The sequence below is a fragment of the Physcomitrium patens genome, chromosome 18 (genome assembly GCF_059467195.1).
Source record: "Physcomitrium patens ecotype Gransden chromosome 18, ASM5946719v1, whole genome shotgun sequence".
NCBI lineage: Eukaryota > Viridiplantae > Streptophyta > Bryopsida > Funariales > Funariaceae > Physcomitrium > Physcomitrium patens.
The window spans coordinates 6,357,217-6,429,305 of record NC_143427.1 but is presented as its reverse complement, the minus strand read 5'-3'; the positions used below and the strand labels follow the sequence as shown (position 1 = coordinate 6,429,305).

General features: G+C 30.1%; 1 protein-coding gene and 2 long non-coding RNA genes across 6 annotated transcripts; 1 reads left to right on the top strand and 2 right to left on the bottom strand.

The window, feature by feature from the left end:
- The first annotated feature begins 32,624 nt into the window (after positions 1–32,624).
- LOC149987444 (uncharacterized) lies at positions 32,625–35,392 on the top strand. The gene is made up of 2 exons (XR_016498322.1): positions 32,625–33,936; positions 34,590–35,392. It is a non-coding gene; the product is annotated as an uncharacterized LOC149987444 (long non-coding RNA).
- Positions 35,393–59,066: 23,674 nt separating this feature from the next.
- LOC112295145 (uncharacterized) lies at positions 59,067–60,812 on the bottom strand. Of its 2 annotated transcripts, none has more exons than XR_016498321.1 (3): positions 60,402–60,812; positions 59,876–60,240; positions 59,067–59,646 (listed from the first exon to the last, which is right to left on the bottom strand). It is a non-coding gene; the product is annotated as an uncharacterized LOC112295145 (long non-coding RNA). The 2 variants fall into 2 exon arrangements; XR_002973562.3 differs by having other exon boundaries at positions 59,949–60,240; positions 60,402–60,811.
- Positions 60,813–67,036: 6,224 nt separating this feature from the next.
- LOC112295648 (uncharacterized) lies at positions 67,037–71,402 on the bottom strand. 3 transcript variants are annotated; one of them, XM_073540865.2, is made up of 8 exons: positions 70,458–71,402; positions 70,111–70,334; positions 69,699–69,931; positions 69,016–69,390; positions 68,695–68,884; positions 68,459–68,575; positions 67,537–67,730; positions 67,037–67,308 (listed from the first exon to the last, which is right to left on the bottom strand). In XM_073540865.2, the coding sequence occupies exons 1-8, from the start codon at positions 71,183–71,185 to the stop codon at positions 67,207–67,209; spliced, it is 2,163 nt and encodes a 720-aa protein (XP_073396966.1). In that variant the 5' UTR covers positions 71,186–71,402; the 3' UTR covers positions 67,037–67,206. The 3 variants fall into 3 exon arrangements, with proteins under 3 accessions (XP_073396966.1, XP_090100505.1, XP_073396967.1); XM_090244379.1 differs by lacking the exons at positions 67,037–67,308; positions 67,537–67,730 and adding an exon at positions 67,746–67,813 and having other exon boundaries at positions 70,458–71,382; XM_073540866.2 differs by lacking the exons at positions 67,037–67,308; positions 67,537–67,730 and adding an exon at positions 67,746–68,001 and having other exon boundaries at positions 70,458–71,380.
- Positions 71,403–72,089: the final 687 nt, after the last annotated feature.

The window sequence follows — 72,089 nt, the reverse complement described above, 5'->3', positions numbered from 1 at the left end:
AAGAACCTAGGATTTAGTTGAATGAAGTAGAAATAGATGTAATATCGATAGAAGTTGTCTCGTTGGTTGGCAACTACGACCTATAAATAATAAGTATTGGAAGTAAGAGTAATCTTACTTCATACTCCTTTTTGTATGCAACGTTGCTAATGCTAAGTGTTGTGACTTCAAAGTGCTTGTTCTTCAATAGGTTATGGGCCCACACACCTTTAGTTGTAAATTTTGAAGTTCTTTGAAGTCTTTATTGGTGTTAAGAATAGATCTTATGGTTGTTGCTAATGTTAGGATTTGGTATCTTCTAAATTTTCTTTTGTATCTAGTTATTGATGTAGTTATGCTCTTACTTGTTGATAAGTGCATTCATAATCTTAGAAGTTGTTAGATACCTTAGATTGATGTTTAAAAATACTTGTCTTGTGTTTTTTTATTGAGTTTCTTCATTGGTACTCTAACTTTGTGTTTTTATGTATTAATCTCCTTAAGAGACCCTCTTATTGTGATTAGACGTGCTTTGTGAAGTTATAATTGTTTTGTGAAAAAAGAGAGGTGATTAAAAAGAGGCAAAGCTTATTTGAGCGATTATCAGACTTGTGAGAAGTCTTATAAGTAAAATTGAGAGTGATTGAAGAGTGTAAACAATAGTTTATTCATTAAGAAGGCATTTTGGGTTTGTAAGGAAGCAACATCTTTTTGTTGATTTTGAAAGTTCATTCTTTCTTTTTCTTGATTTTCTTTGATATATTCCTTCATTAGATATGACAGCAAGTGAAGGTGAGGATTTGAGAATAATTGAAAAGTTTAGAAGTAACAACTTCTACCATTGGAAGAAGAAAATGGAACTCTTGTGGGCTTCATTAGACTTTTGGGACATTGTTGATGAAAGTGAAGACCCTCTAAGTGATGATGCTGATGTGAAGGTGAAGAAGGAGTACAAACGATGTGAAAGGAATTCTTTTGGCATGATTGCAATAAATCTTGATGATGCCAAATTTTCACATGTAATTACTTGCACTCGACCAACGAAAGTATGGAAGACTCTTTGCAACATGTATGAGAGTAAAAATCTTGCCAACATTCTATAGAAAAGAAAGGATTTTTTAACAATAAAGATGGAAGAAGGAGATGACTTCATGGCTCATGTCAACAACATAAAAGCACTTGCAAACCAACTAGCAGTTATTGATACACCAATTGATGATAGACAAATTATGTTGACATTACTCATGAGCCTTTCTGGATCCTATAACTACCTCATTGTGGCATTGGAATCCATAAACATAAAGGAGCTTACTATGAACTATGTCATGTCAAGACTTACCTATGAAATAACCAAGAAAAAAGAAAAAGAGCATCAAAGTGAGGATTTGGTTCTATTTTCAAGACAAGACAAAGGTAGCTATTCTCACCAACATGATAGTTTAAAGAATAATATAAAAAATTGCTATATTTGTAAAAAACTATGTCACTTTGCTAAAAATTGCTACAAAGTCAAGAAAGGAGATAGAGAGAATGTAAACAATGCTTGTGATAACTTTGGTGAAGATGACTATACTTTCATGGCAAGTGAAAGAGCCTCTATGGCTGTGATGTCTAAGTGGATTATAGATTCAAGTGCTACTAAGCATATGATACTAGATAAGTATTTATTTGATACTTATGAAGAAATTCCAAGAACCAAAGTTTGGTTGGGAGACAATGGCATTGTACAAGCCATTGAAATTGGCTTAATTATTGTGGAGATTATTGTGAAGGACCAAATCAAGAAGATCAGATTGAAGAAAGTCTTACATGTGCCAAAGATAAAAAAGAACCTCCTTTCGATGAGCAAACTTATATCACATGGTTGTAAGGTTCAATTTGACATAAATGGATGCTTTGTGAAGACAATGGATAGACAACATGTTGCCAAAGGCCTTAGACATAGAAATCTCTACTTCATCAATTATAAGAAGGTGAATGGAGTTGAAGTTGCTTCATTTGCTGATTTTTTAGAAGATCAAGATAAGTTTGGAATCTAGCATCAATGACTTGATCATTTGAATGCCAAATGCATGAAAGAGATTCAATCCATGGTAAGTGGCTTGGATCTTAGTCAGTTCAGCCACAATGCCATGATACTTGCTTATGAAGGTTGTATACAAGGCAAACAACAAAGGAATTCATTTTCAAATAGAGTTGCAATACAAGCAACCAAATTATTGGAGATTGTACATTTAGAAGTTTGTGGACCAATGAAGACACCATCAATTAGAGGAGCAATATACTTTATTACATTTATTGATGATTTTTTAAGAAAAGTGTGGATTTATATCATTAAAGCTAAGAGTGAATGTTTTTTAAGATTTAAGGAGTTTAAAGCTCTTATAAAAAAAACAATGTAAGTGCAAAATCAAAGTATTGTGCACGGACAATGGAGGTGAATACATGTCAAAGTATTTTCATGAATTCTTGAAGATTCAAGGTGTTATAAGAGAAACCTCTACTTCTTACACTCTACAAAAAAATGGAGTTGCTGAAAGAGCAAATCACACTATTGTAGAGATGATAAGGAGTATGCTTCATGCACAACATCTTAAGCATGAGTATTGGGCTGAAGCTGTGATTGCTTCAGTGTACACAAGGAATAGGTGCCCTATAAGTGTACTCACATCAATGACTCTACAAAAAGCTTATTGTGGCAAGAAACCTTGTATTTCACACATGAGGATCTTTGGATGCATTTCTTATGCATAGGTACCAGATTGCATGAGGTCCAAACTTGATGAAAAGAGTACAAAATGTGTATTTGTTGAATATTGTGAAGGTACAAAGGCATACATGCTAATGTGTTTAGAGACCAATAAGGTCATCAAAAGTCGTGATGTTGAGTTTTTAGAACATAATAGTATTTTTGAGCACTTGGAAATGTGTCCAAGTGGGAGTAACGGTGTGTTTATGGACACATCATCAATTTCAGCAAAAAAAGAAGAAGAAGATGATGGTGACAATAAAGATAGAAGAAATGCAAATCAAGGTGAAGTGTCAAAGAAAGTAGACCATAGTGTGCCTTCAATTGTTAGAATCAGCAATGAATACAATAAAGATATTGATGATAATGATGATGAAGAGGAATATCAACTTTTAAGTGAGAAAATATTAGCTTTAAGGAAGAAGAAGCTTGGAAGAGAGCATGAAGTACAAGAAGATGAAGCTTCTCCAAATGAAAGAAGATATCCTTTGAGAGAAAGAAAACCATGTTGTGAATGGTAGAAGGACCACATATTTCCTCAAATAAGTGAAGAATATGCAAATGTTGTTGTTCTTGCTGATTTATTGAATTTTTATGATGCAATGAAGTCCACGGATGCTATAAAGTGGGAGAATGCTATAGAAGAAGAATACAAATCACTCATGGACAATGGAATATGGGAATTGACTCAACTTCCACCAAATTGATCTTTAATTGGTTGTAAGTGGGTGTTTAAAACAAAAAGGGATGCAATAGATAATATTATGAGATACAAGGCTAGAATGGTTGCTAAAGGCTACTCACAAGTTGTTGGTATTGATTTTAATGAGACATTTGCTCCTGTGGCCAAATTCACCACCATTAGAACTATTGTGGCGATTGGGGTAGCAATGAACTTGGAAATGCATCAAATAGATGTGAAGATGGCATTCTTGAATGGAAGCTTGAAAGAAGACATCTACATGGATCAACCTCAAGGATTTGTTTAAGAAGGCAATCAACATCTTATTTGTAAGTTGAAAAAATCTTTGTATGGACTAAAGCAATCTCCAAGGACATGGTACCAACGCATTGATAATTTCTTTGTGAGTGAAGGATTTGTAAGGGGTGAGGTTGATCATTCATTGTATGTGATGCAATCAAATGAATTCATATTAATTATCTTATATATTGATGATCTAATTATCTTAACCAATACTATGAAGATGATGGATTGATTGAAAGCAAAGTTAAAAAGAGAGTATGACATGAGTGATTTGAAAGAGCTTCACTATTATTTAGGAGTGGAGTTTATAAGAGATCATATTAAAAAACCATTATAATGAGCCAAAGTAAGTATATTGAAGAGGTATTAAAATAATTCAACATGGAGGACTGTAAGTCTATTAAAACACCTTTGGAGGCCAATTTGAAGTTGATGAAGCTCACAAATGAAGAATTTACCAAAATTGAAGGTAAAATGTAAGGAATTCTATATAAGCCAGTAGTAGGGTCACTAATATATGCAATGGTTGGCACAAGGGTGGATCTTGCATATGTAGTAAGTGTTGTGAGCCAACACATGTCAAAGGCTGGATCAATCCATTGGACAACCATCAAAAGGATCATGAGGTACTTAAAAGGCACTTTGAACTTCAAATTGTGCCTTGGAGGTGATAACATTACTTTGCATGGTTATTGTGATGCAGATTGGAGTAGAGATGCAAATGATACAAGATCAAAAATAGAATATGTGTTCTTTGTTGGAATAGGAGCTATATCACGGAATTGCAAGAGACAACCAACAATTACAAGGTCAACAATGGAAGCGGAGTACATGGCAGCAAGCTATGGTACAATGGAGGGAATATGGCTAAGACAATTTTTGAAGGACATTTGAGATATGCAAATGGAAGCAACTTCAATAGAGTGTGACAATTAAGGATGTCTTGCATTTGCAAAGAATTCCAAGCATCATTCAAGAATAAAACACATTAACATTCAACATCACTTTATAAGAGAGAAGATTGAAATGGGAGTGATTGATATGAAGCATTCTGCAACGAAAGACATGCTTGCTGATTTGTTGACAAAGGCATTACTAAAGGATAGACATCACATATTGATAAAGGCTTTAGGATTGAAAGCCCTTTGATCAATAGCAAAGTGGGAGTGTTGAAGTAAGTCACTTAGTAAAAGGTATTACCTTAGGTAAGTTATTAGTAATCAAAAGGCAACAAAAGAATATAAGAAAATTATTGTGGTAGCTTGTAGGATTTGTAGGTAGCGGCTAAGGTTTGTAGGAGGCAGTTAGGTTAAGAAAGAATCTAGGATTTAGTTGAATGAAGTAAAAATGGATGTAACATCGATAGAAGTTGCCTCATTCATAGGCAACCACCACCTATAAGTAATAAGTGTTGGAAGTAAGAGTAATCTTACTCCATACTCCCTTTTGTGTACAACCTTGTTATTGCTAAGTATTGTGACTTTAAATTGCTTGTTCTTCAATACCAAATTCTTAGATGACTATGTCTATTTTAAACATGGGAGATACATCTACTTAAGTCAATGATCTGACAATAATATTAATGAAATAACCAAGGATTAGCCTTCCAAATAAGTTTGTGGCTTTGTAAACCAAGTACGACTAATCACCTTGCTTTAATTGCAATAATATTCCACTAAAGCATCTCATGTTCATTTGGTTGGAACCATGCTCTTGAGCAAAGCTTTATCTGGGTCTGTTCCATTATTTGAAAAGAGTTCTTCTATACTTCATAATTTTGAGGCATTTTTGGTAGCATTTTCAGAAACATTTGGTAAACATGATAAGGTTTATTTTTCAACAATTAAAATTTGAAGCCTTTGACAAAAAAACGTGCTTTGCATCAATGTATGCCTCAAATTTTTGACAATTACTATATGATGTAAATTGGAAAGAAGATGCATTGATGAACCAATTTCATTAGGGATTAAGAGATGATATCAAGGACTTATTGTTGTCTATGTCAGATCCTCTAACACTCAATGAAGCCATTAGTCAAGCTGTGAAGTGCGATAACCATTTATTTCAATGATAAAAAGATAAATGTTCTTCAATTATGCCACATGTATATACCAATTATTTTGCAATTTCTTCACCATCCAATTCTAATGAATATTTGAAAGCAAAAAATATGAAAATTAATGGAATTCACTTCAAACCTCTTTTTGAGCAAGAAAAAAAAGATCGAAGGAAACTTGGCTTATATTTATATTGTAGAAAATCTGGCCATAAAGTTAGTGACTGTTCAGAGAAACACCAACATACATATCAAATGAAGAGTGAGACCACATCATCTAAAGCATAGTAGGAAAACGAGGGCGTCTAGCCATAATAAAGATCGTGTGGCTAGATTCTTCATTATCACAAACCAAAAAATATTTTGTATCCTCTGCCAATGCTTCTCATTGTTTTACTATACTTCTACGATTAGGAGTCACAAAACAAGATTGTCATGTATTATTTGACTGTGGAGCATGTGCATGTTTTATTGATGAAGAATTTTTTAGATCACACAAAATCTGTACGGTCAAAAAATCCAAAGGTATACATATAGAAGTAATAGATAATCAACCTTTATTTTCTGGAAACATCACCCATGAAACGATTCCATTGGAAATAACCTTTGACAACCATAGTAGCTAAGTAGTATTGAATGTCATTAAATCACCATTAAGTCCAGTCATTTTAGAACTCTTATGGCTTAAAAAATACAATCCACAGATAGATTGGATATCTTAAAAGTTAGAATTTCTTCTAATAGATTATAGAACCTCTAAATCTATAAAAAGAAAACTTCTAATATTTGGTAAGTCAAATCTTAAATAACTTTTTTTTATTGAAGCTATAGCCTTTGTGAAGGTGATCAAACAAAGTATTACGTTTATTGTTTATGCAAATTCACAATCGGAACCTGTAGTTGCTACAACAATAATTCCAAAGGTGTATAAGGATTTTATATATGTATTTGAAAAGAAAAATGTAGACATCTTGTCAAAATATTTCCATCATGATTGTGTGTTTGTCCTTTAAGAAGGTGCTCAACCACTATTTGATCCATCTATAATTTATCCTATAATGAGCTTGTGACTTTAAAAGAGTACATTGAAAAAAATCTAGCTAAGAATTTTATTCGACATTCCAAATTACCAATTGATACTCCAATATTATTTGTAAAAAAAAAAGATGGATCTTAATGAATGTGTGTCGATTATTGCAGTCTTAATAAAATCACAATAAAAAATCGATGTCCATTGCCATTGATATTTGGACTTCTTAATCAATTAAGCCAAGCAAAGATCTTTACAAAGATTAATCTACAAGGCGCTTATAACTTGGTATGCATTAAAGAGGGAGATGAATAAAAGACAGCATTTCACACTATGTATGGATATTTTGAATATAATGTCATGTCTTTTGGACTTACCAATGAACCAGCCATATTCCAATATTTAATAAATGATATATTTTGTGAAAATTTTGATTACTTTGTTGTGATCTATTTAGATGATATTCTAATCTTTTCCAAGAATCCAAAAGACCACAAAAAACATATCTGCCTTGTGTTGGAAAAACTACAAAATATTGGATTATATGCAAAACTGAAGAAGTGTGTACTTCATGCACCTCAAGTCAAATTTGTTGTATATATTATTTCCAACAAAGGCCTTTTTATGGATCCAAAAAAGGTACAAGCAATCATCGGTTTGGCAAAGCCAAAAATTGTATGTGATGTTCAATACTTTATTTGATTTACAAACTTCTACATGATTTTTATTAAGAATTACTCCAAGATTGTTGTTCCACTTATGTGGTTGATATGCAAAGAAAAGCTCAACCAAGGCCCCAAAATAGAGAAAGTTTTTCAAAGCTTAAAAGGTGCTTTTATAATAGCTCTAATTTTGATACATCCAGATTTCAACAAGCCTTATTTTATGGAAGCTGATACCTCAGACTACACATTGGAAGCAATCTTGTTGCAATATGGAAAAGATAACAAACTTCATTCAATTATATTCTATTCTAAAAAATTCTTAGCTGCAAAAATTAAATATAAAATCCACGATAAAGAGTTGTTTGTTATTATAGATTCTTTCCAAGAATGGCACTACTTTCTTGAAAGTGCCGCTCATTAGGTGACTATATATATAGATCATAAGAACCTTAAATATTTCATATTAGCCCGAGTTTTGAATTGTCACGAAGCGTGTTACAGTATATCTTTATCACAATTTGCCTTTTGTATCACATTGTCATGTTGTGGTTCAGCTACTATATGAAAATAATATAATTATGTATTTATTATATAATTTATTAAGTAATATGGTGAGAGCCATATTAGTAGATTTTAGTTGATTTTAGAATATAATTTGATTATTACTTTGAAAAGAGGTTGTTTAAAACGATTACTATAGAATTTGTATAACTTTAATTTTCTTTTGATAGTGGCTCTTAAGATTGGTTTTGGTTGATAATAACTTCTAAATATTTAGAGTCATCTTTGTGAGACATTGGTGACCTTTGGAAATTTATTTTGGTTCTTTGATTTGGTTTTTAGATTATAAATTATATAAATCTTATAAAAAAAAAAAAAAAATGAAGGAGGATTTTGATAGCAAAGGGAGTAATTAAGGCACCAATATAGATGAATGGAGATGGATGATGAAAATCTCCATTCCTATTGGTCAAAAATCATGACCAATGGACTTTGAGAAGGCTGCCCGAGGCCATATTAGAGATTAGGGTTAATTTTTTGGAATCATTTGAACTTTGAAGGCTAGGATCAGCAAGTTTAGATTTTTGGCTATGGTTTTGGTGCAAGTTTTGTATGATTTGGAGTTTATATGAAGGAGATATAGGTGCTCAAAGTTAATGAGTTGATTTGGAAGCTATTGTCACTCTTTTTGGCATAACGCACGCATACAGACAGCAATTGAGGATTGGCGACTGCGATTGAAGAAAGTATTTTTGCAGCTATACTTTTTGCATATTGCTTTCTGGATTCTAAGTTAGAATGAAGGAGTTATTAGATTTTGAAGTCAGCACATGCAATCTAAGGGTAGTAAGTGACCCGATTTACTAGTGGTTGTGTCTTGAGCTATATCTTATATATTATATCAATTTGATAAGGTTTTGGCTCAAAATTTCAAGAAATGTGTAATTTCATGTTAATAAACTTTAAACATAAGTTTTATAATATTTTAATATTGGATTCTTGAGATATTAAGAAAATAGTGTTCGGGTGCTTATAATTTAGGGTTTAGAACATCTGCTAGGATTTTTTAGATGCTAGAAGATTGGAAGTGAATTTGCAATTGGTTTTTTTTTGTGGTAAAACTTAAGGGTGAATTCTATCTACTTTATAAATTTTAAATAAATTGAATGGTTAGATAAAGAGTTATGAATTTCTAAAATTTGGAAAGAGTAAACCTTTTACAGCAAAAATATGATTTGAAAGGGTTTTGTTATATTTTGAATTTTATGCAAAATAAAGGAATTTTGGAAGCTAAGATAAGATTCATATAAAGGTTTAAGCTACACTCTCTACAGCTAGATATCTAGTATATTCCTAGATATCAAATTATACCATACGACAATGTATCAATTTTAAAGCCAACAAAGATTATTAGATGTATTATCAAGACGTTCCTACTTTGAACCAAAAGAAAGCAAGGTTGCATATAATCATCAATGAGCAACCTTATTAAAACCTAAGTAATTTCATCTTCGAGCAATCTTGTTAAAACTTGAGCAATTTTATCTTTGAGCAACCAATGTATCAATGCCTATGGATTTATCATTTCTTTATCAGATTTGTAAAGCTTCAAACATGGATCTTCTTATTTTTAATATCAAACGTCTTGCCAAAAATCTTTTTAAAAAGTCTTCTAAATTCAAGTATGAAGACAACCTCTTATGTTTTGAAGAAAGTTTGTTCATTCTTGAAGGACCAACTAGCCTACACATTCTTCAAATATGCCATGACTTCCCTGCAGCTGAACATTTTGGATTCAAAAAGACCTTGGAACTTCTGTCTAGAGACTTTTCATGGCCTAAAATGTAAAAGGACGTTAAGAAATTTGTACTATTATGTGATACTTGTTTAAGATTAAAGAACCCTCGACATTAGTCATATGGACTTCTTCAACTTCTTTTTATCTAAGACAACCATGATCATCTATCTCTATGGATTTCATTACAGATCTTCCACCATCAAGCTCATTTGATACTCTCTTCATAGTTGTTGATTGTTTGATCAAGATGGCATATTTTATACCTTACAAGAAGCCAATTATTAGTGATGAGATGACAAGTCTCTTTATTGACAATGTCTATCATTACCATGGATTGTCAGATGATATTGTATCGGATCGTGGATCACAATTTATATCAAGGTTTTGCAAGGCACTCTTCAAGATTATTAAGGTTCACATCAACCTTTTTTCTACCTTCTACCCTCAAATTGATGACCAAACAAAGCAGGTTACCCAAATTCCTAAGCACTATTTGAGATATACCATCAATTATTAAAAAGATGATTAGACATCTTACTTGTCATTGGCAAAGTTTGCATATAACAACATAATCCATGCATCTACGTAGTAAATGCCATTCTACTCAAACTATGGTCAGCATCTAAAGTTGGATATGATAGAGTCTTCAAAGTCGGTAAATCTAGTAGCAGAGAAGTTTGCTACAAAGCTGGCCAAACTTCAAGCAACCATGAAGACTCACCTAGAAAGGACTCAACAACCTTACAAGTTATTGGTGGATGAATTTAGAAAGGAATATCTTCCATTTCAAGTTGGTCACAAACTGTGGCTTCTTTGATGTAATATAAAAACTGATAGGCCATATGATAAGTTGGATGATTGAAAGTTGTGACCATTTATGATTTAGAAATAAATTAATAACGTAACTTATCACTTGGAGTTACCTTCATCCATGAAGATTCATCTAATCTTTCATGTTTCACTTTTGGAAAGGTATAAAGAATCAAACATATCAGATCAAAGACAACTTCCACTTCCAATGGTTGCAATCAATGATCATGTTTAATTTGAGATAGAAGAGATATTAAATTTAAGGATAAGATATAAAAGGCTTAAATATATGGTCCATTTGTACAGATATGATATCAATGATTATACATAGGAACTAGTTGACAATCTTATAAATGCACGAATGAAGGTTCGAAGGTTCCATCAATAACATCCATCTACACCAAAAGCAACATAATGAAAAACAGTAGCTTGATAAGGTTGCTTCACTATGAAGATTCTAAGTTCCTGACTTCATAAAGAAGGAGAGGATGTAACCTCTGAAGAGGCAGTTATTGTCAAATGTTTAAAATATTATAAGTCAATAGTTTGAGTTCATGAACATAGCCTGTTTATATTCTTTTGGTCTTATCTATTTTATATGATATAGATAGTCAAGAGATAGATGCCCTACCAATCATACAATCTCAACCAAGTAGCTCGCAAAGATGACCCCAAGATGAAGAGCCGCCTGAATCACAAAGACATGGAACAATATCTAATAATAGGTCATTGGTAATTCTGTTTGAGGTAGAACCTACCTATGAAGGACATCTAGAAGGAGTGTTTGTAAACAAATTCTATAATGAAGATATCAAAGTTCATGCTTCATCACAAGTAGAAAGCTTACGGCACTATCCATGGCTACAAGGGCCTATAAATCATTTACCTCACAAAAAACAATTGAAATATATATCAGATACTATGCCATAGATCTTCAACTTCTTACGCATATACTCACTTGCTATAGCATTACTTTTCAAAGACCTCGAAGCTAGAAGGGGAGGTGATATCATGGACATATAATTGAAGAAGGTTCCAGAAGGTTTTAGAAGCTTCTAAAAGGTTCTAAAAGATTTTAGAATATACCAATAGGTTCCAGAAAGGCTCTTGAAGGTTCTATGAGATTCCAAAAGGTTTTGAAAGGTTTTAATAGATACTAAGAAAGTTCTAGAAGGTCATAGGAAGACCTAAAAGATTCTAGAAGGCTTTAGATAATTTAGAAAGTTGCCAAAGAAGTATCTTAGACTTGCTTTGTTTTCAAGCCTTATAAAAACTTTTCAAGAAGCTTCCTAGGACCTAATATATATAGGAGTGGAGGTTGAAGGGATCCTCAATCTTGACAATTTACTTCTTGTGGTTTAGCTAAGATCTTCTTGCCTTGTATCTAGTTGTTGTTCTAATCTCAAGTTAATTCTATTCCTTGGTCTTGAATCTTTGTCTTGTATATGGTCCTTAACACCTATAGAACATCACCACATAGTTCTTAGTTAGATAGTATATATAGAAGCAAGAGTGAAGCCCTCTTCACTCTTATCAACTCCTTTCTTGCTTCTAGTCTAGTTTTAAGAGTCTTATGTTTCTTGTCTTTTGGTAATAAGCCATTCTAATTTCTTTTTAATATATGTACTACCTTATTTTTATTTTTTCACTTTTTTTTTGACATGGTGTTGTAATATGTGAAGTCTTGCTTATGAATGCTTTGGGCATTTGGCTATAGAAGGTAGAATGGAAACAACAATAATAAAATCCTAACTCTAATAAAATACTAACTAAATTCTAATTAGATCATAATAATACTAAGCAAGCTTTAATCAAATTCAAAGAAACCTCAAAGGAATTACAAAGAAATAATAAAAAATCTTAAAAATATATTAGAATGATTACAAATATATCTCAAATATATCTCAATTCAATCAAAATTTCATCCTAGTTAAAATCCTATTTGACTTCATTCAAACTTTAGGCTAAAAACTAACTAAATCTTAAATCCTAAATAAATTCTAATAAAATCCTAAACTCTAAATCAAATCCTAATCAAATCCTAATCCTAAATCAAATCCTAACCAAACTCTAAACTCTAAACCAAATCCTAATTAAATCCTAAATCCTAAATCAAATCCTAAATCCTAAATCAAATCTTAAATCTTAAATCAAATCCTAAATTCTAAATCAAATCCTAATCAAATTCTAAACTCTAAACCAAACTTTAAATCCTAAATCAAATCCTAATCAAATCCTAAATCCTAAATCAAATCCTAATAATTCCTACAACAAATTTAAACCTTAATAACTAATGAATGAACTATTGATCTTAACTCAAAATTTTCATACTTTTTAATAATTAAGTTAAAAAAAAATTACAAAAATTTTGAAAAAGATCGAAATTATCAAATAGACAATAACCTCAAAAACGTGCTTGGGTATTAGCCGGCCTCCTTCTCTAATCTTGATGCCAATCTTTCACAGCTAATACCTCTTCTAATCACCATTCGATTGATCTCAAAATTCTTATATACATAGAAAAATAAGTCTACTATCTTTATACATAAATTTCACTTCAATCCAATTAGTAGATTGCAAGAAATCTTAAAAATCCTCACTAGACCTAAAATTCTACTTTTTGAGACCTTGACCCTTTCAAACCTCAATTCAACTTTTAGATCAAGCTAAAATTTACAACACATATTAAGCACAATTATAACCATTAATCTAAAAAAAATGCTATGAATCTATTTTAAAATTCTCAAAATCACCTAAAATATCAATGCTATTTTATTTCACAAAAACTCAAGTCATCCAAAACAAACTTGACTTTATAAAGCCCTTACAAAGTCATTATAAATCCAAATTACACTATACTAATATTCATAGAAACTCTATCTAGTCTGCTCTCAAATTCTACTCTTTGATTTGTAAAAGAACCTCCAAAATCCTTGTCGGGACTTGATTTTGTACCTTAGGATCTGATTTTGACCCGGGTTCATAATCGTTCCTCTCTGGGCATCAATATTTAGTTTTTCTAAGTAATTTTTACTAGAAATTATTCTTAATTTCTTCCTAAAGATGTCTACATTATTTATTTTTTTCAATTTATTTTATTTTTCCTTCTTTATGGTCCTACAAAGTAAGTAGAAGTCACTTTTTTAAAAAGACAACATTACTATTAAAATTTTTACTACCTTCTTTTCTTTTATCTATATTTTTTTATTTTATCTTTTAACTTGACTCTTCTATAATAAGATCCATATTATCATCTTTCACCATATAGTCATGTTATAATACAAAAATGGATTTCATTGGTTTATGCATCATCTTCCAGTTCATGTCTTTGACACCAGGCACATAGTTGTCAAAGGTGAGGTAGTGCTTTACAAACATCCAAGCAATTCTAATAGGTTTCATCCATATGAGAAGAATATAATCCGAATTCCAATTCAAAACTACTAAAAAACACTCTTCTTAGTAGCCTCACTCACATATAAACCTCAATTAACTTTTTACTTTCATATTTAAGAAATTTAGAATATTTTCTTGTAAGCTCCAATCTTAATCAATGAGCTTTGAAAAGTTGTAACTTCTAATATGATCGTCTATTTGATGTAAAATTTTTCATAAAATTATCAATATAAGTCTTTTATTCGCTCAAGGATTTTTAGTTAAATCCAACTTATAGATTATAAGAAAACCTCCAAAAATTGCATTGATGTCACTCGGCCCTCAACTTGAAAGGTGAAGCAAAAGTTCCAATAGTGATTTCTCCTTCTCTAACCATTAACTTCAATTCAAAATTGGTATATAGCTTAAGCTTCAAGTCCTTCAATACGATGCCAAATTTCACCTTGAACCGACTAATAGATCTCTAGATATCACAAAAATCCTACCTAATCTTAAACTGCCAATTTCTGATATATTCTTGTACCAAAATCCAAATATCTCTCAATTGCATTATTGGATTATGATAAAATTTTACATACATTTAGAACATTTAATTAACCAAGTATTGTTAAATTTTGAATTATAGATATAACACCAATTTTACGAACTAGCTAAGAGTACTAGCACTAATTTCATTGTATAAATCCTAAGTTGTCAATACAAACTTTGATTTCCAACAACAATTGTCAAGTCTCTCCAAATCCTTCCAAAATCAGTCTTACGACTTAGAAACAAGCTCCAACCTAGCTCTCAAATCCTAATCTTTGATCTTTAAATGAATCCCTATTTTGCCCTAGGCGGTCATTTTAGTAGCTAGAGGTCTGATTTTGACCCTGTCTCATAAACGGTTGACCCTTAGATATTAATCTAAATTATCTTAAGGATTTTTTAGCCCAATCCTATCTTCAACTTAATCCTAGTATCAACTATATTAATCATTTATCTCTTCTAATTTTATTTTATCAATTTATGATTTTACTAAGGTAATAAAGAAGTTACTATAGCTAGAAGGTAAAATTACTAACTAACTTTCAACCTACTAACTATTCAAATGAAAAAAATAACTTAAGATGCTTTTATAAAGTCCTTGTTTAAATACCTTGAATTATTATTGAATCAAAATAATTCGATATTAATTAGAAATTTAATTTTGATTATAATTTTATTATATAGTCATATTACATCATAACAGTGCATACAAAATGCCGTCTTTTTGACATCCTTTCTTACAATAGATATTTGCTAATAGTTGCTTCAAAAAATCAATTTATTAAAGTTGGTCACACCTCAAAGTTGATCAAGAAAATCATCCATGCATAAAAGTGGATATGCATTTTTAATCATCTGCTTATTAATGCCTCAATAGTTGATGCAAAGGCAAAGTCCACCATCTTTCTTAGGTGCAAAGAAAAGAGGTGCTCTTCATAGTGATGTGTTTTTTTGAATGGGGCCTTTTTTCAAGAGTTTGTCTAGTATCTTTTGTAGCTCTTCAAATTCTTTTGGTGTTAGATGATAAATTGGTTGACTTTTTGATTTGGCTCTAAGCAATAGTTTTATTTGAAAGGACGCACCTCGATCAAGAGAAATGCCACTAGGTAGGTTAGTTGGAAAGACATCTCGATATTCTCATATGATTTGTTCTGTTTGTTTTGCTCCTTTGGTTGTCTTGTCCACCACTAATGCAAGATTTGGAACTACCATATATATTGGTTGCTTATGCTATATTTTTTTCTTCATAAAGATCATCCCTATAAGTAAGTCTTTAGTTGTAGATTGTCTTTCCTCTTCACTTAATATGGAGGTGCAAAGAATCAAATTGCATCTACCATCTTTAAAGGAGATTGTCCTTACTATTCAATCAATTTCATTATTTTCCATCTCTAGCCATGGCATACCAAAGATAATATCATATCTTAACTTTGTCACCTTGAACTTCCTTCTTAAGACATAGGTATTAGTCAACATTAAGGTTTCTTCTTCACATGTCACATTCAATACATTCTCTTCATCATCTATAAGATATATACTTCTTCTCTTGATTGCTTTAGTTTTAATTCTAAGCTGGTCAAAAATTTTAATTGAAATGTAATTTTTCATAGAACCACAATCTATAAGTACTCGATATAATTGTCCTCTTAGTAGTCTCGTTAGATGCACCAATTGGCTCTTATTATAGTTATCCAAGACTATGCCATGTGTCTTTGAAAGACAATAGCTATCCCCAGTACTAGCCCTTGGTACTTTTATTGGAAATCCCTATTTTCTTGCTTTGTCTCATTATCGATTTAGTGAGTTTTGAGATTGTGAACGTACTTTGTTTTGCTGGTACTTGAATTTTGATGTTTTGGATAACCTTTGTTCTAATGGCCTAGCTCCCAACAATAAAAACTTAATACCTTTTGCACCATATCAATGATCCTTATAGGGCATCAATCTCTATTGAAGTTGGTTGTTGTGCCATAGTATTAGATAGTAGCATAAGACTTCGTGTTATAGATCTTACTCTAAAATTTTTGAAATTTATAGCATTGACCCTGTGTGCAATCTAAATTACCTCTTTAAATATTTGTAGATTTTTAAGTTTTATTTCTTACTATATTCCAAGTTTTAAACCTTATAGGAATCAATCCATCATCTCCGCCTCTAAAATATTATCAATTTCGAGACATAAGAAGTTGAATTAAGAGACATGATCTTATATCAATTTAAATTGTGTAAGATTTGTCAACTGATTGCATACTATCTTCTTTGCATTGATGGATCTAAACTTGATCTCAAACTCCTCCCAATCACAAAATCCACCTTGAGTTCTATAGCTTTAAACTCAATGTTGCCACCAAATGACTGCCACGTCTCTCAAATAAATGGTTGCATATATAATTCTTTTAATGGTATTTGTCTCAGATAATTGGAGGTATTATTGCATATTCAAGAACCATTGACATATATCTTCTTGTCTTGAGATCTAAGAATATGTACTACACTTACTGAATTATAGCCTAGTAGATGTTGATTCCCTTGTCTTCGAGGCTTCTATTTGTCCTTAAAAAGTAATTACCTGACCAAAATGGTGTTATATTTGAGCTTCCATCTGGGATTGCTCCACCATATCTTCCATGATGTAATTTCTCTATTGGATTCTACTATTGTAATGCCTTCTTACCTCCTAATTGATTTTTTAAAAGTAGCTTGTCGTAGCCTTAACATAATACCTAATATAACCACAATAATTGATCTTAGAATAAATTATGACTATTGACAAACTACTAGAAATAAATAGTCTAACATACGCTTTGATACCAATGAAATAGGACCAATCTATCTCAAGTATCTAGAACCCTTCTAATCCATCGCAAGATAAAACGTCATGACAAAATAGGACAAACTAGACCAAAAAACAATTAAACAAAACTAAACAAAATAAGACACTGAAGTTAAAACTAAACAAATTGAAATAGAATAAAATAGAATTAAATAGAAAGATGCAAAAAAAAAAATATATATATATATATATATATATATATATATATATATATATATTAAGAGATAAGGTTTGAAGTCATACTTGACCAAATGTCCCAAAAGACCCTAGCTAGTCCTATTTATACTTTGTTCTACCACCTTGGACTTTCTAGTATGTTCCTCGGTAGTGGATCTCACTTAGATAATTGTCTTAAATTCCTTCTAAATGGTTCTATGATAGGCCCCATCTAAATAATCACCCTAAAATCTTTCTAAAGTGTTCTATGGTGGATCCTACTTGATCTATTAACCTAACTCCAATTCTAGAAACTTCTATGGTTCTAACTATCTATTCCTATACAAATATCTTATCTATATCCTATTACAAGTATTGCCTTATGATTTGGTAGGTATTATGAATAAGATGCTTTAAAGATTGATGTGTGCTTATGATACAAAAGTTGTGATTTAATTTAATCAAGTTGACAATGGTTTTCATGCATTACATTAATTTGAATTATTTTTGGAAATTATTGTTATTTTGTTATATTATGTGTATTGAAGATTTATTTTTTGATATTTTTATTTGTTTTGAAAATAACTCTATTTCAATTTATTACAATTTTTGGTTATTAATTCAAAGTTCTTCATATCTTGCATTTCTTAAGTACAACACACCAAAATATAATATAAATATTATCATGTCATTTATCTATTGTGACAATGATAGGATCATATTTGGTTTATGATATATTTTGCATTATTCCTTTTTTTTTTTAAATCAATAATGTTTTCACTCTGTATTCTTTATATGTTGATAATATTTTTTGTAGAATAATAAAATAAAAATAAAATAAAATAACTAGTTGTATATATTAACAAATTATTTAATATTTTTACTTTATTTTATTATGAAATTCCTTTTTTCATTTAGAAATTAATGATATTAATAAGCTTTTTTTTTCTTTTAATTCTTTTGTATAAACATTCCAATCAATGTTTTTGAAAAATATAACTCTTTAAAATTAACTTCTATATAAGAAAAATTTAAAGACTCATATCACATTCAAAAACAATCATATTTTTAAACAAAAGTAACAAAATTCTTAAAATTTGACTTTAACCAAAATAATTGACCTTATTTAATGTACAAAAAATATCATAAGACAAAATATGGTTGACAAAGATTAGAACATTGGTTGGAAAAGATGTCAGTTTAACCAAAAATAAATAAATCCATATCATTGTCTTTCTACATCTTTTTTTTAAAGTAAGAAATCTAAATATTTATCCTAAATTAGATTTATGATGTTCAATAATATACAATGACTTAAATTTATATATATATATATATATATATACACACAAAATTGGTTGGCAAAGATGTCAAATTTAACCAAAAAAAATTAAAATCAAAATAATTTATCCTATAATATATTATTACAAGTATAACTACATAGTATTCAAAGCCATATACATGTTCTTTTGTAATTACAGATAAATCTAATACTTTATAGCATATCTTTAGGTGATTCTGTAATAAATATTAAATTAGTTTGTAATATTGGATTGATTATTTTATTAAAATATTCATTTAAACTATAAAATAGCTAAATTTAGGGAGTTAAAGAACTTGTATGCATAAAATACAAAAGTGAAATTTTTTTATAATAAGAGATACTACAAATTTAAAATATTAAAATTCAAACAGAATATTTTTTTACAAAATATGTATATATTCTAATCCTGTGTTTTTTAGTTTAATATTTTATTTTTATTTTTTGTGTCCTATGTATTCATTTTTTCTTTTTCTTCTTCCTTTTTTTGTCAAATGCTTTTCGATGTTTAACATGTTTTATTGTTTGTATCAATTTTTTTTTAATTACATTATTTTTGCTTTATAATCAAAACTTATCATAACATATATAAATCAATAATATATTATTTTACTATATATATCTTATATAAAATATATGAGGGGAGGATAAATCAAAGAAAACAAATTTGGTCTTTGATTGGTTGCATCTCTTCTTTTTTTAAATCAAAAGAGAAGCAAAAGTGAAACAAAAGTTGAATTATGCAATAATTCATAAGGCCTTAACAATACAGATGATTCACTTCTACCTCCAAAAAAGGATATCACATTGGCTTTCAACTCAATATTGAATGATGTAGCAGAGCATTTTCAATCATGATTCTATTGGTAGAATGATACTGCAAGTTACAAGTCAATTTGTAGATAGTTATTACATCATAGTTGTTTTTGTCTTTGTTACTGATGTTATTCATACTACTCATGTTACTCATATTTTTTTATTTTTTTTTCGCAAAGAGGGAGGGATTTTATTTGAGCATGGATGTTTGATGAGGAATCTTGCAGCACATGCGACATTGGTGAGCTTTGCTGGACTAGTTTTTAATTAGGCAACTTCTAGACTCATCTAGATTTAAACTCTTTATGCTACAATTTTATTATTTATGAGATACAAGTATTAATGAATTAAATTTTTTTTACTTGCAGAATATCTGAGCAAAGACAAAAAATAAAAGAATAAAAGAATAAAAATGATATTCTTATGACCATTGCACAAGGGATTGACCGCTGGTTGAAATCAATGCTCTTCTTTTGTGTTGGATCATTTGCTTTGTCCAATGCTACAAACTCCTTATCTCTTGAATCCAACCATAGCTCAAGTTGTAGTGGGTAGAATTATATCATCTATATAACTTCCAGGTTTATCACCATTCACCTCAGTTTCATCACTCTCTTCATTCTACAATAAAGTCATGTCAAGTTATTCAAGAGATGATTCTCTACAAACATGTGCTTCTTGCATGTGCTCTCAAACAGTGTTATTATCTTTGCAAATGAGCTTCCTGGAGTCATGCCTAACTTTTTCACATTGGCTTTAGTCAAAATAGTTGAATTATCTCGTTTGGGCCAACAAAAACTTCATCAGAGATCATAATATGTGTAGAGGGCTTGAAGCAGCATTGATGCAAACCTAAAAAGTGATCTATAACATAATTTTTGGAAGAAACAAGCATATTCTAACAACACTATAATATAATTGTGCAACATGGTAAAAAAAGATTTCTAAAATGAGACACAATCAGATTAGAAGTAATCATGTTTGGCACCTTGGGATCCAAAAACTACTCCCAGTCCTCAAATAAGTTTTGTTTTGATTGTAGCACCATCCCCAATCTGCAAGTATCATCATTTTGTATTACGTAGATATTTGTGAAGTATTATTTTTATTTATTATTTGTTTATTTTTATTATTATTATTACAATAATTTGATACTTTGATGAGCTATTTTTAGGATTTTTATACAAAGGGCAAGAATCATAGACCAACAAGGATGATAACATTGAAACGAGTAGTTTGAAGAGGTTTTGAAGAGATTTGTAACTTGGATAGTTGAATTATAAAACAACATATTTTCCGTCACAACAGCACAGGTTCATCTTTTGTATATATATATATATATATATATATATTACATACAATATTTTATTTGAAGCATTCTTATATGTTATATCTTTAACTTCAATTTGAGACCTTAATAAATTTAAAGTAATATAAATATTTTAGAACTTGGTATTTAGTACATATTGAACTGTATTATGTGAGAGAACCAACTATGTTAAACATGATAAATGTAACAGTGCATATACTACTGATTATAGAAAAATAGAATTTTATATATTTTAGAAGTTAAGGTGACAAATATAGAAACATAAATTACAAAATAAAATCAGTCTTAAGAAAATTATTCATTTTTTCTATGTATACAAATTTTCAAATTATATTAGTATTTTTTTTCTGTATCAATATTTTCAGTTGTTTTTATTTTTACTCTCTTCTAAAATTTTCTGTATTTGTCAATTTTGTGCCCATTCAAATTAGAATTAAATTTAATCCATTTTGAGCTCTGATTTCAACTCTTAATTTAAGCTAATAAATAAATGTTCCTTTATTTGTTTCTTTACTTTTGTAATACCAATAGATTCTTAAATTATATAGAATTACAAAATGCAGTATTTTCTAAAAGTATAATACTTTAAGATTACAACTAAAATGGTTTATTTGCATTGTTCAAATTTAAATTTTATACATGGTTTGGTTTAGGACTGACAATAAGGACTAATGGATTTATATTGCTTACCATAATTTTTTTCTTTCTTATTACTTTTATATAGAAGAATTGATAAGATTCACAAATCAAAATTATTTTGAATATTAAATAAATATGTAATTTTTTTTAAATCATAAAACTCAGAAAATTAATATAATAAAAAATCACAGTATATTGTAATTGAAATAATATTGGAAAATAATTTTAAAAATAAATAAATAAAATAAATTTATTCTAATATAAAACAAAAAATCCGTTTTTAATTCAAAAATATTCTTGATAATATATATATATATATATATATATATATATATACATATTCATATCTGCATTTTGAGTAATTCACAAGTTTATTGGACTTTTAATTTGTGTTATTTTTAAGCTGCAAGTTTGCCATAAAAACATAAACTCATAGAATTATAAAAATCATAATATCAAACTAATCAAAAGATACAACAAAAAATCATAATTTCTTTTTAATTTTATATTAAAATAATCTCATGTATGTATACATATGTGTATATATATATATATATATATATTTATATTTATATATAATAAGATTGACACAAAAGTCACTCTTCTTTTTTCTAAGCAAATGATTATTGTACAAAATTTAGAAAACTAATAAGTGTTATTTTAAAAAAATATATATTCACAAATGTTCTATTTCTTCATCACCATTAAATTACATAAAGATAATAGTTATTTTAGTAATACATATATATATATATATATATATATATATATATATATATATATATATATATATGATAAATACCAATTATATTAAAATAAACTAAAATAATTATTTTTTCTAAGATTTTATAAAATATTTTTATTATTTATAAAGTTATTTTGTTTTATGTCAACTTTATTAGAACTAAATAAAATATTATTAAAAAAAATTAAAATATCCATTAAAATATTATGATTCTTTTTAAAATTTATGACCATTAATAAAATCTTGATTTTTAAATAATGAATGAATATTTTATAGTTTTATATACTTGTTGTATTAGATTTTTGATATTGATGTTTAAAATCATATATCTATATATACACATAATAATTGTGTATGTATATATATATATATATATATATATACATAATACTGCTAATACTACCACAAGTTTTACTACTACCACTACAACTTCCCACCTACCAAACATATTTTTCTAACTTTATATTCCAATAAAAATAGAAATAAAAATTCTATTATATTTTACTATCAAATATTACATAGAAAATCAATTTTCATAAAAAAATATATTAAAAGTAATATATATTTGTATGTATTTATCTATATATTTAGGAAAATGTTTAATAGATCCATGCTTCAACTAAATAGACCCACCTTTAATGAAGAATGTACTATTATTAATAAATGTGGTTTTTTTTGATTGGTTGCAAATCCAATAATAAGAAAATAAATTTAGAAATCATTATTCTTTTTTTCTATGATGGTTAAGAGGAGTGGATTGATTTTAAAAAAGCTTAGGTCTACTTAACATTCTTTTATATTTTTTGAAAATTTTAAAAGGTTTTTTCAATTTTAAAATATACCAATGCTTATATATATATATATATATATATATATATATATATATTTTATTTTAGTAAAAAAATCATACATAATTATTTAACATTGACAATGAATGTAAGTGACATATAGTACATAATAAGTTGTTTATATAAAAAAACTATGGAGGCATTAGTCATATATACATATATAGATATATATATATATATATATATATATATGTAAATTAAAATAAAAAATTTAATTAAATAATATTAATTTTTATTTATTTATTTAATTTTATTCAATACAAGAAATGCAAGTAAAATAGTTTTTTCTTGCATGTTACATTATATAATTTACTTAAAACAAACAACATAATAAGAAATCAAATGTTGTATAATTTGAAACTTTTGCAATTGCTACATATATTTTCAAGTTTTTTTGAAGAAATAAATTGGTACATATTGATTATTTCAGCAATTAAATGCTATCTATGAGAGAAAATTTTAATTGAATCGAATATTAAAAAGATCTATTTCTTGCCATTTAAGTTTTTTTTAGTATAATTATATTAAAAAATAAAATTCATATAAATAACGAATTCGTATAAATAAATGATAATAATAAAATTATGTAAAATAAGGTAGTAAAAGCTGTTATAGGATGTTTTTATTGGTTTTTTTGGTTTTTTATTTTAATTTGAAAGAATTATGATCTAATAACTATTATATATGAATTTTATTTATTAATATAAAAGATAATGTGATGTATGTGTTTTTATATCACAAAACCATCATAGCAAATACAAAAAATTGTTTTAATTAGGAATAAATTCAAAAAATAGGAAAATAAAATTTGCTTTGAAAATTTTATTATTTTTAATTAGTTGAAACATTTGATATTTTATTATTATTATTATTATTATTACTATTTAAATATATACAAGTTAACAATTATGATAATTCTTTTTATCACTGAAAACTTATCATACTCTCTTAACATTAGTTTGTGCAGTAATTTTTATAAAAATAATAATAAACCTTAATAAATTAGATATATTAAATAATATATACATATATATATATATATATATATATATATATATATTTATATATATATACTCTTAGATAAATTGGAAGAACTTAAATATTTTTATTATCTATCTAATAAACATCTATGAGTAGCTAATTTTAAAAATAAAAATACTTTAGAAAATCACGAAAGACTTACTTATATGCAAATAATACTCTAAAGGTTTATTAATAATATATATACTTGGATAGATTTTGCTTCATATCAATTCTCTTAAAGAAATATCTAATAGCCAAACCAAGGGAAATATTTTACAATGTTATTTTTTAAAAACTGTTAATTACAATCACAAAGAACAGAATCAAAATTGTATTTTTTCAATAATAAAACAAACAACATATCAATTACTATAGATTAGAAGCTTGGTTAAATAAAAGTTTTTGTATTTACATTAAAAATATATGACTACACAACTTTGGAGTTATTTTTTGTTTTTATTATTTTTTTACACAAATTCACCAATATCTATATTTTTGGTTTAAGACATCTCAAATATTAAGTGAATGTTATCACTAATTCATTTTAAATTAAAAATAAGTAAACCAAGATTATGTGTTATTATCAATTAAGAAATTTTCTTTCTACTAAATTTTTAAGGTATTTTGTAAACTGATTTTCTTTTGAAAGTACTAATAATATCTAAAAATTTATAAATTCTTACTTCAGTTTGATTACAGTTTTTAAATGTTTTTAGCCTTGACTTGCAGATTACTTTGATACTTTTATGATTCTATCTATTTTTGTTGGTTTTTCTATCTAATGATTTGATTTCTGATATTGGATCCAGAATGTATAATTTTTGTAATACATTTTGTAATATATTTTAATAAAATCTCTTAACAAATATCACCAGATGTCATTCTTATCAATCTAGAATTTCGTCACCATCTTGTGGGGTTTCAAATATGTGTGTATTTCTTGTAAATCATGTTTTTAAAACCTCAAGCATTTCTTAATTTTATTTTTTGTTATGTCATGTATTTGTATAATTTACATACCTACTACTTAAATTATAGATCTATTTCATTGCCAAAGTAATTAAATTTCTCTTAGCAATACAACTTCTCTAAATTTTATAGTAATTTACCTTCAACTTAATACCATTTAAGCAAATCATGATAAATGTAATTTTTTTCTTGAAAAATACTACAATCAAATTGTCATTAATTGTGATCTTTCTAAATTTTGATCTATAATTTTTTTTGATGATTATATTTATGATCTTATACAAGATTGTTGTCATGATTAAATTTGTAATCTTTTAGTTTTTGACGATTAATCTTCCTTATTTTTTGAGTTTTGATAGATTTTAAGTTGGTCGATCACAACTATTTTTCTTAGGATTATTTCTAAGTATAAATTTAATTTAAAATTAAAATAATTACAAATATAAATTAAAATCATTAATAAATTAAAATTAATTTTATTTTTAATTTTTTAATATTATACTAAATAAATTAAAAAATGAAAAACAAATCACAATGCATCAAAATCAAAAACACAATATTATAAATACTTTATTTCCAGATCAATCTTCATAAATAATTTTGAAAATACAACACTTAATCATAATAGAAGCAAACTTAACGTACTTTGATGATTTTTCGGGTGTTGATTATAAAAATGATAGTATTTTTTTTTATCATGTTAATTAAAAAAAAAAATGTTATCTATTTGATATAGGTCTAAAATTTTCATAAATTTAACAATAATTTATATGCATTATAAAATTATAACTTTAAATATCTATATGTTTTTAAATAATTTTGTAAAAAAGTTTCTGCTCAAATTTTAATAAATAATTTATCTTACTGTATTTTTTTCTACAGCCCAATTTGACTTGATCTTTGCATAAGAATTTTAGATTTCAAAAATGGATAATAGCACTGTTACTAGACTAGTAGTTTTCTGATATTTTTTTAAAAAAATGTTAATAATTATGAATATGATTTGAGCTCTTTTTAAGAATCTTTTGAAATATTGAACTTATTTTTTCACCAACAATTAATTGTCCAAAAATAATAATTTCCAATTATTAATCAAAATTTTGGGATGCACCTTTGTTCTATGGTGCATAACTAATAACCTCTGATAATATCACCAACAATCTCAGTTAATGGTTCACAAAAATAAAAATAAATAATAAAAGAATACCAAAGAAAATTATACTTTGTTACTGAAAACCAAATTGTACACAATTTTTTTTTTAATGATTCTACACAAATTCGTATATCAAGCTTTATTTTATTTTTGCTTATGTGAGAATGAAGGAATGAAACAAAGATTTGTTCATTCTCTAATACTCGGGTATCCAACTGAATTTATTTTGGGTAATTCAAATCTTCATCACTTTAACACATTTACGAGTTTAAAAAAGTCATTTACATATTAACCCTCTACTTAAAACTTGATCAATTGTCAAAAACATAATTACAACTTAGTTTTTACTGTAAATATTTAAAAAAAGAACCACTTTTCTTTTTATATCACCAACTTGCTACAAATCACATACAACCCAAAATTCCAAAGCATGGCACCACTTTCAACAAAAGTGGCACACTATTTTCTCTCTCTTACATGATCTATATAATTACTTTAATAATAATAATAATAATAATAATAATAACAATAATAAATACAAATAAAAAAAACCCTATCTAACTCAAATAGGTGCGAAGCTTCAATACATGAAACCCATGCGAAAGTTTTGGTCGTTGGAGGTGGACGATATACACTATAAAATGTAGACTTCACCCTATAATTCTACTAGTTTTTTTATTTTTTTCTTCATCTTTTTACTTTCACTTTTTGATGGTCTGTTATTGCCCATAACCCTAACACCTGTCCCGCGAGGCAGGGCCGGGTCCATTTGTCCTTCCCCTTACAGCCAGTCCCCTCCCCCCGATATAAGAAGATCACGGGTGAGGGAGGCCCCACGGCTACAGGCACCCACTCATGTCCACCCCCCCAAATCCAAGGCTCGGGATTGCGCCATTAATGGACGGCAGCAGGGGCGGGGGGGGGGATCCGTCCCATCCCTTGGGCACCCATGGCCGTGCGCCCGTGTTGATGGAATTCCCCCCTCCCATAATGCCGCGCAGATCCCATCGGATTGTGCCCCATTATGGGGTGTCTTTCTAGAATAGGACACTTCTTACAATGATGGTTTTGGGGAGGGGGGGGTGCTTTATGCAAATTCACCCACTAACTCACCCCTCCTCCGCGGGTCGGGCCGGGTTCATGTCCATGTGAAATATCCAGTCCCTCTCCCCCCACGCGGGCTCCTCTTCCTGTGTATGTGGGTCAAGAGGTAGCAAGCCACGATTGTGACCAAGCTTCTTTGGAGGAGACCAGGATGCTACCTCTTGCTCGTTCTTGGGCTGTTGGATGAATATGTGATGGAAGTGCGTGAGAGTCAGATGGATGGATGCCTTTTATTCTCTACTTTTTGTTCTATTAAAAAACATTGCTGTCCATCACATTTGTATTGTTTCGCTTTAAAACTATTGATCTCACTGATCACTCTTTTCTTTTTTCTTTTTTGAAATATCAACCTTTTTGGTAAACTATGCTTCTACAGAGATTCGTTTGCAAGTGATTAGCCATTGCACTCTGTCCATTTTTACTTGATTTCAATGTTTGCAGGGTGATAACTGAGTTGAGACACAAGTTAACAATGAGAATTCAATGTGACACCAGGGGTCAAATCATTTGCAAATGTCAAGTACCAGATTACTATGTATTATGTACCATTGGTTATAAAAATTTCAGAAATTTTTAGATTGCATTAATTTTGAAAGTAATACATTTAAAATTTAAGAACACGCTTCTTGAATAAGAAGTTATAATTTAAATTAAACAATCCCATGTATTCTGTCTATCAAATATATATATATATATATATATATTCAAGCATTCAATATCAAGTGGATAGTTTTATGGAACATTGGCACCATATTCTTAATTAGAAACTTGCATTTTATTTAATTGATGATTGTATCTTGCAATTTTTTAAGATTTTGACATAAAGAATTCACATATATAATATATATATATATATATATATATATACGGAAACTTTATAGAAACATATTCAATTTAATAGGTCCAATACAAAAAATTATGTGTTAATTTTACTCATTCAATTCAGCAAAATTGTAAACTATAAAAAATAAGATATTAGTACAAATTTATGATTTAAGATACAAAAAACTTAAATTAAAACGTTTCGGACTTAAAAATAGAAAATAATGAAAGGTAGCATAATGTGAGCTAATGTGAGAGATGAAATAATAGTAATAATAATAAACATAGAGAACCAAAAAATGAAGTAAAACTTTCAATAAAAAAATTTAAAAAATATGTAGTTAGTTGAAAACATTTAAATTGTTATAGTTACAAGAGTTTGTATATAAATATGATTTAATATGTCATTACTTTATAAACTTGGAAACTATAGCAAGAATTATACTAAATATATGGTTCGTATTAAATAAAATCAAATCAAATATTTTTAAATAATATATTTAATTTTTTTTTTATGTTTCCCATATATATATATGAAAAATAAAACTAAAAGATTTTAAAATAAATATAAAAAAAATCATTTAATAATTGTAATGTAATTTTAGTTCAAGTCTAAATTTAAGAAACTCAAATACAACTATATTAAGAACATGCATATTGCTAATAAGTTTTGTTCTAATTAATTCTTAACAATAGTTCACAACATTGATTTGATTCTAAAAATAAAAAAATAAAAAATAAAAGAAGGGTGTCCAACTAGCATAACCGCCATGTGGACACCCCTTTTATTTTTCTTCTTTGTTCAAATTTTGCATCACTAATATTCATGTGTTATGGATTGTTGTTTATTATTGTTGTTGTTTTTATACTTTTGAGCCTCATTAGTATCTAACTAGTAAAAAAAACTTGTAGCAATGGTGTATGGTTGATGTGGCACAAGAAAGAGTCCATAATATAAAAAACAGAGTGTTTATTTAGAGGTTTTCTTTATTTATCTATAATCTTTAATTAATTTTAAATTTTAATTTAAAATTAATTATATTTTAAGCTTGATATAAAATACATTTGAAAAAAAATTAAGTTAGTATATTGTATTAGTAAAGAATTATTAAATACATGTACTTCAATTTTATAAGAGATTTATAGTTTTAAATATTCTATTAATAAAAAACTTGAATTTTGATACTCTGATGCAATATAATAAATCTTAAAGATGAAAAATAAAACTTTAAATTTAACATTATACAAAAATTTGATAAAATAAAATAAAAAACCATTATCATCTTCTATGTTAATTTTAAATAGAAAAATACAATATATATATATATATATATATATATATATATATGCTTTTAAACCTATAATATTTAAATGAATTTAGTTTATTCATTTTTAGGTTCAAGAAATGAAGCATATTTTACTTGTTAAAATGCAATAGAAAATAAAAATATGTGATGATAGCAAATTGAGCCATATATAATTTATATACATATTGAAATTCTTTCTATTCTGATAAAATATATTTCTATTCTGATAAATTAATAATATTTCATTAATGCTCTATCTCATAATAACATAATTTTATGATCAACTCGTACATGTTATATTTTATGTTTTGACATTTTAAAACATATTTACAGACTGAAGTAGTTTAATGATAATATAAATTATTAAAGAAATGTTAAAGTCGAAAGATGAAATTATAACTTTGATTAGAATATTATCTAGTATATTATTTTTGAAATATATAGACTGACATTAAGCATGCAATTACGAATTTTTGTATTACATCACATTAATATGTAAAAAAATATAGTTCTCAATGATCAAAGTAATTTATTAAGATATATTTTGAACTGTTGAGCATTTCTAATTATACGTCCTCAAGTATACAAACAATTTACCGTTTTTTCCAATTAGTAATATGTATTAATAAAAAAATTACTGTGAGAGTCCAATCTGAATTCTAACATTCAAATTACAACTTTATAATCAACATATAGTTATAGTTAACAGCACATCAATAGAATAGCAAAAAAAAAAAAAAAATGATATCATGATTTGAATCTATTGAAATTTCATTTCGTTCAAAAGATAAATAAAATAGAAAGTAATATTAAAATTTTAGTTGCATGATTTTGGACTTTATTGGTGACTATTGAATGATAAATTCAAAGGAATAAAAAACAAGCAACTGTGATAGCCAAAAGAACCACAGAATCACATAATTTGAATTTCAAAATGTTTTTAAAAAAATCACTAATGTTTTTCAGATCATTAGTGTTGTAGAAGGTGCCATGATCTGTAGTCTCAAAACTTAGTTTATCCTTTAAAACAATAGATTGAAGCGGTTTTAAATCACAGTGCTCAATTAATGGCCTTGTGATTGGAGGTGATTGTGGAAGGGAAAAACAGAAGATCATTGATTGACTTAAACGCCCACATTAAAACACATTCTTACTATGATTAGTATGGTTATTATGATTTTACTGCATGTGTTTTTACATCTTGGTAATTTAGTCCTTTCTCTGCTTTGAATGAATGAAAACATGTTTGACTTAATGCAATCAAAATAAAAGAATAAACAAATTTTAAAAATGTTGGATTTGGTGGAATTACAAAACCTCTTTCATGTTTTGATATATATATATATATATATAGAGAGAGAGAGAGAGAGAGAGAGAGAGAGAGAGATGGATTGGGAATAAGAAATTTCAATTTTACCAGCAGATGTTCATCTTTGTTTATTTATCAGCTTACATTAAACATTAACAAGCACAATGAAACAGAAGTGAGATTTGTAAGAATTGGGCATTTGTATGCACATTTGTCATGTGGGTCACAACAACTTAACAATCTGCCCTTTTTTGAATACAAATAATAAATAATTATCATACTGTCACTCACCTGTTTTAGTTCTATATCATCTGTCATCCACACATCTCTTGTTCCCATAGCACAAAACACACAGAGCCTTCACAACTGATCTAATAGGCTTCACTGTGTGTATTTCTTTTTTGCATTGTGTGTGTCTGGAGCATTCAACAAAGTGTGTGTTTTGTTTGTGCAGTGCTACATCTTCCTCCACTGTAACTATTCTTCAATGTAATAATTCAATGGAATTGAATTGAATTGTATTGTATTTCCATATGCAATTATTTACACATTCACTCTCCCAAGTAGAGATCATCATCAATAAGAATTCCATATTGCAGCAGGGAACAAGGAGATCTGGCTGTCAGTACTTGCCTCCCCCCCCCCCAAGTAAGTATAACAACACAGTCTTCTTTCAATTTCTCCATCAATTCTAGTTCCTGTACAGCCAGGGCTCCTCTCGGTACAGGGCTTGACTTTGGGAGCGACCTCCAAGACCAGCCCAGTTGTGTTTGTGTGTGTGTGTAAGTATTTTTTTTTCCACGTTCCAAAAAAGTAAAAAATAAAAGTAAAAGTAATCTGGGCTCAACACAAACCAACACACAGAGGGCCATGGTCACCCGCCGGTGTGAACGCGACCTTCGTTATCAGGATCAGCGGATTTCACTTGATCATTAGGTCCGAAGCACCCACCCCCACCAACTTCTTGTACCAGGGATGAAACGAGTGGGATGAATGAGAAATGGATCCCGGAGGGGAGGGGCAGTGAGGATGAAGGACTGTGACAGAGGGGGAAGATCATATGCTGACATCATCATCATCCTTCTCGAGAAGCTCAATCGTCTACGTGGCATTGACTACTTGTCCTGCTTGCTTTGATGATTAAACTAATTGTTTTTGTACCCAATAATTTTACGATTTGGCATTAAATAAGTACGCTACGTTAATAATAATAAAAAAATTCCCAACTATATTCAGAAAGTATAATGTCAAAGTTAAATAATACACCATTGATTTAAAATATAACTATAACTCTCTCTCTCTCTATATATATATAAATATCGTATACTGTTGCAAGAGACGGGACGTTGGTACTGTAATAAATTCTATAAACTTATCAACTTCTGATAAAAATAAATAAATAAAATGCTAGACATTAATAATCATTGAACTAATCAAAGATTTTTTTGATTATTTTGAAGATTTTAAGATCAACAATACAAAATTATTAGCATCGCAAACTAATACCGTTACTGTGATTATATTGCATAATAGGTGTGGAATTGGTGACAAAGTTTGTTAGCCTTAATAAAACCATAATTGTGTAGATGGGATTGAATTTGTTTCCCTTTTTATTACTGGGTTTGATGAATTTGTTATAGAAAATTAGTAAAATTTACGTTTAGGAATGTGCAACGAATGTTAAAAGGTAGGTTAAGAAAAAAAAAAAAAAAAAAAAAAACAACTAAAAGAACATTGAAGTAACCCGTCATATTCCGTGGCAAAGCACATTTGAAGTGAACGTTTTGGACAATTGCTTATTTTGTTATCACGTAAAAATTAGTTGAGTTTAAGATACACTAATTATACAAATAAAACTTATGAAACTTTGATTAGATTGAATAATCTTATTCTTGGAAGTTAGAGTCAAAAGAAACTATTAATAAATACGCTAAATATTAGATGAGGAACACGTTGATTCCACAAACAATTGTATTAATCTACTTTGTGGATTACTCGACCATAAATTTTGACTCATTAATTACATAATGTTTTCCAAAAATTATATATATTTTGACAAACAATGTGCAAAGAGTGTGTGGTTGTGTACAGCATTACAAATTCAATTAAATTTGTTTAGAAATTTTATGTTAGTATACTGTTAAAACCTGTTAGAAACCATATCAGGAAATTGAGAGGTCATTTCTCCCCCATCAAGCATGTTCTACAATACTCACGCGAATATATTTGCAGTACACAATAGTTAAAAAATGGAAAAAAAAAATGAAATGGAAAAAAAATTATAGGATTGTTCGTATTTGATCCTTTTATTTCCTGTCATAGATATTTGTTGGTGGGGTCAAAAATATATTATTTCCAGTATTTCACTTCCGCAAAGCAACAAACACTGGTTCCTCATCCATCGAACAGTTCCAGATGAATATGTTTGTTCGTTCGTTCGTACGGATGAAGCCATCGCGAGGTGAAAGCAAGCAGGGGCACTCATCCACGATACATTCATTAATAATACTTTCATCCATGGATCGTTACACCCAACAGATCTAGATCGAGGAGCCTTGCCGCTCTCGGTGCAGGGTTCTCGGTGCCGCGACCTGAGAATCTGAGCGCGACTGTCGTTTCTCGTGAATCCATCGCGGCAAATCCACTTAGAGCGTAGTAAAATTGAGGGCTCAAGAGCTTCGGTAAAGAGACCAGGATGAAACGGCACACAAATTGGCTTAAAATAGGAGGAGACATGAGGAGTTAGGGCCGTGACGCTCCGGGGAAAGAATAGGAGGCGGCTGGATCGACCTCGGGCCGGACGTCCCGCTTGCAGATGACTGCGCATTGGCAACGCCATGCATAGGAATCCCATCCGTTCGCAAATGCCACCCCTCCCCCCCCTCCCCCCTTTTTATTTCACCATTGTCCGTTTCATCTTGCATGCATTCACGCTGGACTTTAATTGCGTGCCTCCACGATGGGCCGTTCTTTGCATTCAAGTGTACCTGCAATGTCGACGATCGCCTCTCCAATGGTGTGTGCGGACAAATCGAGCACTTAATGAGATCGACACTTGGCTCTGGTATAATAAGTAGTCCCAAAGGCACCATCTGGAATCAGCTTTTCCTCTTGCTTCTGGAGCTGTTTTCCAGGAAACCTTGTTTGTGACTGTTAGTTCTCGCTTAAGTTGGGTTGCAAGCTCTCCTCCTCTCCGTGACCAGATTATTGGTCCATGAGGGGTCTCTGGTGGAACGAGAGTTGGGGTACAGTGGAACCGAAGTCATTCTGTGTAGTCGTAGTGGCATTCACAGCTTTAGTTGGGTGGGTGCATTCACTGCTTCTGCCGAGTGAGGAGAACATCGGGAGAGTCGCCAGTTTCAATTTGTTCTCTCTCCCGCTTGCCGAGGAATGAACAGCATGTGTTGGTGTGGCATCAATTCTCTGGATGCGAGTGCTACGTTTTGTCTGGAAGGGAAGTATTCTTGAGGCATGTGTTATTGGGCCCGCTCAATCAGATGTCTTTTCCAGCAACGGCTGGTATTGTCCTCAGATTGAGCCGCGCCAATATCACATCCTTCCTTGATTGCTTCTGTTTTCTCAACTTAGGCGATTCCTGCTGTTCGTATTGTGTGATGCTAGAAGACTTGTAAATGTCATGTCTCCATATTACAATGCATAGACGATAGAACTCTAAGAAATGCTGAATTTTAAGTTGCACTGACTCATCCTGCGCAGGTGTCGTCCATGACGTTTACTACTTATCTAAATCGTAGCTGTCGAATTGCTGATTTGGTGCCCGGTCCTTTAACTACATATTCGAGCCCTGCCTGGAATGCGTTGCGCTTGGTAGAATGGGCACAGGTACACGGCGCCGCGATGTGGTGGTCAGTTGAAGTTGTGGCCTTGGTTTGGATCCTGTTCTCACTGGCTGATCGTTTGCACGCCGGCCTGGTATATAAGTCGGACTGAGGACCCGCATGGCTACTCCTTCGCCTGAGAGCTCTGGCATGTGACCAGCGCTAAAGATTCTCATCTATTTAGCAGTGAATTTTTTATTGCAGTTAACAGCTCCAAATTACTAGGTGAATGGCGCGACGTGGACAACTGACTAAATGCGAAGACGGCTTGCATGAATTTCGCTTGTACTATCCCAGTGCTGGAAAGAATCTTGTACCTGTACACACTGTGGCAGTCATAACTTGCCTTGTCGGTGAATGTGTCAGATGAATCCTTTAATAACCCGTTCCGCGGAGGCCGGATTCCGTTCTCAGAGTCTGCGCAGGTGGTTTTGCCGTAAACCGGAATCTGGGCAACCCGAAAACCTCAGACACGTGAAAGCGGGCTACTTGCAATGTGATATTCTGGTAATAGTAACATTGTAGACTTGTGAACCGTTATTGTGGTTCATGAACCTCAGTATGCCAAAGAGATGTTTCTATTTTGGGCTGCCGCTGCTCACTAAGTAAAGTATTTCTTGGAGTCAAATATTTCACTGTAAATCCTGATTCTCTGAATGCCAGTGTCCTTCCAATGTGATTACAATCAACTATCTGTGCCTCCGCGACCTTTATTTGCAAATTGGTTTTATCCCAGCTTTGTTTTGAATCTTGCTTTACTGAGAGTAACGGAACATTAGTCTGCACGTTCTCCTGTTAATTCCATTTTCAGCACGTCTTTGAATGGTGGGCTACTTCTCAGCCTCACTTTTCTCTTAGCCCATACCTATGCCAGACTGCACACAATTGAAATTTCATAGCTAATAAATCCTCTCACATCCTCTCAGTTTCACGTTGACCGTTTTTGAATTTCTAATTCTGTACCCATTTCTTGGCTTGTCCAATAACGATGATAGTTTCATTTCATTTGATGCGTCCGTGACGCAGTAAAAACCATGACAATCAACATCTGACTTGGATTCTTTTGCCTTCCCATCTACCTCCTACTTCTACAATTTTATCACTTAAGCACGTAAGCATCAGTGTAACTACTTTGCTCTGTTTCTTCTAAACTGTAACTTTCTCTGTTTGAACAGTTTTAACATGTTTCTTCGCTTTATCTTTCAGATCAAACTATGTTCTAATACGTCACCTAATAAATCTCACTTTCATATTCCTAATTACTATGTTTAACCTATCAGGATTACGGCATTTGCATATTAAGCTTGGACAAATCAGGTAAACAAAATCACGCTACTTATGCATGTCATTATATACAACATCAATCTGTCAGCTAAAGAAAATGTGCGAAAAAAAAAACGAACTCTATATTTAACTTAACAGCCGACAAATGTGACATCTCGATATGGTACACTCACGTTGCCATTCAACAGCACTGGTCACCTAAGCAAAGTGGTCCAAATTTGTATCCATTTCAAAACTATGCCGGAATGGTATCTTCCGCAAAGCCAAAACAACAATTGCATGTAATATTCGATTGAATCGTAGCGTTCTACTCCCTCCAAAACTAATGATATTTTATTATACATTGGGAAAATTGTTAACGCAACCCTAATTGATATACTTCACCAATTGATACATCCTCACACTCACACCTCATGACCTCCCCTCATACACAACTAAGTAATAATATGTCTTCTTTTTCGCTTATTTTTTCTTGTCTTTGATAGAAAGTGTGGTGGTTGAGGTGGAGATAGTGAATATTCTATGAGAACAAGCTGTGAGTTTTTTTTTGAAAAAATACATTATTTGCCTAAAAATTTGTTTAATTCAAAATTACATTTTTAAATAATTGGCTACCAATATATACATATATATCTATATATATATATGGGTCCATATTGGAGTTAAATATTTGACTACCAAACAAGCTCTAAGCATAGTAGTGTTCTTTTTAATCAATTTAAGTTGAGTGGAAGTCACATGTGGTATGACAATGTCAATTATAGATGTAGCATTAACAATTTTCTAATTTGGATATATCATGTAGAAATTATTTCCCAATTGTTACCATCACACATAGTGTTATTGTTGCATGTTTACTAATTCTTTACTGAATTTCATCATATCAACTTTTATTCCAGCATAATGTGTAAATGCAATACAATTACAATATTTTGTGTGTGTGTGTGTTTGTACACACAAACGTCCACTATACCCATCTACATATCAAAATACTGGGTGATTGCTTTCATAATTGCTACATACTATCTCTAGAACATTGTATCACATTTTTTTCTTAACCAAAATATCAATATAAACATTCTTCTTAATTAACACATGCCCAATGATTGGCCTGATCATTTGAGATTGTTTTGCTTTTTTTTTTTGTGGCTTGATAGATGGAAGATAGTGAAAGATTAATATAGAGTAAATAGGCAGGTAGTCAAAATATGGTACAAAATGGTAAGAGCAAAGATGGATTAATTTAAAATATATCTCAATCAATTCAATATTCTCCTTTATTTATATACACAGGTAAACATGAATATTTTAATTTAATTTTATTTAAAATATGAAATATGTAAATTTCTCACATTTTACATTTCTTTCGTAGAATATGCAGTTAAAATTTGTGATATTGGATAAAATATAAGCTAATATATAGTAATTTATAAAGTAATATAAAAAACCTCATCATATATTATTAATATGTGTTGAGATAAAGGTAAATTCCAATTACCAATTCATAGAGTTTAGGATAAAGAACAGAAATGTGGTGACCATTTGATACAATATTGTGGCACCTTTCAAATTGGACATTTTGAAGAAGCGTGAGTGTTGTGTGAGAATATTTGTTTCTTTCATCTACTTCAGGAATAGCCCAACACATGTATGAGTATAAATGAGTGTATAGTTTAACTTCTATTAGAAATAGGGAGTGGTCTTTTATGCAAGAGTTTATGTTTCCATTGCAAGACCAACGCTGGGGAGGCGGGCCTTGAATTATCGACGCAAGTGGTGAAGCCGTCGATCACTAGCATTGAGGTGTTCCCTTGAGGTGGTATTAGCGAACGGGCTTCGTTGGAGGGGCCTCGATTCAGAATGCAATGTGCCTAAAGTTGCTTCTATGATGAACTGGCAACCAATGCGGGGTCCATCAAAACCAACAATTGAGACCAATTCAACGTAATTTGCGGCTGATTTGTAAAATGTGTGGGGAATGTGTCTTCTTGCGATGACCTAATATTTTTGTGCACTGCGCGATACATGTTTGAACTCAAGAGCTACACAATAATGGCGTAGAGATTCTCGACGGCAGCAATGAACCCTGCGGCCCACTCCAAATCCTCTTAGGTCTTGTCCACGTTGATGATGGAAATGCTATAGGAGCCACGTTTCCACACATAGCGTGTCTTTTTGGAATTCGCAGCTCCTGGTAGCGAGGTGCACATCGGCAGCGATCATTGTGTGCACATCGTCCAGCAAAGGTGAAATCTCAACCTAGAACTCGAATGGCGTTTTCAACGTCCATGAAAGCCTTCGGTCTCGTGAAGTGCCGTGACCGGTGATCATAAGTCTTCTAAGGGGATGACCGGCTCAATGGGTCATTGTCGACGTGGCAGTTGACAGGAGAAATGGATGTAGTGTGGTCATAACTTCATCTAATCTTGTTCTCTGCATCTCATCAATCTTGTGCATGGTATTGAAAATCGAGATGAGGAAATCTAGAGTTTTTAAGAGAAGAAACTTTATGGATGTTTTGTGAATCATTTGGGTAGACATGAAGAATATGCAAGGTGTGCATGGAGTATCTGGGATTCATGGAGGAGCATGAAATGAAGCAATTGGACATTCTAAAATGAAGTTTTATTTTTATTTTTTAAAAAATTAATTTTAGACTCCTTATATTTAAAAAGTCTCAATGGAGGTAAAAACAATCTAGGGACTCAGTTATTTATAAGACGATTTTGGGATACTATATTGAAATAATTTATAAGATTTATTTACAACCTTCTTTGATTATTGGAATAATACTTAGTATTGAGTAAAGTCAATAAAAATTAAAAACTACTGTATAAAATGTTTTAGAATTCTAAATTACTATGGATTTTCAAGTTAAACCTAAAATTTATCATCCAACACAACTTTGAATTTTGTCTTTATTGTAGTACTTACTTATATTATTTAATTTTAAAATTTGATCCTCTTATAAGAATCATTTTTTATAGATTGGTGGTTGAAAATCCTCACAATTGTTTTTTTTTGTAATGTAAATTTTTCTAATACTTTAAATTATTTATCTACTAGAATCAAATCATCTTAACTACTAATTAAATTTTTATTTATAACTTAGATATTAAATATGGCCTAAGATCTCTACTCACATTATATAAAATATCTAATATAAAGTTTTAGTCTAGAAAAGATAATAATACTACAACAAAGACAAAGTTCAAAGTTCTAAGAAAGCTTATTGATAAATTTTAAAATTAATAATTTATATATATTGTTTAAAAATCTAATTTGACAAAGATTTAGATTTTGTAAAGCTATTAAAAAAAATTAGAAAAAATTTGAATATTGAGATTTTATAAAACTATAGAATATATATGGATAAAATATATTAAGTTTTGGAGTTAAAGTAATAAATATAATAAGAATCATCCTCAAGTAAATAGAAGTAAAAGTAATACTATGCTTAAAATCTTTATTTTACATAATATATTTAAAAAAATTATATTAGATATGGATTTGAAGTAATGGATAATATTCAAAAGATAATTTTTAATTATAAGATTTGTAAAAAAGTTGATTATACCATAAAAGATTTTAGTGGGTTTTAGAATTCAACTATAATTATTTCATAGTATTTAGATGTATGAAATTTTATTATTATTGTGTTAATATGAAGATTTAAAATACTAAAATAATTATAGCTTAATAATTTTTATAAAATTTAATTAATTTAATTAATATGTTAGATGTTATGTGAATTGAAGAAAAGAAGAAAATGAAGAAGATATTTTTGGAATTATTAAATTTTTGAAATATTGGTTAGTTTCACAATTTTTATTATTATAAATTATAGATATTATTAATAGGAAATAATTACGAAAGACATAAATCAAGACAAAAATTCAAAAAGAAATAAAGTCATGTATTATTAAGTAAGAAAGAAAGTAAATAGAAAATATATAGACATAAGATTGAAAATAATTAGAATTGCTATTGCTAAATACAAAGAAGCTTAAAAATCTTGAACTTTAAAAGATTTTAAAACTTCTTTTTATTTGAGTAAGAATGATATCTATTAAAAGAATATTTTACCACGGTGTACATAATAAAATTCTTATATAAATCTAAAAATGATTTTTCATAATAAGCAAATAAGGTATTAATATAGAATAAGTATTAATTTGTTCTAAATAAAGAAATTAAAGATATACAAGAATTTGATTCAATATATTTTAGTAATATAATAATTATTTATGAATATCTAAATAGGAAATTCTATTTACCAAATTATTTTGGTGGTATAAAGTTAGATCTAAAAGTCATTTTATAAATATGAAAAATACCACATAAATATTTATATGCATGTAAGAATATAAATAGAAAAAATGTAGGTAATACATATATATATATATATATATATATATATAATTGTAAAATATTTTTTCTTCTTATATTTTATTATATTATTATATTTTCATAAGATATTTTTAAAATTAATAACACATAATAAAAAATATTGTGTTATGAATTTAGCTATTAAAAGCAAGATATATAAATTATTTATGGTAAAAAAATGTTATCCATGTAATTTTCTTTTTTTGTATTAAGAATATGGATAGAGTTGAAACTTTTTATCAAGTATATAAGTATGAATGACTAGTTATAATTTATAAAATATTTTTTTTCTATAAATTTTTTAGTACAGAATTTTTAAAAAGTAATTTTCAGTGCAAAATACACCTGTTATGGCTTTGATCACATCATAATGATCTATTTATCAATTTATAAAGGTATTTTATTTTTTAAAAACCATGATGTTTGTCACTAATAATTCTCTTATAAAACATGTACATTATCTAGATTTATTTTTTATACTAAAATTATTCTAACTATTACAATAGATATTGAAGTTCTTAAAAAATACCTTGGTTCATGCTTATATCATTTACAATTAATAATTAATTTTTTAATACAATAAATTAATGTGTATACAAATAGAGAGTGATATTATTAAAAAAAATCTAGCACATACAAATGTAAACCAAATTTTTAGTCAGCATCTAATGTAATAAAATATTAAATATCAACAACTTAGTACACTAATTATATAGGTATAGTACAATTTTTGTTTAATTCATTCTACTTCTGACATAATAGCAGCTGCTTATTATATCTAAGTTTTTTAAAATTATCAACCTAATAAATTTATTTATTTAAATATTCATATATTTTTTATTTGAATATTAATGTTTTTTTAAGTTCAATGCAAAAATATCTATTTGTATCAAGCCATTTAATTTTTTTAATATTTTTAATAAGACATCTAAAAATAACTTGGTTCATTTTATAGATAAGTTTTATTCAAATTAATAAATGAAAGACTTTGTCACTAAGATTTTTTATAATTTTTAACTAAAAAAATAATTTTAATTAATATTATTGGTTTTTAGTTACTTTAAAAGTAGTAACTATTACAAATAATTTTCTTGTAATTTTTATTTTTATTAATCATAACTATTTATTAGACGTATAAAAAATATTTTAACTAATTAAATACTTCTTAAGACATAATTTTATATATTTTATTTATTTATTTATTTATTTATTTAAATTATCCAAAACTAAGGAAAAAAATAAAATTTATTAGTAAACCAAGTATTTTGTAATCATATCAAATTCTTTTTATGGTTTGAAGAATGTTCTACTTACATAGCATTCCATAATCAAGCTCATTTTTTAGGTCCAATAAGAATCAATCATGATATTTAAAAAATTATATATATATATATATATATATATATATATATATATATACATATATATAATAATTTTTTTTTATAGTTTTATTTTAAAATATAAGGAAGGGTCTTCTTAGACTTAAAATAATTAGCAACATATAAAATACATATCTTCAAATTTATTATCATAAAAATGTAAGGAACTTATTAAAAAATAAATAAAACTATTAATTGACATAATTAAAATTAAAGATGTAAAAAATGAAATCATCAACAATACTTCTAAGAATTTTCTTTTTCTAATAATTAATATGTTGTAGTGCTTGAATATATTTTAAAATTTTATTAGTTAAAACGTTCATTTTGAAAATATATTCTTATTCATTTAAAATAGATCTAATTAAAATAATGTCAAAAGTTATTTATTATTATTATTATTATTATTATTATAAAGAATAATGAGAAGATAGTTTAATTAGTAATAAATCTCAATTATTATATGTAGAACATTTCAAATATAATCAAAGATAATAAGAATTATCTTATATTTTTATATTAATCTTAAATTTTTTATGATTAGTTTTTAATGATATTTTATTAATACTAAAATCTATAGGATGAAAATCAAAATCAGTTTATCTTCTATTTATGTATTTACATTTTTTTTCGAGTATTTATCATTATACAATTTCTAAAACTTATTGTATTCTTCATTAAAATACTTAGAAATATAATAAAGAAAAAAATTACATTTTATGAAGTGATAATATAAAATAAATCACTGGGACTTGATATTTTGTTTAGATAAATTAACTTAAAATTATATAAAAACAGTAAAAATTTAAAATTCCTCCAGAAAAGTTCTAATAAGAGGAGCTAAGACCTAATTTAAAACAAAGTCTTCTATGTTAGTTCTCAATCATAATCTCAGATTACATGTTATTTTATTTCAAGCATATGCATAGATATGTGTGTATATATAGTAAAAATCTATAAGTTTTAAAATGACTATTAAAAGTGATTATATAAATAAGTATTTTCTACTAATCTAAATCTCAATTAATAAATCCGTTCATATTTATAAACTAAAAGGACTATTATGTAAGAAGAAAACATTTTCTACAATAGTATCAGTAAATTTTATAATATGTTTGTTTAGTAAAATTATGAATGTATATTGTGCTCATACAACTGAATATTAACAAATAATAATAGTTCTCTATTATTGTGTTTTTAACCTCTAAAACTAAATGTCATATGTCAGCTGATTTTATATTCAATTGGAATAAATATTTTGAGAGCTTATAAGTTAAGACATTACATTATTGAAATCGTTTAAAAAAAAGAAGAAGTTGAATGTGTTAAAAAATTAATAATTGTGTAAAACAAAATTATACCTCTTTAATTTTTTTATTTTCAATATATGTATGATGTAGATGATAAAAAATAAAAAAATTGTCTAAAAAGTGTATAAAATGTAATAACTTAAAATTTAAAAAATTCAAAAAATTCTACATTAAGTTGTTTAGAAATAAGTAAAACTTTGATTATCCTATAGTTGATCATAACTTTTTTAATGTTCCTTAAAATCCTGTATTTATTGCATTTAAAATTTAAATAATTTCAAAAATTCTCTAATTATTTCACGTTTTATTTTTTATATTTTTACTATTTTATAATTAAAAATTAAAAAATAATATAAATTTTTTTAATTTAAACTATTAATATTAGAAAATATAGAATATAATTCATTAAGAAGAGAAATTTCATTTCATAGATTAAGTATAGCCTAATTTTCTATGGGACTTCTTTCTTTTTCTGACATAAGAATATGAATCATAAGTTATTGGTAAGTTAGTATTGTCTATTTTGTAATCAAAATTACTAAAAAATGATACATATTAATAAATTATATATTAAGTTAAATAAAAATTTGTTTTAGTAAAAATTAATTAAAATTAAGTTTTACATAGTAGATAAATTTTAGAATAAAACAACACATGTATTAGAAAATTATATATTTTTTATTTTATATAGTAAGATTAATATAAATTAATATTTTTATCACCCTGATATAGACTAAAAAATTAAACTGTCTTTTGTTTCGATAAATCTACTTTATTATAAAATTAAGCCTTATCATTTATTTTCTAATTTATACTATTTTAAATTCTAAAATCAGATTTTTCTAATGAACTGATAACTTAATCCAAGCTTTTACTAACTAAAAATATTTATATAAAAATTACCATACAAATTCTTCGATTTTTTTTAGAAAGATGTATATCTGATGGTATTTAATATCAAATAAATAATAATTTAAGTAGACTCCATACTTATTTTGGAAATGGTTGGATTAGAAAAAAAATACTTTGTATTCTATGTCTAATTATTATGCTCATTCCACTAAAAGAACTACATTTTGAGGCAACTATAGATGATGATTAACAATTAAATTAAATCAATTTTTTTTAAAAATCCAACTTACCAATTGAAAAAAAAATCTCCTAATCTGCTTAAGTATTGACTATTTTCTTTTTATAACCTTAATGTTAATCTACTAATAGATTCTTTTTACAACCTTAATATTAATCTACTAATACTACATTGTTTAATTGCACTTAAATTTTATAAAAACATTTCAAATTGAATTAACTATGAGCTTACAAAATATTATTTTAATTAAACCAATGAATTGTGCAAGATCAAAGAAATCCTTATTAATCTTTGAAATCCGAATTCCAAAATTTTAATCCAATTGAATTTAAATAATATTTAATTTAGCTATTTTATTAATTTAATATTAAAAGAATAAATTTGAAATAAGAAAATTTAAGATCCAATAAGTTTTCATTTGTTAATCTACTATAATGCTTATATAAATCTTAAATAAAATACCAAATTATTTTAAATACTTTTAAATTTGAAAACTATTGATAACTAAATATTAATTTAAATCATATAAATCTAATGCTTAAATAAAATTCTTAATTTGTTTTTTATAATACTACATTCCTATCAATAAGAGAACCTTAAAATTGCTCCAGATGTACAAGTATTTGCATCAAGATTTGATTTCAATCGTGGTTTACAACTAGTCCTCTTTGGATATTTATTTTTAGCTTTTAAAAAGTATTTTTTTCTAAAAAATAATCTTAATTACTTCATTAAAGTAAATATATATAATATTCTTATTATAACATATTTTTTTTAATCTTATTTATTATCCTACAAAGTAAATAGAAGATTTTATATGAAAAGAATATTAACAATAAATGTATTTATTATTTTACTATCTTTTATTTCTATTTTTTAAAGTATGTTTTTTATATATTTTTTACCTTGAAGTCGTATTTTAATACAATATCATGACCTTTATCAATTTTAAATTATCTTCCAATGATATTCTAATGAATTTTTAATGCTTCTTTAATGTACTTTCTTTGGCTTGATGTAATAATCTTGTTGGCATGATTTCTTACAAATTCTACTCCTAAACAATAGTGGAATAATTTTAAATTATTCATCTCATATTATTTTTTGAACTTCATCTTTAATCAATTTAATTTTTTTAAGGTGTTAGTATAGATGATTAAATCATCAATATTGACATTATAGATATAAAAATGACTTTTCTAAATACTCACATATACTTTTATAGTTCAACTCTTAACATTACAACTTTTGATGATCTTTTTGATATCCAAATATATTAATCTACATGCCTTGGTAGCTTCAAAATATTTTAAAAATAAAAATTTTATACCTTTTGTATCAAGTTTGTATCTCATAGAATCTAATATCTTCAAATAAGTAATGATTCTAAAACTTTTCATATATAAAATATAAGGTTTTTTCTAATTCTAAGCTTCTTATAGAATTATTAATGTGAATATATTTTTAAGGCATATATTCCTTATATATGCAACATTCACCATGACTTTTGCTCAAAACATATGCCTAAGATATTGAACATTAAGCATATTCATTGTTGTCTCTTCAATGGTTTGATTTCTTTTTCAACAATTTTATTTTGTTGCAGAATAAAATATAGAGGTTTACCTTGCAATACCTTTAATCATTAAGAAATCATAAAATTATTTTGGCAAGTATTCACCTATATTTTTTGTATACAATAATTTAATTTTTTATTTATATTAATTTTTTAATAAATATATTAAATTCTTTAAAATTTAAAAAACATTGATTCTTAACTTTAAGGATGAAAATCTACATATTTTTTGAAAAACTATCAATTAATGTGATTATCAAAGTTTAAAATTTCTTAAGAGAAAATAAAAAAGTGAGACTTTTTTCAAAGAAAGAAGACAAAATAGAAATAAAAAAGTATGTATATTAAAAAGAAACTAGAATGGCTATTGCCAAAAGATAAAAAAAATTAGAGACCCTTTAAACTAGCCTAGAAGCAAGAAAGAAGTTGATAAGAGTGAAGAAAGCTTCACTCTTGCCTCTATATATATTATCTACTTAAGAGCTTTATAACAATGTTCTATAGGACCTCTAATATATGTCCAATTTACAAGATACATGTCTTAATTTATAAGGTAAGTTATATATATATATATATATATATATATTATATTATTAGCTTATACCACAAACTACCAATACATGTGATATATGGCTAATTTATTGGTTAAGTTTCTAATCTATCAATAATAGACATATATAAAGGTGAAGTTACATTTACAAAGCTTTTAAGAAGTTTTTCTAAAAGATAACATGAAATTAATCTATTTTTATTTACTTCTATTTATTTATATTATTTAAATAAATATTAAAGTAAATATATATGTTTGTAACATTATACTCTCTTTTAGGAACAAATTCCACCAAAAGCGGTAATCACATGTTCATAATGTCTAAGCTGCCACAAATTATATTTGCTACATACTTTGATTGTTGTTTCTTATGAAGGTAGTGAATAGGTCCTCTCAGCCATTAATAATATCCTATTTTAGAATAAAAAGACTAATAAAGAAAATATTAGACAAATAAAAGATATTACCTAACGTAAGTTACTAATGGTTAAAGGATAGCAAAAGGTAATAGGAAAGTTACCAAGGTGGCGGCTAGGATTTATAGTAGCGGTTAGATTAAGTGGTGGCTAGGATTTGAAGTGGCAGCTAGATTAAGTAAAATTTAGGGTTTAATTGGATGAAGTAAGGATGAATGAGAATGAAGTTGAGCCACAATGGATGTAAACTCTATCTATAAGTAAAGGATGTTAGAAGTGAGAGGTATCTCATTCCACACTTTTCTTGTGTCTAACCTTGCTGATTTCTACTTACTTGTGTCTTGCTTATTATATTTCTTCTTAGGGTTATGGGTCGACAAACACTTGATTGTACTTCTCAAGTAAGTTGAAGTTATTTGCTAGTTGTTGCTCTTGTGTGGAATAGATTTTATGGCATTTACTGATATTAAGGTTTGTATGATCTAATCTTGTGTATTGGCTTGTGGAAGTTTTGATTTGGGTCTTATAGATCCCTAACATCTGTTTGAAGGTTCTTAATTCCTAGAACTGACTGATTAAGACCTTATACAAAGAGTTTGATAATGTCTTTGGTGTTGTGGAAATTTTAGTAAAAAAGTGAATTTTATGAGTTAGAAAACTTGTTAATGAGGCTGATTGAAGTCCACTTACTTGTTACAAGCTTTGAAATTTGAGTTGGGAGTGTTAGAGTAAAGAAACATTCATTTCTTCACAAGAGGGCATTTTGAGATTTTGCTAGTGCAAAATTTTTTTGGTGATTTTAAGCACATATAAACTCCTTTTCTTAATATTTTTTGATAGACTTGTTCTTAGATATGGCTTCTACTGAGGGTGAAGGTTTGAGAGTAATTGAGAAGTTTAAAGGTGATAATTTCTACCATTGGAAGGTAAAAATAGAACTTTTGTTATCGTCTTTGGATCTTTGAGACATTGTAGATGAAAGTGAAGAGCCTCCAAGCATGCATGTTAATACTAAAGAGAAGAAGGACTTTACAAGATGTGAAAAGAAGGCTTTTGGCATGATTACCATCAATTTGGATGAAGCAATTTTTTTTTATATCATTTATAGTAAACGACTAGCAAAAGCATGGAAGACCCTTTGCAACATATATGAGAGCAAGAACTTGTTCATTATCATCTTTACAAGGAGGAAATTCTTCACTTGCAAGATGAAAGAAGGTGATGGCCTCATGGCTCATGTCAATAAGGTAAAGACCCTTGCTAATCAACTTATATTTATTGATAAGCCTTTAGAAGAAAATGATATTATCATGACCTTACTTATGAGCCTTTTTAAGTCCTACAACTATCTCATTGTGGCATTGGAGTCCATCAAATTAAAAGAACTTACAATGGATTATGTGATGGCAAGACTTTCTTATGAAGTGACCAAGAGGAAAGAAAAAGAGCCTCAAAGTGAGGATTGAGCTCTCTTTTTAAGACAAGGCAAAGAGAATTATTTTAACTAACATGGCAATGCAAGAACTTGCTTCATTTGTCGAAAATTAGGTCATTTTGCTAGAAATTTCTACAAGGCTAAGAAAAGAGATAGAAAAAGTGCAAACAATGCTCGTGATGAATATGGAAGTGATGGTTATGTACTTATGGTAAGTGAACGTACTTCCATGGCTACCATGTCCGAGTAGATTGTTGATTTGAATGCCACCAAGCACATGATTCTATACAAGTGTTCATTTGACACTTATGAAGAAATTTCAGCAATAAATATACTCATGGGAAACAATGGCTTAGTACAAGCTATTAGAACACGCTCTATTGTAGTAGAGATTGTTATGAAGGGCCAAACTAAGAAGATTAAATTGAAGAATGTCTTACATGTGCCAAAAATGAAGAAAAACCTCCTTTTGGTGAGTAAACTTGTTTCTTATGGTTGTAAAGTGCAATTTAATAAGAATGGATATTTTGTGAAGACATTGGAAGGAGATGATGTTGCAAAGGGCTTTAGAAATGGCAACTTCTACTTCATCAAGTGTAAGAAGGTGAATAAAGTTGAAGAGGTGGTATTTTTTGAATTTCCTCAAGATTAAGACAAATTTTGTATTTGGCATCGATGACTTAGTCATTTGAATGCCAAGAGCATGAAAGAGCTCAAATCCATAGTAAATGGCTTAGATCTTGGTCATATAAGTCACAATGCTATGACTCTTGCTTGTGAACGTTGTATTTAAGGCAAACAACAAAGAGCTACATTTCCAAGTGGAGTTGCAAGACATACAATCAAGTTGTTGAAAATAGTCTATTTTGATGTTTGGAGACATATGACGACTCCATCAATAGGAGGTGCAAGGTACTTTGTCATATTCATTGATGATTTTTCAAGGAAGGTGTGGATTTTCATCCTCAAAGAAAAGAGTGAGTGTTTCAAAAGATTTAAGGAGTTTAAGGCACTTGTGGAGAAGCAATATAAGTGCAAAATCAAGATATTGCATATGGACAATGGAGGTGAATATATGTCAAAGCAATTCAATGATTTCTTGAAGATGCATGGTATTGCAAGACAAACCTCCACTCTTTACATTCGATAATAAAATAGAGTTTTTAAAAGAGTAAATTGAACCATTGTGGAAATAGTAAGGAATATACTTCATGTCCAATACCTTAGATATGAATTTTAGGCGGAAGTAGTGATAAATACAATGTATACAAGAAATAGGTGTCCTACAAGTGCACTTATATCAATGACTCTGGAAGAAGCTTGGAGTGGGAGAAAACCTTATGTTTCTTATATGAAGACTTTTGGATACATAGCATATACAAAGATACTATAGATTATATGAGATCAAAATTTGATGCAAAAGATACAAAATGTGTATTTGTTGGATATTATGAAGGTACAAAGGCTTATAGGCTCCTGTATTTGAAGTCCAAAAAAATCATCAAAAGTCATGATGTTGAGTTTTTGGATTACAAGAGTGCTTGTGAGCACTTGGAGATGTATCCAAGTTGAAGTAATAATGTGTTTGTGGACACATCTTTAAATTCAGTAAAGAAATTAAAGAAATTTAAATTCCAGTAAAGGTGGAAATGAAGATGAAGAGGCAAAGAAGATAGAGAACAAGACCTTTAAAAATGCTAAGGCCAGCAATGAAGAGCATGAAGATGTTGATGGTGATAGTGATGAGGATTATCAATCTTTGAATGAAAAAAGACTATCTACAAAAGAAAAGAAGATTGGACAAGACTATAGAATGCAATAACTTGAGTCTTTTCTAAATGAAAAGATATATGCTTTGAGAGATAGAAAACAACATGGCAAATGGTGGAAGAATCATATCTTTCCTGAAGTAAGTGAAGAACATGGCAATGTTGCACTCCTTATTGATCCGTTGAGTTTGTGTGATGCAATGAAGTCTACAAATGCTTTGAAGTAGAAGAAAGCCATAGAAGAAGAATATCAATCAGTCATGGACCTAAACCCTAAATCCTAAACCTGGATTTCTATATTATTCTTTTATAATTTTTTTTAAGGATTTCTAAGAATTCTTTGTATTTCTTGTATAATTCCTTTGAAATTTTAATTGAATTTGATTGATATTTGATTATATTTGCTAATCTTTAATTATAATTTATTTAAGAGTATATTAGAGTTATTAGGACTTGTTGTTGCAATTTTTCTTTTATCTTCCACAGCTAGGTACTTGGTGCATTTTCAAGCCAAATGCCATGTAATACAACAATGTGTCATTCAAGCTCGTCATGATTTTTCAATAGCTAGATATTTTGGATACAATAAGACTTTAGAGCTAATATCAAGAGATTTTTGGTGGCCTCAAATAAGAAAGGTAGTCAAAAACTTTGTACAATGATGCTATACTTGTTCTAGATCCAAAACTCCCTGCCATCAATCTTATGGATTTCTTCAACTGTTATCAATTTCAGAACAACCATGGTCTTTCATTTTTATGGATTTTATCATAGATCTTTCAGTCCCATATTCATGACTTTATATTTATAATTGTAGATTTCTTCACCAAAATGGCACATTTTATACCATATACAAAATCTATTTCAAGTGAAGAAATAGCTAAGTTTTTTTATTGACAATATTTATCGCTATTATGGATTGCCACAAGATATTATATTAAATAGGAAGATTCAATTTGTATCAAGAATTTGGAAAATTCTATTGAAGATTCTAAAGGTAGATATAAAGCTTTCTTTGACTTTTCATCCTCAAATTGATAAACAAACAAAATAAGTGATCAAATTCTGGAGTAGTATTTGAGGGTACCATCAACTATCATCAAGATGATTGGACAACTCTTTTGCCATTGGTAGAGTTTGCATACAATAATTTGATACATTCTTCTACTTAATAAACACCTTTCTTCACCAATTATGATTATCATCCATATCTTGTGGACGGTTGGATTGTGTTGAAGTAGTCAAGAATCCTTAATAGGTTTTGTCCATACAAGAAGAATATAATCTGAATTTCAATTCAAAAGTGCTTAAAACACTCTTCTTAGTAGTCTTAACTATACATAAATCTCAATTATCTTATTACTTTCATATTTAAGCAATTTAGATTTTTCTTGTAAGTCCCAATCCTAATCAGTGAGCTTTAATAAGCTATAGCATCCAATCCAACTATCCACTTAATGTGGAATTTTTCATACAATTGTCAATATAAGTCTTCTAAATGCTTAAGAATTTTTAATCCAATTCAACTTATAGATTGTGAAAAAACCTCCAAAAATTGCACTAATGTCACTTGGCTGTCAACTTGAAAAGTGAAGTAGAAATTCCAGCAATGATTTCTTCCTTTCCAACCGTTAACTTTGTTTCAAAATTGGTATGTAGCTTAATCTTCAAGTCCTTCAACACCATGCCAATTTTTACTTTAATTCGACCAATAAATCTTTAGATATCATAGAAACCCTATCCAACCTCAAACTGCCACCTTTTGAAACCTTCTTGTGCTAAAAACTAGATATCTCTAAACCACACCATTAGATTATCACAAAATTTTGTATACACTTAGCCCATCCAATAATCCAAATAGTTTTAAGTTTTTAATTGTAGATATCACACTAATTGTATGAATTAGCTAAAATACCTAGTCCTAATTATATTATATAAAATCCAAATCACTGATACAAATCTTGACTTTGAACAAGAATTGCTAAGTCTTCCAAAACCCTCTCAAAACAATTCTTATGTCTCTGGAAAGAACTTCAAGCTAGCTCTCAAATCTTAACCTCCGATCTTCAAATGACTCCCTATTTTGCCCTTGGTTGTTGTTTTAGTGGCCAGAGGTCTAATTTCGACCCTGTCTCATAAATGGTCGATTCCTAAGTATCAATCTAACCTATCCTAAGGTGTTTTTAGCCCAACCCTACTCTCAACTTAATCCTAGTATCAACTATATCAATTATTTATCTCTTCTAACCTGATTTTATTAATTTATGGTCTTTCTAAAGTAGTAGAAGAGTCTCTACAACCTAGAAGGTAAAATTACTAACTAACCTTCTACCTATTAACTATTAAGATAAAAAAATAACCTAAGAGGCTTTTATAAGAGCCATGTTTAGATACCTCAAATTATAATTGAACTAAGGTAATTAGATATTAATTAGAAATTCAACTTTAATTACAATTTTATAATATAGTCATATTACATCAGGACAACGGATATGGTAAGGTACATGGAAGCCATCAAAGAATCTTGCAAATGCAGCAAAGAAAGTTGAAGACTTTTATCAATGATGTTCATCAAAACCAAGATAAAAAATAGCAAATCTTTACTATAAAGAAACAAGATCAAAAGAAGATAACATTATACAAGCTATATTTCTTTGTAGCTTTTATATATTTGTGATGCTAAGGAGATGAAAAACCAACAAACAACAAATTCGACTCAAGAGCTTTCATTTGTAGACTTACTAGACAAGACATTGTAATTGTCTCAACCTTCAAGATGACAAAATTGAGATAAAGATCTTCAAGAATGTCATGTCTTTCCTCGAATAGATGACAAGATAGAACATGTTTGATATCACGACATTGGAAGATACTCTTGATGTTTGATGATTTTACTAGAAGTAAAAACAACTCCTGATGGTGTTTCAAATGTTTTATTTGAAGGAAGTTACAAAGATCTTGACAATGACCAAATAATAGGGTGGTCTTCTCACCTTCAAATGGGATACTATCAATGGCTAAGAGGGCCTATTAACCATCTTTGAAGAGAGCAAAGATTAGAGTGTGTTAAATATAATTTGTCACATCTTAGACTTCCTATCAAGGACATGAATCTTGAAGAAAGAGAATCCTTGATACATTCTTGTGTCACAAAAAAGAACTAAAAAGTCACTCAAAAGCTAATGTTATATTAATTAGAATGCATATTGCCAAAAATAAGAAGATTAGAAAGTCTTAAAATAAGACTAAAGACTAGAACGGTGTTGAGAAGAAAGAAGAAGACTTCACTGTTGCCTCCATATATACTCTTAATTAGGAGCTACATGGCAATGTCATATGGAACCACCAAAACATATTGACTTTGCTAGCCACATGTCATAACTTGTAAGGCAAGTTATCTATGTATATACCACATAGTTAGCTTGTTCTATAAGCTACTACATGGAATTAACTTATCTTACAAGCTATCAATATGTGATTAAATTATTGGCCAAGTTTCTATCCTATAAATATATCTAAAGTCAAAACTGTATTTATGAAGCTTTTAGGAAGCTTCTCTAGAAGACTTTATGAAATTAATCTATATTTACCTACTTCTACATAATCATGTAAGTAATTATTAGAATAAATGTATATGTCCATGATACTTCTTCAACATATGAAGACCACTCTTCATGGAACTTGTTCCTAGATGAAGAAGTAATCTCACAAACATATACATTTATCCCAATAATTACTTACATGATTATGTAGAAGTAGGTAAATATAGATTAATTTCATAAAGTCTTTTAAAGAAGCTTCTTAAAGCTTCATAGATATGATTTTGACTTTAAATATATTTATAGATTAGAAACTCGGTCAACAAGTTAATCACATGTTAGTAGCTTATAAAAAAAATTAACTCCATATAAAAGCTTGTAGAACAAGCAAACTATGTGGCGCTTATATACATAACTTACTTTGCAAGTTAAGATATGTGGCTAGCAAAGTCAACACATATTAGAGGTCCTATAGAATATCGCAAAGTAGCTCTTAGTTAAAGAGTATATATGGAAGCAAGAATAAAGCCTTCTTCACTCTTGTCAATGTCTTTTTAGTCTTTAGTCTTGTTTCAAGTCTTTTTAGTCTTCTTGTTTTTGGCAATAGCCATCCTAGTTTAATATTATATCACCTTTTGAGTGACTTTCTAGTTTTTTTTAGTGATACAAGAGTGTATTAAGGATTTTCTTTCTTCAAGATTCATGTCCTTGACATTCATGTCTATTTATATTTTAATTTATTGCCAAATTTTATTAAAATATATCTTTATTAAGATTTGAATTCAAGATTACTTATTAACCAAAAAAACTATAAGATTTGTTGGATTCTTTTTTGAAACATTTTTATCTTTCACAAAAAAAAGATGTAATTTTTTTTATTTACAACAATTAGTTCTTTAAGCTATAAAATCAAAAATTAACTATTAATTCAAATTTTTTTTAAATAAATTTAATAAATTATGTCTTTAGATATTCTTATTCATGAACTTGTTCTTCAATATGTAATCATTGCACTTCTTAGAACTTATTCCTAAAAAAGAAAATAATATTACAAACATACAAAATAATCTGAATAAAAAATATAAGATATAAGATAAATGTAAGTAGATTTGATAATATCTTATAAAGAAGCTTCATAGAGGTTTTATAAATATAAATTTGACGTTATATATTTGTAGTTATTTGATAGGTAGAAAATTTAGCCAACAAATTGCCCATGTATCCCATATGTTGGCAACAAATAGTATAAGTTGGTCATGTGATACATATATAGGAAATATGTCTTATAAATTAAATATATGTCTTACGAGTTGAACATATATTAGAAGTACTATAGAATGTTGCTATGTATCTCCAGGTAGATATTATACATTGAAATAAGAATAAAGCCTTTTTTACTCTTGTCAATGTTTTTCTTGTCCTTAGTTTTATTTCAAGAGTCTCTAATCTTCTTGTATTTAGCAATAACCATTCTAATTCGAATATTTTATTATATTTTTGAATTAATATGTAATTTTTTTTAATGATACAAGAAGATATTAAAGATTGTATTGTTTGTGATTCATGTCCTTGACATGTATATATATATATATATATATATATATATATACACAATTGATATTTCACAAGATTTAATTTTTTTTAATCCTTTAAAATCTCTTATGCTAAAGTACAAAAATATTATTTGTATAGACTTTAAAAACATTTTGTTGTAGAAAAAGTATTCAATATTATAATGAAAATATTTTTTTTAAATTATTATAAAAATTTAATAAAAAATTGATATATTTATTTTTTAAAAAACATATAATACAAAATTTATTGATATGCATTGTATATATATATATATCTTATATCTAGAATTAAATTAGCATATAATAAAGTTCAAAAATTTACTTTTTTAAATATTTAATCTTAGAAGAAATTAAAAATAAATAAATAAATATAAAATCTAATAAAAGGTATAAGTCTTGTAAAAATTATTTTCTACTTATTTTATGGGATTATATTTATTTTTTATTAATCACATGCTATATTTAAATTTTTTAATAATAAAATTTAAAATAAATTCTAATATTTTAAATTTAATAAATTAAATTTTAGAAGAAAATTGATATCAATTAATTAAGTTATTTTTAAAAAAATCTTTATTTTTTACTTTTTTTATAATTATTTCATTATATTATGGTTTTTATTTTTAAATTTTTTATTTATAATTGTAAGAAATACGTTAGTTTTATTGTAAGTAAATAATTTATATTCTTCAATGCAATATTATAAAACAATATTTATATAGTTTTAAGCTAATATTATAGATTTATTATATAATATACATATGAATTATAAATCTCTTAAAAAGAAGGTATATTATTTTTTAATATTTAGAGAAATATATTACTATAAATAAGTGATATAAGTGATATATGAATTTTTAAAGTTTTATTAAATATATATGGATATTGTAAGTTTTAAATGTAGATATTTACAGCATTTTATAAAAAGTTGATTCTTTGTGTTTTTTGGTAAATTACCAATATTTATCAACTTGAGAATTAATAATAAAATAATATAAATAAATATTTTAATACTTTAAGATGAATATGTGTTTAAAGTTTTAATACAAGTTTTAATACTTCTAATACATAAAAAATATAAGATAATGTTTTAATACTTCTAACACATAGTAATCTAATTTAAATACTATATTTTTAAAATTCACACAAAAAATAAAAACTTCTTAGCTTGTAAATATTTAAATTTATTATAATCCTTATTATTTTTTTTAGAATTTTTTTTTTGACTAAATTAGTTTAGGGCATGAATATTTTTGTACTAATTCTTTGATATTTTGATAACCTTTAAGGCAGTTCACAATTAAGAGGTTGGAAACTCAACTTAGGAATTTAAGAAAAAAATCTTAGTAGTGTTTCTAATAATAGCAGTGTAAAGAGTTTGGAAGAGAATACTAAAATATCCACGGGAGAAAGAAGAGATCCCAAAATCCATCATTTTGTTATATTGTAAAATAATTGGTTAAAAAAACATATCAAATCATAAATAAATATTTAAAATTAGATTAATAAAAAAATATTTTTTTTACTGATTCAATTTTAATATTAAAAAAATTATATCAATACTAAAATATATCTTAGTTTTAAATAAAAAAGTTCAAAAATAATATAATTTTTTAGATATTGTTGTACGCTTGTTTTAAAAAAAAATACCTTTAATACTAAAAAATAGCTAAAAGTTCAAAAGGAAATCTACTATTTATAGTAAATTAATCAAGAATCAATAAGAAATTATATCTTCTATGATTATAGATTTACAAAGTAACAAATATTCAAATATGAAATTTAATAAAATCTTATAATTTTCTAATAATATATATATATATATATATCAAAATAGTTTAGAAGTATTATATATTTTTAATGCATATGTTTTTTAATAGAAATAAATTTAGTATTAAATTAAAATTTAAAAAATAAAAATGAAATAAATTTTATCTTTTATTTATTTTTTGATTTTACTTTTTTAAAACATAAAATAATATTTTATGGAATATTATTTAGTATGAAATATTATTTCATTTTATTATGAAAACGAATTTTAAAAATAAGAAAAATATAACAATTAACTTAAATTTAGTAAAAAGTATATTAATTTTATCATTTAATTATCACATATTATTACTATAAAAGTATTTAGTATGTCATAGAACAAGGTACGGTTCATTATGAAATTTCCATTATATATATTTTTATTTGTGCAAGCCAATTCAATGGTAAAAATGCATAATTTTTTATTTGAGTTTTGCTTAAAAAGAATGTAAAGAATAATTATATTTTTGTTTATTTTAATATCATTATCATCTAAAAATTATTTCTAATATAATTAATAGGTAAAAATAATTCTGTTCCAGTTAATAAATGGTGAAATGTTAAATTGTAGTTAACTCACTAGATAAGTTTAAAGTATGTTCACATCTTAAGTATGAGTTAAGTTGTATCTAAAAAAATAGCTACGAGTATCAAAATTTTAAATCCTTTGAAAGACGTTCTATTATTATCTTGCCAATATAATTTTTATGTAAGCTATTTAATATTTTACCTAAGTAAAATCACTTAATTATAGTTTTAAAAACTATTTTTTTATAAATTTAGAATTCAATGTGTATAAGATTAGATGCATATTTTTGTAAGTTTTCATATATATATATATATATATACACACATAAAAACCATGAAAACATTCTATTTATTTATTTATTTATTTATCATTACAATGATTTATAATAATTCTGATGGTAAAATAAAATAAAATGGTTGAATAAAACATATCTTTGTTAACATAGTTTTTTCATCAATATATTTTTAAACAAAAAATTTAAAACAACATTAAAAGAAAAAAACTTTTAAATTTAAAAACTATTTTTAGGTTTTAATGTGTTTGACAAGTCCAAAAAATATTTTATTTCATTCTGCTGTTGATGTCATTTACATTACAGATTGTGCAACAACTAGTGCACAATCTTAAAAAATTGAATATAGATGTATCTAGTGCATAATAAAAAGGATATGAATGTGCAATAAAAGAAACTAAGAATCTACACCTTCCGTTCTTTGAAACAGAATTGTATTATTTTCAGATAAAATATGACCAACTAATAAAATTTACTAAAAATTTTATATGTACATGTAAATAACACATATGCATTGATATTTATGCACAAGAAATAACATACAGTAGTTGGAACAGAAAAACTACTATTAGCAATACAAACCAATCAGATAAAAAACCCCAATTCTAATATACAACCAAAACATCCATTTGATTGATATTTTAGCAACGTTACAAAACTTAGACAATGCGTTTCAAATCCCCATGTGATAAGTCATGTAGGATATGATTTTTTTTCCCCCGTTTTTTTATTCTGTTAACCATAAATTAGATTTTGTTCGTATCTTTCAAAGTGTTTCTGCTGAGCTTTTTGGGTTTTGCCTTCCTTGGGCGCCATGGAAGCGCAAGTACACCATTCGATACTTTTCGCCATAAATTCATGAAGCTAACTGTGCCATGCTAGCTGCACAAGACCATGAACTCCAAGTGAATCAAAAATCAAGCTCACTTGACAGCAGCTCTGAGCAAAAGACAGGTGGAGGAGCATGAGACCATGTTCCAAGCTGGAGTGTTGTGTGTGATTCTGCAGGTGGAAACCCTAGGTACCGTTCTCTCTGGCATTAAATCCAAGACGTTATGGTGCGACCAACAGCTTCAACATCAATGTTGCTTGTGCTCAAATCGTAATTGGGAGTTAACTAGTGATTCGTTCTCATGAACTGGGATATCTTTACTTCTGAGATCAGATCAGCAATCATAACACAGCGCGGTACGACTGGTAGTCAAGTACTGTAGTACTAGAACTGGTGTGGCATTGCGACCACTTAATCTAGCAGTCTTGAGTCGCGAAACAGCAGTTTTAGCTAAAAACAACGGTGTGGTTGCCTTAGGGAAACGGTGAGTTCCTGCAGTCACAATTGGAGCTCACAGTGACGTTCAAAACGTGGAATGAGTCCATGGGGAGTGACGAGAAGTTGCTAGCACATCATCCAACCTTGTCCCTGTAAAAAAGATGTAGTTTTATATGATGTTGTATTGAATCACATTTGTGATGGTACATTTGGACTGAAAATGATGAGAGCTTCCAACTCGTGAACGCTGATTTCTACAAGGGGAAAACAACTATTGAGTGATGGGTTCACAACTAGGCTGTGTATCAATATGGTTCTTCCTAGCTAAAACTAGTTCTAATGACAAAATTGCAATCCTACACCGGTATGGAACCTGAATAATCTGCTCCATACGCTAGTAGTAAACTAGATCGGGCAGCTCTATGAAAACTGCAACTCGACATTCGACTGGCAAAATATGATTCCAATTATGTGCTTAGGATTTCGGCTGTATGTGGATCCTGTGGTCAAAGGTAGGGTCCGTTGAGACAATGAAAATCATGGAAAATAAACGATGGCATTCCGACCATATTATACGTCCACAGTAGTTGATATGTATATATATATATATATATATAGATATATATATATATATATATATATATTCGGACTTCTTTTGAAGTAGCTTCGCATCATCGGGAGAATTGCAATTGAAATTGAAGGATCTAAGTTCAGAAGACCCAACCTGAACAAGAAAAAAAAGTGAAAAATCAGCCGTACACAATGGGGTACATATCCAGCGCAGTGACGGACCACAGGACATGCAATCTGCGAAATGAATACATATTAACAAGCGATACTGATTCTTTCATCACAGTGCTCATGTATCGGCATGACTGATCAGAGCTGATGTGCTACCCTGCAAAGACCTAATTTCGGCAACCGCCAAAACTGCAATTGTGTATAAAGCTCACCGGAAAAAGATCAGCAAACGTATTCTGAATGTACCATGTCAACTCTTTCCCGGGGTGATAGCCAGTAACTCACATGAGCCTACTCGATGGTCTGGGGCACGGAGCGATCTCGGACATCCAAACTGGGCAACAGCCGGTCAGAGCTCAAGGAAGCAAAGAACGACGTGGATTTCCGAATCAGGGGTGTGGAGTAGCACTGGTATAACGCTGCACGGCATGGAACAGCGTCCATTATGGCCAGACCTCGACGGAGCCCAAAGCTACTTCAGTTAATTTCACAACAAAACGTCGCCTCCTTCCGACCCCACCCCCGAAACCCAGACGTCGTCGCCGTCGCCGTCGTCAAGAAGAATGAAAACTCGACACTGCAGAGACCAGAAAGCCAAAATCAGTACAAGATACCATCAACCGTGTGCCTGTCAAAATACTCAAGCAAAGACCTCGTCCGATCGAAAAGAGCGCAGCCGACCGGAACTATTGAGTTGACTGCAGTAGTAACAAGTTGTGGAGATAGAGCGAGGCATACAAGAGGAACTCGGGAAGAAGCGGCAGCCTGTTGCAAGCTCAACACAAAGATAGCAACAGGAGATGACAGAAGAGTGCAAGTGTGTGTGTGTGTGTGTGTGCGCGAGTGTGAGTGTAGGTTAGTGGGTGGCTGGGATGGCGAAGCGCAAGTGGGATGCAACGACTAGAATCCCAACCAATTTGGTGACACGAGAAACGAAGATCAGGCGGCCTTTTATCAGACTGGCCCTCAGCCTGGCTTCTGCTCCTGCTGTTGCTGCTTCTTCTTCTACTACTTCTTCGTCTGGCCCACTTGGAGTTCTGACGCTGCCAATGCGCCCAGGGTTACACGAGGATGTTCCCTTAGAATCTTTCTCCAAGCGGCTCTTAATGGATACCTTTTTTGTTTTTTCGTGTTTGGTATCTCTCCTCTTCAACTCTTTATGTTTCACAACCTCCCTGGATTTGTGTATGAATGGAGTTCCCTCCTTCTTTGGATGTTTTAGGTACGATTTGCCTTTCATGCAACTTCTGTCGTTCCTTCCTCCTCTATCTTCTGCACCCAATTTAGAACCTTTCCTTACTGTCTTCAAGAGTGACTCCAATGAATGTCTTTTGTTTCGTTTTTTTACTTTTTAGGTTTGGTAAGATGGTCGACAAAACTAGTGACAATCACAACCATAGACGGATGAAAGGATGTCATTAAATTTCATTCAACAGTAATTGTGCTTTTGAAATGACAATTCAAGAATTTTATTATCCAGAACATCTCTTCTTAAAACAAAAATAAAAACACCTTATTGAGAAAAGTAAATGATACATACGTACACAAATAATTTTGATTTTAATTTTGACTTTCTTCTCCTTCTAAGTTCATAGTGAAGACATTTCGGATTTCTTTTGTTTGGAATTTTCTTTTTGTCACACGACAAGGTAATGGGGCACCATTTACCAATCGTGGATGGAGTGCATTTCAGGGGAATTCGCTGTTGTAAATCAAGTTTTGTTGACCAATGGTGACATCATCCCTGCTGCTACAGTCTGTTTTTAATGGCAATTATTGGCACCAGAGTCATACCATAAATGAAGCATCATGCTGAAGTACTTTCTGATGTACACAGTCTTGTTGAGTAACTGGCTTGTTGAGGTAAGTTAGTTTACGTTGGAGGTTTTATTTCCTCAAAGACCATACTAAAGATCAGCTGGTTTGAAACTCACCCCACATGAATAAGTATGCATCCTAGGGGTTTGCTTCGAAAAGACACATCACTTTCAGCTTTCAGTGATGTGTCATAATCCAATGTTGTATTCCTTATTATATTCAGTCTACTGTAGATTGCGAGTCGAAGTCCCTCAATGTTTGAATAGAGCAAGTCTTGTCTGAGTTTCTGCGATTCCTAAATTACACATGATGAGAAATTAAGAATCTTGCCGGCGGCCATAGCCTTTTTTGTACCCCTTGTCTTTTGGGTTATGTTTGATGACGAGTTTATGCCTATCGCTAGACTATTGACTAGGCTTGCAACTGTGCTCTGACGGGAAGCCTAGTAATTGATACATTCCGAGTGCATGCGTTTAGAACAAAGTAAACGATATTTGGATATCTAGGAACTTTTGGTTGTAGATATTGATAAAGAGATTTATGAGGTCACTGATATTCATGGAATCCATTATGTGCTACATCAAACACGGTTGCCTAATTGCACTTGTAGAAGCTAAGGGATGAATTCTTTCGAGGTGGCATTTCAGGTATAACTGATCTATTTACGGAATATCAGAACCTTCGATCACACTTTTGTGCAGCCAATGTTCTAATCGTTAGCCGCCAGCGCCAAGGGCAGGAGAAACAATCCCCCAAAAGCGACTTCAATGCAGAATTCGAAACAACTTTTCGTCATCGTGTGAGCTGAAATGGCTGCTACAATGAGCCTTTAGGCCATTCTTCAACCGTAACTTGCACTATTCTTTCGAGGCAGCTTCTCACGCCTTTCAGTTATAGTGAATGTCCTCAGCTGACACTGGTACCTCCGGCCAATTTAAGCCGGAATTCAAACATTCAGGCGCAGTACCTATCCGCTCTCCTCTCAAGCACACAATCTCCAATTAGAAGACTTCCAGAATTGGTTGACTGGGAGTGCATCTGACATGAACAATCATCAAATCCACCTTGATCTCTTGATGTTGCAGTGACATAGTAACCCTTCAAGTACATCCCTCCAGCATAGTACTGGTCCAGGTACCTCGGCACGATGCTTTTTCCCGTGTTGCGGGGGTTTGGGGAGAAATAAGTGCCCGGACACAAGTCTGTGCCGAATTTGGTGCTTATAAATATATGTTTCTCAACTCAGGCCCTGCTTTGTCATGTCTTCTTTAGTGATTCTTGCAGATGTTAGCCGTGCGATGCACTTGTTAGATCATGGCGCGACTGCACCGCTCATAGTTAGTCCTTGGAGCTCTCAGCTCCATATTCGCAGCTTGAACGAAGCCCACAAGAGACTTTTTCCACATCGAAGACTCTGGACTGCATGTATGTCCTTGTTCTAGTACTGCTATTTTCCTTCACGGCAGGTTGACCAAAGTATGAATATGAAGTGAAGCGTAAAAGCAGAGTGTAACGTCCTCTTGTCGGAGGTTCAGGATTATGAAATGAATGATAATCGACATTCCAAGATTCCAAGCATCGTTGTCCGCAATTTTTCATTGGCTGATTGATTGAAGCATGAAGATTGGTCGAGAAGTGTAACATCGAGACTCATTTCCCTCATACTATTCAGCGTCTCGGAAAAGTACGGAAGATTCACATTGGTGCATTGTCGTCACCTTGATGATGTAGAATCGTGTACGTTTTGTGGACTAAAAAGGATGTAAACATGGGAGAGCTTATGAATACAGGGCGAATTATCTTAAGCAGACAGTCCTTGAAACAGAGATTTTGGTATACGCAGGATTCGCTCCTCAAAATGCGAGAGACTTGAGTTCACTGGACTTCACCTCCTCTAGTGTCCGAAGTACACTTCCAAGTACAAGCAGGCTGCGTGAGGTTTATGCACTTTCTATTCTGCCCTTTGAAGTGAGAACAGGTGTTATGTATCAGGCTTCCAAGCCTCCTGTCGAAGTGGGAAGTTGTGTTAAGATACACTTCTGCTAGTTGTCCCTCGCTTTAACTTGATCACCCTGGATGCGCGCACTCATTTGCTTGGGCATGTCTTCTTTCAAGGGAACATTGCAGGGTGACTAATATTTTTTTTGAAATGGTCTAGACAGGTCTAATTCAGATCTGCAGAGGACACTGTTATCTTTCGTAAAATGTTTCCCTGTTCGCTTGAATCTTTCTTTGCTGAGTAGACATTGCGGTATACTAGTCAACCACTCCTAATCCTCGTAACACAAACTAAAACATCTGAGCTGTCAATGTTTCTGTAATTTCCACTCATGATAAACACATTACTGGAAAGAATTTGTCCAACCTGATCAGAGGGTGTAACACAACATACCAAAAAATGTTGGTGGTTAGGAGTTCATCCATATCCATCCTACTCTGAGGCATTCATGGAACGGGTTATGATAGCCTTCAAACACAACATGATATTATTTTACATGTACATTCTGGCTATTCAGAAGTACACCACTGCGTATAGCTCCGGAAAGCATTCACATGTATCCAAACATGAGAACATCAATTATATACTACTAAGTTTTTAGTAATCTAAGCTATATTTGGTAAATAACAGCGCCCAAGGCGCTGTTAATTTTTTTCATGCTGTAGCCAGTGGGCCATATGATCATGTCTTCCGTGCGTGATATTCTGGGCATATGACGCTTCGATAACCTCCCTTGTGTAACGCCTCAATGGTGCCGGCCTACTTCTGTGGCCTAGTGGAGGCCATCCAATTTCCTGAAACAGCAATTTCCAGGACCCTTCTGACAAAAAGATGAATCGAAAGCGTTTTCCACATGCTAACACTGTACAAGTGTATCTCTACTTGCACACCAGCCTTTAGTGAGTGATATTCCGGTACACTTACAAATTACTGAACAGGATGTTTTGCTACTGGGTTGGAACTGAAAGGTGACCCAACATTAAAAGCCTGACGTTCCGGAACCAACCCCACTGCAGTCCTACGATCGGCGTGGAAGAACCACTAGCCTCCCTCATTCAGGTCGGCGATCGATTCTAGCCCTAAAGCTTCCATGAAGATGGCCTTGTGGATGGTCAGTGTGCAGTGCAGCTGTAAGACTGAAATTGTGTGATTTTTCTTCACGACATGAAGATGCGAGTAATCTCGTGGTTGGATTCCATTCTCAGTGGAACCGCACAAACTCCTCCTCTGCATTAGGTTGTAAGCCAACCATTCAAACTGGGAGCAGATTGGCACAAAGCGGCACGAACAACGAGGAAGCCCCTTGCGATGCGATCAGAAAGCAGAGCTTTGGTTACTGCAGATTCGCGCGGCTTCCATTTCGAAAATATGATCGATAAAATATACTCACCCGAGCTTCCTACCCCCCCCCCTCGGGCCCCGCTGACTGATCATTGTCAGTTCCTCCCCCACTGGCAGGGCACGGCAACCCGCGGCAGGCGACGTCAGGGGTAGGGGAGGTGGATGAGCGGCGATAACCCGCGTGTGGATGAACAATGGATGAGTAACATTCATCCGTCCACCTTGCTGCTGAATTGTGCAGCAGTAATTGTGGTCTCGATTTGTGCCATTATGAATGAAGATTCTTTTCAATTGCTCGCTTCCCTTGACGGTTGGGGTTGCAATGAAAAATATAAAACATTGAAATTATATATTATAAAAGTAAAAATAAATAAATCAATAAATAATGTTAACTTGAATTATAAAAAAAAAATGCCAATAATTCCTAAAAGCACCCATAATCTACAAAAGAGTTAGGAATTACATACTAAAAACTAAAATTTAATCTTCCAAAGTTCACACTACGAAGTTGGCTCTAAAATATCATATTATTACATAAACTTGGTTATTGAAAGACTTGGTTAGATAGTCTCTTTTGTCTTTTTATTACCAAAAAAAGTGTTATAATCTTGATTTTCTATGTACATATAATGAGTGATAATAGAAATCATTAGGAGTGGTAACAATCAATTCAAATTTTAAAATTGAAAATAAAATTTGTAATTACTATTTTAAATACAAAAAATTAGACAATATTTAGTTTAAATATGCTACATAGTTCACCATGTGTATAATATTTAATAATTCAACCTGTGATTTTTCACAGATTTCGTTTTTGATTTTTAGTATTAAAAGTATCTAAATATTAATAATAGTATGAAATATCATTTAAAATTTTTATTTAAAAGTTTAAATGCATATGCTTTGAGTAATTATCTTCTTATTTTATCATTTTTATACACATGTTTGTTTTATTTTCAAATTTTAAAACTTCTTCAATAATATATATAAATATAATATTCAGGTATGTAAATTTAAAGAAATAGATCAGTACCTGATTATTATTTATATATATATCAACTTTATTTTAGAGGTTAATGTTTTAATTAAAAGAAAATTACTATTATCAATGAAATCCAAAGATAGTTTTGCTCCTCTACTCTCTTAATACTTTATTCCAAGCAGAAGACATTGTTATACAAGAATTTTGTAAAATCATAAAACAACAATGAATAAAAAAATAAAACAAATTAGCCCTTGAACCAAAAATAGAAATAAACCAGTTATTTACAAAACTGATTTGAAACATGAAGAATGATTATATTTCTTGCTCTTTGTGCGTTTTATTACTATTATTTTCTATCTGTATAATAGAATTGTAATCCTACTTTTTTGGCTAAAACTATTTCTTGTTGCAACTTTGAAAATTGATTAACAAATTAACAAAAGTAATCTTAACATAAAATTAAACTTCAAAACTGATTTCATTTTATTGAGTTTTAATTTTGACATGTCATTTTTAAATTGTTTCATTTTCTTAGAAATTTCATGAAACAGAAATATCATTAAATCATAACAAGAAAAAAGGAAAAAAAGAAAAAAAGAAAAACCACAAAGTAACTTATAATTTAACATTGATATTGATTTTTGCTAAAATAAGTGTTTATGTAAATTTCAAAAAATAGAAATAAATTAATAACCAACTTTCTATCCTACCATGAATTGTTGATATTTGCTTGATGAAGGCCATGTAAATTGGTGCTGTGTTTGCCAATTAAATAGATATTTTTAATAAAATAGATTAAAAACAATATTATACATCAAATAAATATAATTTAAAATCTCGTTTTATTTCTAAAATAAGACGTACTATATTTATCAAAATATTTTTATTTTATTATATATATATATATATGTGTGTGTGTGTATACTTAGGATATTATATAATTTTTTACAACAAAGTTCAAGAATTTTACACCAAGATTTTACAGAATGAATAAAGACTGGTTATATTTAAATATTTTTGGATAGTTTAGATTTTTAAACATGGCAATACAAGTCTTTGATTTTAGATAAGAATTAAATCCAGAAGGAAAACACACGTTTTATTAAAAACATCCATCTGAAATAGAATTTGAACAAAATCAATTAGAATTTATTTAAAATATAAATAGAATCCAATATGTATTTGCTAAAAACGTTTACAGTAATTTCACCCAAGTGCAATAAATACCAATTATTATGAACACATAGAATGAATTCAATTAGGATGGTAGAGGCCATGGTGTAATCGAATTTTACACACTACATGTGTGCCAAGAAGAGAAAAGAAAGAAAAATGATAAAGTAAAAGATGAAACAAAATAGAAAATTATTAAAAGAGAAAGGTAAAAGGTAGGGCACGAATTAAAGTAGAAAAGTAACATGATGCCCATGAATGCATGGCGTCGGCAGAGGTTTCGTTGCGGCTGTCAGAGTTGCTGGCGAAACCCTAAAAATGGCTCCTTTCTGCGAAAAGAAGAGAAGAGAGCAGGTGGGTAATGGACAGTAACAGAGGAAATATTCCATGCTCAAGAATAAGCAGCCATCCGAGACAAATGTGAACTTTACAAGCTGACATCGAAAACCTCAAGTGTACAACGTATATTCTTCCCATGATCCCCCCCCCACTCTTCTGATTCTACAGTCATAGACATCATCGACATCAACAAAATGCTGCTATCTGCGCCTTTCAACCTTGTAACAAAGGGCTCCTCTGGATGAGCACGAATCGGAAAGACTTGATGCCTGTGCAACGCAGGGGTGGTGAATAGCAGACGCTGATAAACGACATTGGGAAGGGCCAGGAGGAGGACCCATATGGCTGGGAAACTTAAGTATCAGTTTACTTAGACGTGCACCAGCTTCTACTCTTAATTGGTGGTCGTAATCTGGCAGAATAATGGTGCACTGTAAGACTCCATCAGATTTCCATACAAACCATTTCTTTCAAATTATCTTCGGGCTTGATTACCTATGGATAACAAGACAATCAGAAGCATACTGTACTACCTTTGAATGATTCCATTCTGAAATTATTACCACCAAACTTATTTAAATTCTTGAATGTTTCATTGCAACTGTCAGAATGTTCATTTTTTTATAAAATTATGAAGTTGAGCTCTGACTCCCCACACCCAACTGAGCGATCTGTTTATATCTCTGTGTACAAAAAGAGCGCATGTTGTAAGCTTGGTAAATAGCATCAGGCAAAGGGCTGATTAAAAGAAAGATTGAGTGGTAGCCATAACAAGGATTCAAGTGCATCAGCTAAGAGAAACTATACTGTAATCTTGTACAATTTGTAAAAGATATGATCTAGTGAAGGGCTCAAGATACGACTCACCTATTTTTACATAATTTTGGTACAGCCTTGACAGGCCTGTTCTGACGGCATTGATCCTCAAATTCCATTGGGAACCTGATGTCATCTACCTTTCCTTGCTCTAACTAATATTTACTGACTAGCTATACAGATCAATATACAAGTGCCAATTATATCTAGCTAAGAATCAATGTAAGATTTGGCACTTGCCATAGTATAAACATGAAGCTCTATTAAAATGATTTTGAATCGCAGGTGGAAAGAAAGCTTGAACATGAAATCAGAAATTTGCACCTGGGGGGGCTGGATAAGACGGAACAGTCTGAATGCGTTTGTCCTCTACGGGAACTCCAATAGTAAAGTGATAAAGACTCTGGAACTTGTTGTCCTTCAAGCCAAGCACTGTATGCACTGTGTTCACATTCCCCTTAATACTGTCAGTCTCTTGTCTTCCAGTCTATGCTCCCAAGCCATAAATCTGTTCATAAATGCAAGATATATTTGAGCATGAGACTGAGCTACAAACTCACCAGGATCATCAAAAAAGCATCCGATTCCTGTCCCTGAAACACCAAAAGCATGTGCTTCCAGGTACAACATTTGACCGATTAAGCCTGTCTCCCAAAATAGGCGAGGATACATCGAGGGACCAAAGTCCCTCATCGCAGACTCGAACCTTGCCAACATGCCCAAGCTAAAGAAGCCATCTCCGGCTATCTCCTGAAAAATGCAGTAGCTAATCAGAACGAAATTTATGAAATTTGCACGTAGGTGTTTGGCCAATATTTCATCAAATATTTCCTAGTTGCTTTTTCCAGTTTAGAGCTATTTTTCTTGCAGTAAGAACCCACCTGGTCACAAGAAAGCCGCTGTGCCAAGCCTGTGACGTTTCCATACTGCAGTGCGTAGAGTGGTAAGCTAGGAGGACATATCTCAGGCTTCTCCCACGAAAATTCCGGTTTCATTAATTTTGCGAGTTCTTTAGTATATGCCTCATTTCTCACCAATATGTATACTCCCGGTTGCAAGCCAACCACACGATGTGCAAATATTACCAAGTGAACTTCAGCATTCCAGGGCAACGCTCCAAAAGGAAGCTGCCGTGGAGCACCTTGAGTTTCCCCGCTTCCAGTTGGCAATGTCTTAGCAAGAATTTGGAAGAACACCTCTGCAAGCATGGCGTATGTGCTGTCCATGCTCTCAGCACTCCTACGCTTACGAACAACCTGCGGATAGGTATCTCAATTAAAATCCCCGACTCTTAACATGTAGGATAAGTGTTTCGATGTCCAAAGCAAGGGACTCTGAGCAACAGAAGTTGGATTCCCAATGACAATCAACGCAAAATCGACTCTATCACACGATTCACATTCATGAGTTGTATGATGAGTTGCAATAGGTCCATAAAAAGCATGGCATTTCTATCAACGGATATACGCCACAAAGGAAGAAATACTGGGACTATGAAAATCTATGCGCCTTGAGGAGCAATAGGTATGGTGTGCAAACTGGAAGTGAAGGAAACCAAAACAACCTGTCGTACAGTCACAGGTTCGTATTCCGCGGATGTAATGATCGAATCAGGCAGAGGAAGAGATCTTGTAATTGCAGCACTAGTCACAGCGCTCTTCTCTGAGGCCTGAGCTGCCTCATAGATTATGCCCCAACTCATGTGCTCCTTGCTCAAAGCGCTCATTTGGCCTTGCCACTTCACATCGCCCATTAGTTTAGCGACTTGGTAATTTGGCTGCTCGGAGATTGTTAGGCCTGACAACACACGATTCAGACCAGTCTCCATCAAATCATCAAACATCTTACGCAAGCCCTAACATTATTGAAACTTGGAAAACATATAAAGACCGAATTTCATCAAGAACGGGAAAAAGTAAACTCTATTTAGACATATGGGTTGCCTCCAATACTCTGCAGTATAACCACAAACTCACCAGAAGGGAATATTGCGAGGACACAATCTGCGTGCTCTGTCTCAAGCTCCCGCATTACACCCCTCACAGGACCTCGATCTGTGCTCACCCTGACTTGAGGCAATCCAAGGAGACATCCAATTTCATGCACGCTGTACCCGTCCAGCATGCAAGCATTCCAACCCAAAGACGCGGAAGCAATCGCCACTGCTCCAATTGCATGCCCTACATCGTGATTGCAATATCTGCATCGCGAATGATACCAATCCAGGCGCAAGCTGTCAAATAGAGGCTATGGAGAGTGAACCAAATAGGGCTAAGCAACCTGAAGAATTTTCAAGTCGAAAAACGAAAACAGTGAGGCTTACCTGAATGCTCGTTCGCCATACTTCCAAGACTCTCTCCAGAAGATGGAGGAAAATCCAAAAAGCAAAGACCCGGGAGGCAAGCCGCTAGACAAGTACCTCCACTTCTCCACGGAGATCTCCGCTCGAATCTCCAGCACATGCTCATAGGGAGCATAATGCGCAACAAATGGGGTCATCGAAACCCCCTCAATCGCATCACAAATTACATACCCCTCCGTAGGGTGCAAATTCCCGCTGCTGGGATTCACCCGCAGCGACCAAGTGGATCGCCTCGCGGCTTTCCAAGCCGACAATGCCAAACTGTCGTAAAGCAGCTGTGAGAGACTGCTCTTGTCCAGGGGCTTCGGGGCCAAGCTCTCCTCAAAAATCACTGGCCACAGCGGGTCGCTGCTCCGCGTGGGAGACTCTGGCAGATGATCCAGTGGCACCACCCGGGCACCGTCGTAACGCCGAAACGGATTCGGCTGGTTGGCCCAGTCCAACCTATGCGGCCCTCGCGCATATTTCCGCGACCTATGCTTCGTCTCCTCGTGGTAATTCACCAAAACCGACATCGCCAAGTCCACGGGATCACCATCTTGCGTCGTCCGCCCTTCTTCGGCCATTCCAGTCCCCGCAGAAGAAGCACACGCCCGTGCCGAACAAGAGCTCGAGACGAAGCTTGGCGATAACCGCTTCAAACCCCAACCGGGACCATAGATTCGCGAGCCCAGTTTCACAGCCCTCATGACTCCTAAACCTGCTGCAAATGCTGATCGTTGTCACACAAATAGAAGATTTTCCATGCAACTGGAAATGCGTCACCACATGCATGCACGCCTGGCCACTATCCTGGAATCCTGGCACTGGGCGGGGCTAGCCATTGTTGCGTGTGGCCTTTCTATTTCCTTGTGGCATGTCGAGCCCCCCTGCCCTAAGCATTTCTTCCTGCAATACCCAGTGTTTTTTATATTAGGGTGTTCAATGTTGACATTATTGCTAAATGATTTGGACAGTTTCATGTTTTTGACAATCTTTGATATATCAAACTGCTGAAGCTTGACATCATTGTCAAAAAAACTGGGCAATTTTATATCTTTGACTATTTTAAATATGTTGAGGTTCCCAAGTTTGACATTATTGCCAAATGAAGAGGGCAATCTCACATGTTTGACTAAATTTGATGTAAGAGAATATTCAAGCTTAACATCTTTCCCAATTTATTTGGCAATAAGTTAAGAAAATGCATCCATCTTCAAAATGCAATTTGGCAAAAAGTTATTTGAAGATGGATGCATTTTCTTAACTTTTTTAATCTATGTAGATCTTTAAAAAGAGATAATATAAAACATCATTGTAAGTTAATTAGGTTCTTAGCGAAGCAATTAATAAGTGGCATAATTTTTTTTTTTTTTTTCATTTTTATTCTATGCATGATTAAATATTATTTTATATAATATATGTATATTATATAAGACAGTTAACTTGCGCAACTACATTCAATGTATTATCTTAAAATATGATATTTTATTTATTTAATAAGATAAATTATGTAAAAAATAAGAATTTAAAATAAAATTACTATGGTTTATTATTAGATTTTTTATACCTAAAGTAGCTTATGGCTATATAGACAATCTAAATAGAATAGCC

What these genes read in the sequence shown, in the direction of transcription:
- LOC112295648 (XM_073540865.2), bottom strand. Translation starts at nt 71,185, where the DNA reads ATGAGGGCTGTGAAACTGGGCTCGCGAATCTATGGTCCCGGTTGGGGT. An exon ending in CCTCGCAATATTCCCTTCTG is followed by an intron (nt 69,932 to 70,110) that starts GTGAGTTTGTGG and finishes GTGTGTTGTCAG; the next exon opens with GCCTAACAATCTCCGAGCAG. An exon ending in GAGGAGCCCTTTGTTACAAG is followed by an intron (nt 67,309 to 67,536) that starts GTTGAAAGGCGC and finishes TTCTTTTCGCAG; the next exon opens with AAAGGAGCCATTTTTAGGGT.